Source organism: Lineus longissimus, chromosome 3, assembly GCF_910592395.1.
Source record: "Lineus longissimus chromosome 3, tnLinLong1.2, whole genome shotgun sequence".
NCBI lineage: Eukaryota > Metazoa > Nemertea > Pilidiophora > Heteronemertea > Lineidae > Lineus > Lineus longissimus.
Genome location: NC_088310.1, coordinates 12460060 through 12532148, shown reverse-complemented (window position 1 = coordinate 12532148; position 72089 = coordinate 12460060). Strand labels below are relative to the sequence as shown.

General features: G+C 42.7%; 4 protein-coding genes and 1 long non-coding RNA gene across 6 annotated transcripts; 3 read left to right on the top strand and 2 right to left on the bottom strand.

Annotated features, from left to right (window-relative positions):
• Positions 1 to 3107: 3107 nt before the first annotated feature.
• LOC135485728 (uncharacterized) lies at positions 3108 to 7029 on the bottom strand. Of its 2 annotated transcripts, XR_010446613.1 has the most exons (5): positions 6210 to 7029; positions 5476 to 5539; positions 5048 to 5124; positions 4770 to 4840; positions 3108 to 4549 (listed from the first exon to the last, which is right to left on the bottom strand). It is a non-coding gene; the product is annotated as an uncharacterized LOC135485728 (long non-coding RNA). The 2 variants fall into 2 exon arrangements; XR_010446612.1 differs by having other exon boundaries at positions 5476 to 7028.
• Positions 7030 to 10690: 3661 nt separating this feature from the next.
• Positions 10691 to 22308, top strand: LOC135484929 (uncharacterized). The gene is made up of 5 exons (XM_064766638.1): positions 10691 to 10789; positions 11091 to 11146; positions 18753 to 18992; positions 19191 to 19680; positions 19940 to 22308. Exons 3-5 carry the CDS (start codon positions 18760 to 18762, stop codon positions 20435 to 20437), a joined length of 1221 nt encoding a protein of 406 aa, XP_064622708.1. The 5' UTR covers positions 10691 to 10789; positions 11091 to 11146; positions 18753 to 18759; the 3' UTR covers positions 20438 to 22308.
• Positions 22309 to 43155: 20847 nt separating this feature from the next.
• LOC135484776 (putative nuclease HARBI1) lies at positions 43156 to 44178 on the top strand. The gene is made up of 2 exons (XM_064766456.1): positions 43156 to 43766; positions 44157 to 44178. Exons 1-2 carry the CDS (start codon positions 43156 to 43158, stop codon positions 44176 to 44178), a joined length of 633 nt encoding a protein of 210 aa, XP_064622526.1.
• A 937-nt stretch (positions 44179 to 45115) lies between these two features.
• On the bottom strand, positions 45116 to 45619 carry LOC135484775 (fibrinogen silencer-binding protein-like). The gene has a single exon (XM_064766455.1). It carries the CDS (start codon positions 45617 to 45619, stop codon positions 45116 to 45118), a length of 504 nt encoding a protein of 167 aa, XP_064622525.1.
• An 8648-nt stretch (positions 45620 to 54267) lies between these two features.
• On the top strand, positions 54268 to 59772 carry LOC135484910 (piggyBac transposable element-derived protein 4-like). The gene is made up of 5 exons (XM_064766608.1): positions 54268 to 54550; positions 55160 to 55318; positions 55418 to 55633; positions 55901 to 56041; positions 56333 to 59772. The coding sequence occupies exons 1-5, from the start codon at positions 54338 to 54340 to the stop codon at positions 58229 to 58231; spliced, it is 2628 nt and encodes an 875-aa protein (XP_064622678.1). The 5' UTR covers positions 54268 to 54337; the 3' UTR covers positions 58232 to 59772.
• The last annotated feature ends 12317 nt before the right edge of the window (positions 59773 to 72089 follow it).

Genomic DNA, 72089 nt, shown 5'->3' with positions numbered 1-72089 from the left:
TACTGTGTGTTCCATGCATTTCACTGTATTGATGAGTCTTTAGATACCAGGTTTGATGGAGAACGAGGTTGGCCCTTGCTGAAGTGGCGCGAATTCATCCATGCCCCGCCCGCGTGCGCCCAACTCCCAGGCATGTACTGTGAGTCAGTGTGTAACGTTACACGTGTTTGATTGGGATGCTGGCCTACATGTACAAGATCATGAGATGTACATCAAAAGGTCTCCATTTTGATGTTTGTCATGTTCGTGCTTTCTCTTCGGTTTTAGGCCTATTTAGAGAGTAAGTACGAGCTTTTGTATGTAGGCCTGTTGCTGGTCTAGCCAGAGTAATAAAATTGATGAAACCCGGTGTAATGTTTTTGAGTGTTTCTGTTTTTGAGTGTTTCTGTTTTTGAGTGTTTCTGTTTTTGAGTGTTTCTGTTTTTGAGTGTTTCCCCTCATTGTTTGGGAACGCTCAAAAATAGATTGACAAGTTTTTCTGTGTATCCCCCTATTGAAAAGTCGTGGTCTCTCTAGCTGCCTATTGTTTGGAATCGGAATACCAAAATCTAAGTTGGCTGCTGGCAGCCATATTGGATTTTGGAACACGCCCAAAATTGATAGAGAGCATCCCCTGAATGACCATTGCACCACAAAAGTTTGAAGTGTGTCAAACCTCTAGTTCTTCAGTTAACAATCGAATACCAAAATCTAAGTTGGCTGCTGGCAGCCATATTGAATTTTGGGTCAGGCCCAAAATCGACAGGGAACCTCCCCTACACAACCTCATCACACCACATAAGTTTCAGGTCTGTCACTCACTTGGTTCTTGAGTTACAGGTCGGAATGCGAAAAACCAAGTCAGGCCTGGCAGCCATCTTGCATTTCAGATCGGGCCCAAAATAGATAGGGAACCTCCCCTACACTAGGTTATAACACCACATAAGTTTCAGGTCTGTCACTCACTCGGTTCTTAATTTACGGGGCGGAATACAAATCACCAAGTCGGGGACCTGGTGGCCATCTTTGATTTCGGGTCTGGCCCAAAATCGATAGGGAACCTCCCCTACCATAGACCATTACACCACAAAAGTTTGAAGACTGTTGGACCTCTGGTTCTCCAGTTAACGAGCGGAATGCCAAAATCTAAGATGGTGGCTGGCGGCCATCTTTGATTTCGGGTCGGGCCCAAAATCTATAGGGAACCTCCCCTACCATAGACCATCACACCACAAAAGTTTGAAGACTGTTGGACCTCTGGTTCTCTAGTAAACGAGCGGAATGCGAAAATCTAAGATGGCGGCTGGCGGCCATATTGGATTTTGGAACGCGCCAAAAAACAATAGGGACTTTGACACACTAGGCCTACACTAGGCCTACACCCCCTAAAAATTTCAAGTCAGCCGAGCAAGGGGTTCTTGAGTTATAGTCTGGAATTCAGTCCGGCGGACGCGGACGCGGCGGCGGCGGCCGGAAACCACCCAAGTACATAATGCCCCCACTTTAGCGGGGGCATAATTAGCCTCCTGTGCATTGGTGCATGCAAACACTAAAATGTTTGGTTTTTGCTTATTTAGGGTCAAATAAATCAGCCAAAAGTTTTGAAAGTTCTTAGCCACACTATCGGGAACTGAGGTTAAAGACCTCATCTCTCAACTTGGGCTTCAAAAAAAATCCAGAAATTACTCCGGTTGGAAATCAACTCAGTAAGTACATATATAGGCTAGGCTAAAAACAAAATTGAAACAAGAGGATGTCCGATGTAAGCCTGTCGTACCCCCAGATTTCATTTGTAGTGTCAATCAAAAGGATATGCTGGCTAGAAAAATAGAAGAAATCCACATCCACAACCCCGGGTCCACAACAACGCAGTGCAATCATGTGCATGTTTCTGCGTCCTACTAAAGTAAACTTACACTTTAAAATTTAAAGTGCAAAAGTTGACAATTGAACTGCCTCAGTTTTTGCATCCACATGCAGTGACATGCATTCTTGATTAAACTCTTTTCCCAAGCTGTGGTTTTTAGCTCACCTCTCGGAAGAAGTGAGCTTTTGCATTAACGTGGCGTCTGTCGTCGTTGTTCGTTAGCAGGGCTCGTTTGGTAACTGTAGTGTTAAAGCTATGGTCACGCTCAACAGTTATTCCCGGCCTGGCCTTTCCATTGTGTGGAGCTGCAAATTGCTCCCCCCCCCCAAAAAAATGACAAGATCACTTAGAAAATAAAAAATACAGTTTGAATTCTCATTCCAGAGTGATGGCACCTCTCCGTGGTCAAATCCTGAATCCTAACACCAACTTTGAAGTCACCCATTGTCAATGAAATGGAAAAAAAAGAAAACAAGCCTATCGGCGTCTGATTCACAATGTGGTTTGTGAGGAGTGTCATAGTCGTCAACAGTGTAGCTTACGTATTTCGAAGACCAGTGGAATTGGCGGCGTCAAATTATTAGTGAAATTTATAATTTACAAATTACAAATTTCGTTTATTGAAACCGTGTAAAAAGTTACATTTTACATAAGATGAAAGTACAATGACCATAAGCATGATGAACTAAATAACTGGTGTGACATTGTTGTGGATTTGGTGGTGTGCAGCTGGAGGAGTGGACAATGTCACAACCAGGGTTCCTACATTATGTACAGTGGAACCTCCGTTAGTAGACACCTCTCTATTAAAGACAACCTTTCCAATAAGGACACTGGTTTTGGTCCCAAATTGGTTGTTTCCATTCAATTTTGACTTCTCTAATCAGTCTTTGGGTGTTCCGAATGCTTGACACATTTCGAACATGTTTTGGTTGGAAACAACCCTACAGTCTTACACTTATGGCTGAATGAATGACAGTGCATTTTCGTGTAAGCTCGGTGACGAAATGCTGCGACACTATTCGTCACCAACATGCTTGATGGGTGGTGCCATCTGCACAAAGGACGATGAATTAAATAACTGATGTGACATTGTCGCTGCATTTGCAGGTGTCCACATCGAGGAGTAGATGATGTCACTACATGTACCAGGGTTTGTACTTTCATATACAGTGGGCCTACTTTTTGTGGACACCTTTCTATTGAGGACAACCTCTTTAATACGGACAGTAGTTTTTGGTTCCAAATTGGTTGTTTCCATTCAACTCGACTTCTCAGTTTAGGACACCTCTCTGTTAAAACAGCACTTTTCAGTCCCTGGCGCATTTCTGGAAATTTCATGCTATAGAGCAATTGGTTCAGCTAAGTGACAAGAACAGTACTATAAGACGGTTTTAAAAAGTTGAAAATTATTTATTTAAATGACATATGAATGGTTCAGCAGTAATTGGCAGTGTGCATTATGTAATGAAATATGATTTACATAATATAACATTTTTGTGACAAATAGTACAGATGATGGATAAATCGATACAGTGGATAGCTGTTAGAATATGCAATACATGCAATAGCTTTTGTTTTTATTGAGATTTTGCGAGAACCAAGTGGTATTTTGACAAGATAATAGAAAGCCAATAACACTACAAGAACATGACTTCAATACATTGACATTGTAGTACTTGGTATACTAAAAATATTCAAAGATGGGTATCTTGAGTTAAAGTACAAGATGTATGAATGAAGGAGGCACTCGGGTAAGAAATGGTGTCGCTAATGAAAGATTAGAATTAAGACATATCTCTGTATTTCATGTGGTGTACTGACAAATGGTGCAGTTTGTTAGCAATTTTGTACATAGTTGGTGTGTCATGTTTATTCATACATCTTGCTATATAAAAGCGAGTGAGAGAGGCATTGTGACATTAGAGTGTTGTATATCTATAGAATATGTGACCCGTCACAGCAAAACCAGGTACATGTCGCACAGAAGATGAGCCTAAATGACACCAGGAGATAATGGAAGAAATTGATGTGCTCATATTTTACAAAAGGCAGACAATAGATAAATGAACAAACAGTCCGTCTCAACCTGCCAAGCTCAGAGCGACATGCGTCTGGTTTTGCTGTGACGGGTCACATATACAAAGTTTACATAAAACAAGATTTGTATGTTTATTTAGGAGGAGTACAAAAGTTGTATATAAAATGCCGACTTCATAATGATTTATAGGACACAAAATTTGACATGACAGCATTTTATAAAATATGAATAATCTATAATGAGAATAGTTTTGTAGCACCAATGATTTGAAAATACTGAATTTATTTATTGCATGAATAGAACACAAAAAACAGGATGATTACATGATTGTCACATGGGTGAAATATATTGTCATGGATGGGCATTGGGAACAAAAAGAATTGCTGTTATCAGCTGCATTGGTAGCGATTGCTTTAGCTGATTTTCAGAAACTGACAGGAATGAGAATGTTGATATAGTGTTGAAAAAATATTTTTATAACATACATTGCATTCAAATAACACTAAGAAGTAGACGAGTACTAATTTCGCACACTTGAAAATATATGGACATTGACTGTCACTGGTAGTGGTAGTAGAGTAATTACATGCCATCAGCAGCACTAATTCAGACAGTTTTCGCTGTGCTTCAGTAACTGACTGGAATGACTAAGTTTGATTGTGCTGAAATGATACATAATAACGTACATTGCATAAACAAAATGATTACAAGATTTGTACTGTCTTGAAATATATGGACAGGGACAGTCACTGGAAGTTTGACATGCCATCAGTTGCACTGCTCCCGACAGTTTTCACTGTGCTTCAGTAACTGACTTGAATGACTAAGTTTGATTGTTCTGTATTTGCCTCCATTTGGATTTTGTGAACAAAAGTTACTAACCTTGTGTAATTGAAGTGTCGAATTCGCCTTGGTCGAAATGATAATACAGTAAATAAATCTATTGAATGTTGCTGAAAAGAAAACATTTACTACGTTAGAAGCCATGTACATGATAACACCACCACCACCATTATCAATATCATCACAAGTCAACTGGGGAATATGTGTGATATTTGTTAAAAACTTGCGTATATGGTATTTGCAGGTCTATTGTATTGTAACATATTTTTCACTTTCAAAATTAACTTTTTTACTAGAAATTATGAATCAATACTAACCGTAAGAAGCGTATGAAATTACAGAAGGCCTTCGTCGAAAATATGTAATGTACTTGTACTCATTCGTGTCATTAAACCTGAAAGCAGCACAGCATAACAGTGAAATTACCGTGACATCAATGGATGTCAAACTAACGTAGTGACGTAAATTTGAATTCGCAGTGCACAATTTCACAATTAAGGTTTTGAACACATTGAGAACTGAAAAACTTCATACAAATGCTTTCACACCAATGATATGATTGTGGCGCTCCTGATGAGGTATCGCCCTCTGCTAAACAGCTTTGGTCGTAACTAGGGTAAATGTTTTTTTCAAGTGATATGAGCGATGCAATACCTTAAATACCACCAGCGCCACGTAGCAGTCAATGAAGTTGTGCTGGTACCCCATTAACGTCATGCTTCAAATTTGAAGAAATTAATATTACCTTCATCAAGTACGTAATATTTATACACCAGGCCTTTGTCGAAAATGTAGATCTCGAAGTCTAACTGTAATGAAAGAAAACATCAATGTGACAATATGGTCTACTATTTATGAGGGGGAGAACGGGTATTTTCGGGACACTGGGATGGGCCGAAAATAACTGTCGGGATTCGGGATAGACACCCTTATTTTAGCGGGATTCGAGACAAGCCGTGTTTTGCGTCACGATTCGGCTAAAATTGCATATTGGGAAACGGGATAAGCCTTTTTTCCTAACGGGACGTCGAGACAGTTACCCCGCCCCCTTCCCCGTTCCCACCCTCATGACATGTAGCATTGATTGTATTGTAGGCCTATTGTTACTCACAATCTATTTTTTTGTAATTGATACTGGTAGTATCAATGTGAAATATGCCACACGTTGGGAGCATGCAAGGCCTAGTACAATACACCATCATCACAATCAAATATTTCAATAATACACTGTCAACGAGAGTGAATGTTCAACCATCAATCACGTGCATTGTAGTGTAGCCTACATCCCCCATGACGGCTTGCGCCCCGCTGACACGACGAGCACATGGCTGAGCCAATCCATCGCCTATACACTACTTTACAAAAATCGACACCTACTGAAACTTTCACTAATTATTCTCGGAAATGTACTTTATCGTTACATCAATAAATGCACATTCGAATTTCAAAACTACCACTTATTTTTGCCGTGAAACTGACCTGAGTTATCGAAACACCGCCACTACGAAAAGAGGAAGAAGCAGGTCCGCATTTATCGAAATATTGCTAAATATAATTGTCAAAATGTCGACCAAATTACCAATTAAATCACAATAAACTTATCAAATGTTCACTCATGCCTTTGGGTGAAAAAATACTGATTTTTCAATCATTCTCAATTTTACAAATCACCAATCACAAAAAGAAATAATGATGCAATTACCCAAAATAGATGAGATTTGACCACTGGTATAATTCCGCCATCTTGGATATCGGCATCGTCACCACCACTTCAAATTCTAAAGTCTTATTCAGGCCTAATATGTGTCACCTGCTGTGGTAAAATGGCTTGTTTTATCAATAAATAACAAAATATGATCTTTGTAAATAAAATCGGAGATCTTCTGGTGTGTTTTTATGTGAATTTATTACGAACTATCAATGCAGCGCAGGGCAGCCATCGTGTTCTCATGCGTAGTGGCGATGCGATAGCCATCCGCGGCACTGCTTTTCAAGATGGTGGCAATTGCCCAGTGCTAGAGGCGTTGTAAGGAAAATTGAGAACAGGCCCCTAATGAATGAACTCTCAACGATATCGATATATTTTCGTAATTCCAGCACAACTGTTCAACAATGAACGTCCACCGACAATCCCACTTAACGAATATTAATATCAATTCATATCATGTATCTTAAAACGCTTTTATTTCATTTTAAAAAGAGTTATCGAGTGAACGATGACCTCCTACCGTACCCTCGAAATAAACAGCCAAAATGACCACAAAAACACCTTTTTAGAAAAAAACAGCGATTTTTACGAAATAAATGTCATCAGAGACGAAACTAGACACTAATTTAGCTAGGTATGCACAGTAATAGTACCTGAAGTGATCGATTTCAAGGAGAAAATACACTGAAAACAACTTTTCAGGAACAGAAATAAGATCACATTGTGAATAATTAAAGAAGAGCATCATTTGTAAGCCTATCCTCCACTGACATGTATAGGCCCTCTTGTTCGTGAAATGCCTTCCTGTAACAATTAAATCTTTCATTTCCAGGTCTCTTTCAAGAACAAATTTTCCGAGGCGGTAAGGGCAGCAAGGAAGAGGGAGAAGCGAGTCCTTCAGCTGAATCAGCATGATGATAATTCGTCCAACTTCCAGTTGAAGAAGGCTAAATACAAGGGCATCGCCATCAGTGTTGATCCTGGGAAATCACGTGATAGTCAGACTTATGAAGGTATGTGCAGGATGTAAAAACAGGTCACGATCACTCTGCATGCTTTGATATTTTATGCATGCAGATCAGGTCAGTTTTTTAAGGTCTGATTCCACTAGAGCAGTTTGCCGCCTGAGTTTGTTATTTTTGCATAATAATTTTTTTCGCCGCAACGACACACCACCTTGTTAGGAAACTGCTCTAATGGAATCAGACTGGTTTTGATGTTGAAAGAACAAAAGAATTGCTGACATGAAATACAGAATTTTTGGTGCGAAACGTTCAATCAAGCGAACAGCTGAGTGATAGTTTAATGATAGTGGTTTGAGTTCGACCACACATTGACATGTTGTACACTGATGTACATTGTTCACCCAAAATCGAAAGATAGGATACAATGTGATTTCAATTTAGGGCAAGATGTGTAGACCAAAGGTTCTGTGCTCTTCATTTCAGACAGGTGTGTGAACTTAAAGAAGAGATCAAAAAGGTTAACAAAGACAGGAAAAACATTCTTGAAATTCTACGAAGTACGTACACACAACGGAAAGCATGGATAAACGGCACAGAGCCAGCAATGTCTGTGAAGAAAATTAATGTATATCCTTGCTTCAACGAGGTAGACTGGACGCAAGGGCCCAACACGCCGCGTAGCGGCAAAAAAGCGAAGCTGGCGAAACATTTATAACGGGTCACCGTCACTTATTATTGGACTTATAGCGCATTTACGGGGTTGCAACTATTTTGCTTTATAGTGTCTCCAGGAAAGAAAAGTATGCGACCTAACGCCGATCTATTCGTATAAAGTGATAATTGGAAGGTATATAGTAGGAAATATCAATAAAATAATCATTCCATGTCGTCTTTTGAGGGCATTTTTGATTGTAAAAAATATATGTCTACGTCACCGTAGTCTCTGCAATGATAATTTTATCAGAGCAGTCTCGCGCAAGTAGAAATTGTTTACCTACTAGTTCTTCACTTATTAGTCTCAACGTCTGGCGCAAAGCCAGACGTTTTCCATTACGATTTCCCTACGATGTTTGACAAGAATTAGCAGTGCGCGAGATATGCTAATGAGCAGACTTCCCTCGCTTGAGTTTCTGAAGAATGTTCCATATCGCGCTAAGCTCATCACTGCTGATTATCTGACAGGCGTGCAACGGTAGGTATCTGCTCCCCCACTTCCACCCTAATACGGTACAATAAGTTAGCATTTGATGGGAATGGGACAATGCCCTCACTGTGTATGGAGTCATAGGGATAAGAACACATTATTCATTAGTGTTGGTACGAGATATGCTAATGAGCAGACTTCCCTCGCTTGAGTTTCTGAAGAATGTTCCATATCGCGCTAAGCTCATCACTGCTTATGATGACAGGCGTGCAACGGTAGGTATCTGCTCCCCAACTTCCACCCTAATACGGTACAATAAGTTAGCATTTGATGGGAATGGGACAATGCCCTCACTGTGTATGGAGTCATAGGGATAAGAACACATTATTCATTAGTGTTGGTACAAGTGATTTTGCCCAAAAAGCATGCGCATTCAAAAAACAAAATATGCAAGGTATCACGTACATGACCATGACGACGTGCAGAAAGTGCACTGGCCAGTGCATACCCTATGACTATGTACTAGTAAACATGGTAAACATGAACAACATCATTATTCATCGGCAGTTCATTTTACTCCGAGCTTTTCCTGAAACATATAGCCATGATGATTAGGCCTACCATGTCCATGACCAATAACAGCACTAGATCATGTAGATAGATGTCAACAAGTTCACATGAACCGTATAATCCCGCATGGCGCATGTGGGGCATGCGTCTAAACCAAAGCCCCAAAATCACTTGTTTTGGTCTATTTCACTTGTGTTTCCCTCGTCTCCCAGTCCATAATACATTTACAGTTTACAATCCCCGATCATGGCCCAACAAAAGGTCATCGGTTGACTAAAGGAACACAACTGTTCAATGGATTTATAGTTGAATGCGATCAAACTACGTCTTTTCAATCGTGGATTGTAAATTTAACCCCATGGGCCTAGGGAAGGCCCTATAACAATACTTTCGACACAGTTTACGTCTTTTCAATCGTGGATTGTAAATTTAACCCCATGGGCCTAGGGAAGGCCCTATAACAATACTTTCGACACAGATATTATCTCCGCTGCCTCCACCATGTTACACACAGTGCTCACTGCTGATTCTAAAATGCGCCACGTAGTCAAAACAGGACATATGTTCTTCTAGGAATAGATCTCTTTCCAAAATTTCGTCAATGGATTTATAGTTGAATGCGATCAAACTACGTCTTTTCAATCGTGGATTGTAAATTTAACCCCATGGGCCTAGGGAAGGCCCTATAACAATATTTTCGACACAGTTTACGTCTTTTCAATCGTGGATTGTAAATTTAACCCCATGGGCCTAGGGAAGGCCCTATAACAATACTTTCGACACAGATATTATCTTCGCTGCCTCCACCATGTTACACACAGTGCTCACTGCTGATTCTAAAATGCGCCACGTAGTCAAAACAGGACATATGTTCTTCTAGGAATAGATCTCTTTCCAATATTTCGTAATTCCACTATCGTCATCACCTCATGATACTTTCATTATCATTACAGGCACACATCCACAGATATCCACAGTTATGCAACTAGTTATCCAACTAGGATTATAAAGGTTATAGGATTATAAACATTATAAAGGATTATAAAGGTAATTTCTTAGCCCCGCACAGTGGGTTTCAGTCTTGATAAAGGGCCACTATTGCTAGCAGCTAGGTAGGCAAGATAAAGTTAGATGAAGTAGCCGATAGGGGTCTCTCACCCCTCAAAGTCCGTCACAACTATTCAAGCTTGTACAAGGAATACATGCAGCGCTGACTCTAACAAGACCCAATGGGAATGTCGCACAGTCATCTGTCAAAACAACACCTATGTTGTAGTATGATCTCTTGCCAATATTAAATAATTGCACTATCGTCATCACCTCATCATACTTTCATTGACATTACAGGCACACATTGACATAGACCACTGTTGCACTGTTGCTATCCAAGTAGCATTATAGAGGTAATTATCATTATCATACCTCATTAGCATGTGAACCAATCGCGTTGCGTCCTTTGCGATCACGGCAAAGCCTCATGGAAAACAGGACATATGTTCTTCTAGGAATAGATCTCTTTCCAATATTTCGTCATTCCACTATCGTCATCACCTCATGATACTTTCATTATCATTACAGGCACACATCCACAGATATCCACAGTTATCCAACTAGTTATCCAACTAGGATTATAAAGGTTATAGGATTATAAACATTATAAAGGATTATAAAGGTAATTTCTTAGCCCCGCACAGTGGGTTTCAGTCTTGATAAAGGGCCAATATTGCTAGCAGCTAGGTAGGCAAGATAAAGTTAGACGAAGTAGCCGATAGGGGTCTCTCACCCCTCAAAGTCCGTCACAACTATTCAAGCTTGTACAAGGAATACATGCAGCGCTGACTCTAACAAGACCCAATGGGAATGTCGCACAGTCATCTGTCAAAAACAAGACCTATGTTGTAGTATGATCTCTTGCCAATATTAAATAATTGCACTATCGTCATCACCTCATCATACTTTCATTGACATTACAGGCACACATTGACATAGACCACTGTTGCACTGTTGCTATCCAAGTAGCATTATAGAGGTAATTATCATTATCATACCTCATTAGCATGTGAACCAATCGCGTTGCGTCCTTTGCGATCACGGCAAAGCCTCATGGAATAATGTCTTTCACCGTTGAATAATTTTTCATATTCCATGCCTACAACTTCAATTTCTTCATATTCCATGACTAGACGTTCAATACTAATATAATATCCAACATAAAGTTACAAGAAGTAGTCAATAGGGGTCTCTCACCTCTCACTGTATGTCCACACTATTCACGCTTGTACAAGGAATGCATTCAATGCTGAATCTAAGAACACCCAGTGCCCTTACTCTGTATATTAGTCACTGGAAGATGGCTCATTTCACTCCTTGCGTCTACTTCACCTATAGTCTCATTGCAAACGCCTCAGTTCTATGATATCACATTCATTTTCAGCTGTCATGCAATGAACAACTGTGCTATCTGCCATCGCACATCAACTCTTCACTACCCCATCACTCTAAAGGAATTAAATGCAGACAATTCGTACAACAAACATATCATCAAGCGCCAATATGGTGACAAATGTGGTATGGTACCTGGTCAGCTGGTTTGTCATCAATGCTGCTCCTCTGTCTGCCCTCCAACACAGAAACTCCGCACTGCTATATGGGCGGATTGTTGGCCTGCTGTGGTATGGACATGCCTCAGTAAACCTGGGTATGCAAATAGTGAAAGACTTATGCACTTCCTTCCTCACCCCCTCAGAGACTCGTGGCTACCAGTGCTGGACATTTGGACAGCTGAAATGCAACGATCCCAACACCTGCAGCCACATTTTCAGGATGTTACTAAACAACTCGGCACTTTTCATGAATGCATACAAAGTGGTCAACTGGGTCAGTTAACTTCAGCCCTGAACGAATTCTGTTACCCAATTGTTAGGTGTCCTATGGGTTGCTTCATGTTCCCGGATGATCTGCATCGTGGTAAACTGCGAGCTGTCCCAGCAGTCCAATTCTTCAGTAGGATTGCGGAACACTTTAAATCATTTGATGCTGATCCATATTTCTTCAGTGGTGCTCGTTCCGATTGGTTAAAACCCCACCATGACTTACAGTGGACAGCAGCTCCCACTCTTTTGGTAGACAAGGACAACACTCTCTGTATATTGATGTGTGCTCCATCAGTACATGCTCACTCAGACATGGCCTGGTTACATGTGCCTTCCAACCCCATTCTGAGAAATGTGGCTCCCTTGGCTCCAGATGTTATGGCACCTGCAGTCATAACTGGCAACAACATTCGTATTGGTCAGTCCAACTCCTGCAATACATCCTTTCCCGTTTACCAGCAAACAGGCAGCACCGCCGGTTTATCAACATTCAAAATCGTACCAAAGGTCGACACATACCACACGAGTGAGGATATAGCCCTGGCTAAAGGTCTCGTGCTGGCAAATCGTCCAGAAATAAAACATTTCACTCAGCAAAGTTCACATTTGGCGACAACTGTATCACCACTCCTCGAACACTACTCCGCCCATGACCGCAAACCCCCACCACACCTTGTCCAAGAACATAAAGATTCAGGGACATATGTCCATGTCGAAGATGCATTCCTGCTTTCACAGGCATATAATAATGCTAAAACACGTAGCACTGGCCTCAACCGAGCTGAAGGTGATCCTTCAACAGTTTCTGCTGAACCCAAGGACTGTGCGATTATTGTACATCCAGCCACAGCAAGTGGGCACTCCCCATTTCTTATTTCACCAGCACAATTTCTTGGCCACCGCATTGCCAGGCCACTGGGCAAATTCAAATATGCACTGATCACGGCATTCATGAACAGCACCCACTTATATGAGGCCTTACTTACAGCTATATGGAAATCTACAGTCAACGTCGCACCACAACGTCACCTCACCACTGCCATCCAGCGTTTCATTCATTCCAACTGCAGCAAAGACCTAACGCAAAAGGAACGACAGGCTCTAGATTCCCTGCAACCAACATCCAATTCCAACAGTATCCATGAACAGTTAGCTACATCGCTGCAGGACTTCTGTACCGGAGTACAGGCTATTACAATTAACACAGTCAATGACCTACAAACACTTCCAAGGTCTAATGACAATGACAATATAATACTCGTCACCAGGCGTGACCACCTCCCACCTGATCCACCTGCACATGCGCCAACTGAACTTCACCACGGCACATGGCGCCTCATGCTTGGGATGACAGTAAATGCACATTGCTTCTTCAGTTCAAGATGGTTTGAGGACGTCTCTACTTGGCAATCATGTGGGACAATGCAGCATGACATGAACCCAGGACAGCACCTCTTACTTGTTTATGTACGTGCTAAGTACAGAATCAAGCCAGCTCAGAGAGCAATGATTGAACGATGCTGTGGACAAGTCCAAGGATACTGCATCAGTCACGACCAACTTCTCATCAGAAAGCGTCACCACCAGCATATTCAATGTTCAGTTCCAACCTGTACCAGTCCAATTCACTGGTGTTGCCCACATGGTTTTCCAGACCAACAGTGCACCATTGGCGTCTGCAGCAAGCATTTCAAAGCGGCATTCAGCAACACTGACTCCCACACATTTACAGTGGGCCATTATGGCCCGTTCGTCCAGACCTCAAATGACGGGCATGCAGCATCTGCTGTGAACCACCAACACCACTTGAACACCCCATCTGACGTCGATGATGCACCTAATGACTACAGAGTACAGTTCGTGGATGAGATGGACACACCAGGCGAAACAAGTCACCTCACTGACCCGTCCACACTTTATCCACTCGGCGCAACAAATGAAGATGATGACTACTGTCCAGTAATCACTGACACCAGCGTAACACCACTCTTTGCTGCCGACTCCAGTTCTGCTACTTCTGGCCATTTCTACCTGAACCATCATCTCCGTGTCATGACACGAACTGCAACATCTCAAAAGCCTCCTTTGGCGACATTACAAATGTTGCAGAATGTTTGCAGCTCGTCGCCTGACTGGAGTGTACCACTCATATATCCAGAGGGTATGATGTTCCCACGTATTTTCTGGACTACGCATAACAACTCCGTTGTAGGAGCGTTGCCTTCAGCACTCTTCACCAATGTCACTCACCACAATCACCTGAAAGTCTTGCCATCCCTTAAAGATCACATGACAGTTCGAATTTTGGACAACAGCATCCTGACCTCTCATGATTACAGCTACTTGCAATTCGCCTTTGACACACTTCTCAACAGTGATCTAAACCGCAACACAGCAGCTGTCGCCTGTCATCGAGGCTTAGAGGCTATTGTGAGAAACACCCAGAAAATTTGTCCTGACGCCCAGGAGAGCTTGCTCAAATTCGATGAACTAGATGCCAAAAAGCAGGTGAATCGTTTAGTAGCAACACTGCGTACTGAGGGTGCTTGGACCTACTTCCTCACCTTCACCTGTAACGACAGTGGCACTCCAGGTGTCGCACCACTTCGAGCAGCAATTACCAAAGAGGCAACCAGAAATGAGGCTATCAGCCTTGCACACCTTCTGCAAAACTACTCCGTTCTCCTTACCAGGGCATGGGAACGAACAGTTCACTACATTTGGCATTACATCACAAGCAGCCATGAACAAATCCTGGGACCAGTTAAATCTTCTTGGATGCGATTCGAGTTCCAAAGCGCTGGAGCTTTGGGCAATCGCCCACACGTTCATGCAGGCATTACTGTTGCAGATGAGCCCACCAGCAAAACTTTGTCCCGTGTACGTTGCTCTAATGCTACCATGTGGTCAACGGATGCAGGAACAGATTTCCAAACTCTCCTCCAAGACGGCCTGGTTCAGAATGATGCGGACTATACTCACCTGCAACAAGCAGCGTCAACACTTCAACAGCACAGCTGCTTAATGGCTAACAGTCGTTGCATGAAACGAAAGGGGAACGATGATACCCTAATCTGTCGTGTGCCACGACATTCGCCTAGCTTCCATTACTCTTTCAACAGCGCCACAAACCTATATGATGATGCCACTTACGATCGCCTAGCATATCTCGACTTAGCAACACTATGTCCATGTAAACACCACTGGTACACAGGACCAGAATTCTCTGCTGGCATGTGGCATTATCCAGCACAACCAGATGAACACTTTGTACCAACTGTACCCAGGCTCTTCGTTGCGATGAAAGCTTCAACCAATGTACAGGTCTGCGATCGAAAGTTTCAGGTATCCTACCTCGCAAAGTACGCAGCTGGCAGTGATGAAAAAAGGCATGTTAGTGTCCATCCGTCAACTTCTGGTAATGCAGTCCATGTGGAAGCTCACCACCTCGTGAACTCAAAGATAACAGGCCAACGACTACACAATGCCAATCAACGATCGGGGACCTTAGGGCGAGAATTACCACTCACAGAGATGATCTGGTACTCCTTACAGTTCCCATATGTACTTGCCAGCTGTGATTACACAAACGCCTCCACCAAAGCTCCAGAATACCGCTACGCCATTGTCAAGAAATGTGCACCAAAGAAAAGAGAACGACAAGAAGGGGGAGGAGGAGTCCCAGACACTGTGGAACAACGAATGAACTATCCGAATTGGCGCCACTTCACACCCTCACAGGAAACAGCTATTCAGTCATATCAGGAAGGCAACTTCTACTTAGACACCACCAGTTCGTTTTCTATACGCCCTCCTGAACTCACTATTTTCTGCAACTTGGAATTGTACCTCAGGTGGTTCACATGGGAAAGGAACCAAAAGGCGACAACTGATCCAGTTCTCAGTCTTTCCTACTGGCTAGATGGCACTGGCCGTACTGTCAAACTCAGGCATGCGCATGTACTCGAGGCAGCAAATTATATCTATGAGATCACAACATCTCCAAATGATGACCACGCAACTATAGCCCAGCAACTATATGCTCATATCTTCTTACCACTCACAGCCGACCGTCAGAACCTACTCCACACTGACCACTACCTACGTTTCGTTGACACAACCAAAACCAAGCGCAATGTTGTCGTGCTGCACAGTCCTAGTCCATCCAACATACCAGCATTCTTTGTGCACATCCTGCTTACAATGGGCGAGTTTGTTACGGAACTGGACTTATACAGTGCTCCTAATATGGTGGCATCCTTTCACAATGCTCAGTTACTACAACAGCAGGTGCCAACCGAAAATGATGTGAAAAGCCATGCACGCCGCTATGTATTAGAACAACTCATTTGGCAACCAGTTGGGTCACGAACATTCTCCAAAATTCTGGCAGATGCACTCCAAGCGTTACAAACTATTCTCCTCGGCACAGTCGCAGACTCCCCACTGCCCAAGGCAACAGATGCGGAAATTGAGGATGCTGCAAAAGCCGCTCTTCAACAATACCAGCAGTTCATCAGAAATAGTGCTATAGACATTTTGAGCGAGCAGCTCATTCCCGACTTCCCACCCATTGACGACTTCAAGCTTGGTGCGATTGCCTTCCAACCACGTGTACTTCAGGCCCAAGGACAGAGTGAAGAAAGTTTCATTGAACAAACCCATGCACTTCAAGTGTGTGCGACTGCCATTGACAGCTCGTCACAGCGGCACAACAACCAATTATCCTACATTTTACTTGGACCACCAGGCTGCGGAAAAACACACATCCTCCTCATCGCCAACACATATGCACTATCACTTAACATACCCACATTACTTGTAGCTGTCACTTCCGAACGAGCCAGGCAATTAGGCGGAACGCATATACACATGGTCTTCGGTATACCAGTCCTTCAGAACAACTTCTACACTGTTCAGTACATTGTTCAAAAAGCTCTCAGTCAACTCCAGAGATACCCAGTAAGGCTTGCCTTTCTACAGAAGCTGCAACTCCTCTTCTTCGAAGAAATAGGTCTTCTTTCAGCAGACATGCTAGCCGTCATCGACACCTTACTCAGAATCATTCGTCAGTGCCAAGCTCCATTTGGTGGTGTTACAATTATAGCATCCGGCGATCCACATCAGCTACCACCAGTGAAGGGAACACCCATCTGGACTAGTCACCACATGATATGCTCCTTCAAACTGATACCAATGTCCAAGTTCGTACGATCTGCACGCGACGCTGACCTGCAATTCATCATTGACTGTATGCGCACTACTACAATACCTGACGACCAAGTCGAAGATATTCTCCACATCCTGCAACGCAGGTGCCTGCCTCACAGCGTCCCCTCGTGGTCAGATGTCCCAGATGATGCTCTGAAAATTGTTGGCACAAAAGCTGCATGTCAGGAAATAGAACAGAACTACTTAGAGAAAAATGTTAGCGACCCAACAGTCACTTCTGCCACATATGCAGCCTATGATGAGGCCGAAAGTTCAACTGGAATCTGGTCGAAGGCCAATGCAACAGTACAAAACCAACTATCAAAGCATTGCGCAGAAAAAGCCAAATTAGTCCTCTTCATTAATCAAATCCTTCGTTTAACATACAACAACCCCAATTCCACACGCACCTTGCCCCGCTTCTCACAAGGACAACTTTGTATAGTACAAGAACTGCCGCATGGCGAAAACCACAAGTTGTGGCTTAAACTTGTCCCACCTGGAGAACGCAATGTCAATGCACACGACATCCCAGACATGCCTGGCTGGGAAAGATTCAGCCTCAAACCAACTCCATGTCCTCTAATCCTCGTTGGTAATGGGAAGGCAAAGGCACGCCGCACACAATACCGTGTGACCTACTATGCAAGCATAACTGTTCATCGAGCTCTTGGCGAAACATGTTCCAAGATTGCTACCCAAATCTCACTACAAAATCATCGCTACAGACTGTGGGACAGGCAACAACTCCTGGTTCTTATTAGCCGAGTGCGTACATTGGACAACATCATCTTTGTTTCCCAAGATCATGATGACACTATGCTGGCACAAAGGAAATTGTTGGAGCAGACTCCCCCATGGACAAATCATATTGACCATGTACTGCACGCAATACAGTCACAGGCAGTTGCACCAGAACTAAACCATAGCAACAACCCAATTCCACCACCACCATTCCACTTGCCGCAAGCAGACGTTGGTGTAGTGTACATGTTAGTAAGCACACAAAATAGAGAATATGCTTATGTCGGCGAAACCAGCAATATCAACAGACGCCTCAGACAACATAACACAGGCTACGGAGCGGCTCTCACAAACAATCCTAACTTGTGTCCTTGGCGATGCTTTGTTGTCATATATCGCTTCCCTGGCACGGCTCTGGATGCAGAGAACATTACTCAACGAAAACGGTTCGAATCCATGTGGCACCGCTTCAATGGAAGGGATGCTGCCCCTAACACACGAAGCATCCTAACAAATGGCCGCATCGTCTTCAACACGTTCCGTGCAAGACACCCACAACTCATATGGGAACAACTGGGAAACATCTTGTAGAACCTGCAGCACTAAAATAACTAACAGGTACAAACATTCCCTCTCCATGTATTGTTATTAACAAAATCCATTCCTTTCCAGATCATAATCCAGGCATTTATATCTCCATATGAACCAGCAAAAGGCTCCTCACATACAATATCCTTTGCATTGTAAAATATCCACCTTATGGCGTCTTTTAAATGTTCCAATATTTCTCTTACATTCTCATTTCAGTACAACCATGCTGGCCCAATACATTGAACACGGGGACGTACAAGGAGCCATTGACATTTTCAACAACCAAGACATACAAGACATCACCATCAGTGAACTCGTTACCGACCCGGATCTCTCCGATGAATCACGCATGACAGCAGAAATCCTGAAAATAAAGAAAAACAAATCACGCAAGCCCACACAGCCTGGAAAAGCAAGCAAACTGGACAAGCCGTATGACAGGCTAATCCTCCTGAGGTTAGTAGACAACATCAACACTCTGCACCAAGCTAAATTGGCCCAAACTATTGTCATCACATTCCCATAAACATGACATTCCTCATCACATTTCCATGAACATATTAGTCGACATAAACAATTAATGTCCTTGTAACAACCACCACTATGACAGGCAGTCACCATTCTTCCTATACTCACCTATTCATCTCCTTTCAGAGACATCAGAGAAGGATCCCTCTTCTACATTATGACAGAAACTTCTCTACAGAGCAAACTCCTCTTCAAAGTGCAGAATGTGCCATGGGTTGGAGCCACTGTTGGTCTGTTTGAACCAGAGCGCAAATCATCCATCAAAAATGTACCGACCCTGACTGTGGAACAGCCACTACTCCCACTGAAACCCACCATGACGATCCGCCAAACACGACCATATGTCATGGAATATGTGGACACAATGGTACCGAAGGCCATCTTCGTCACAAATGCTGATATCCGCATTACAAAAGCCAACATTATCACTGGCTGCGGGGCACAACTTTGTGATGGACAGCATGACGAGCTGTCACCATGCCCAGCATTAGTTACAGAGGACATCAACACACGCCTCCTATCCTGCCGCATCACCTCAGCAACAGCTAACATATCACGAGTGGCGTTCAAGTCGACTAACTTCACGAAGTTGTTCCTGACCTCAGCTGCCATGAAGGTAAGACAGCCTACCACATATAGTCCATCCCCAAAACAACTGTCACAACCGTATCAGTGCAGACCATCAGCACCCTTCCTCAACCACCCTTTCTTTCTTACAGTACCGAAACCCATGATAATGTTTATTCAGGAACTGTTACTGGCCATACCTTCACGTCTTACAACCTGACCTCCAGATGTAGCATCCAACTCCCACTGAATGCAGAAATGAAACTATTAACACCATGTTTTAAACAACATCACCATTGTTCTTGCAGACAACCAGTACACCTATCCCCATGCTAGAATTCAGGGCAGCAATCACTAATGTGCTGCAGCACTATGCTACCAACAACATCTCTTGGGAAATCTGCGGCTGGTACAAGCCTGGTATTAAAGCCACCGACGAAGAAGTGCAGCCGCCCACATTCCACATCACGTCTGTCCGACCAGCTGCAATCCTCGAGGACGCCCCACTGTACCACCTACCACACATTGCCAATCCACGCCTCCAAGTTGAAATAGCAGTCGAACGTCCCTGCCAATTGCGCATCGGCCACAACCAAAGGCCAACAGCAGCACGACGACCGCAACCAGACCTGGCGAACAATCCGGCGCCTTCGACATCCCGGCAAAAATCACCAGACCTGCCCGACATACGTTCCACAACAAGGAGACCAAAACGCCCTGCACCCAGCCTCGTCATTCAGCGCTCAAGCACATCAACCAGGCAGCAAAGCACACCACCAACTTCGGACGTGTCCGATGACAACTAACTTACTCCTACCATGGCCATCATGTACCACAGTTCAGGGAATAGACTTTCATAACGATCGAATCTCAAACTACGCAGCTCTTACTTAATCCACATCAGACATTCCTTTCTTCAGATATCATGTCTCATTCTTGCCTCACCGGAGACAGTCTGTACTGTACAACCAAATCATAATGCTCAAATTATACACTATTTACATACCGTCCATGTGACTAATTACCTCAAAGTGCTGCTCCGTTTGTGGCAACTTCTGGTAACCTACCACACGGAAAACATAACACTGCTGATATTGTTCACTGCTCATGTTGGTAACATAAACTCATCATATACAGTAGTGCTCAGCATTTTTTTGGACATTTTCTACATTTAAAGTCATTTCCCTCTTGCCTTCTCCTCGCCTCTATGCAGCCTTTTGGTTATGCTCAAAACATCCTGCTCTTCCCAAGTCAGTCATATTATCCACTTCCATTGTCCATGCACAAGTTCCTGAACACTACTGTACGCCACTCATCCACATGACTAGTCATTTGCCAACATGTTCCCACAGTGAATGCATAATACTGCTGATAATAGTGATATTGTTATCTCCTCATTGTAAATATGTTATACGTTGTTCAAATTTTAAACATGTCAATATCGCTCACACGCTCGAGTCATACACCTCAATTGACTTTTTAAAGGGGGACTATAGGCAGCGACAGGGGGGTGAGGTTGACTATCTTTTGATGACTGATATGCCCAATAAGGGCACTTGGTCATGTTTGATGCAGCTCTTAATACATTCCATGTACAAGTGTGAACATTTCCACGTACTGTGAGATATGACTGACCCCTATTGGCAAATTTGTATCACTTTATCTTGCCTACCTAGCTGCTGCCTATAGTCTCCCTTTAACTGCGGAACACTTCAAAGTCCATAAAATGCCATGTTCCACCTTTTAATGTGTTCAGACCGCCATTTTCAAAATAATCAAGTGAGGACACTGCCTTCTAGTCTCATAATACATTTTGCTTTCCTCAATAATAACATTTCTTCTTCTTCAATGCTTTCATCATTCCAAACTTCTCCTCCTCTGACTTTTACAGGGGTACAGTCATGACAATCAAAACCCAAATACTGACACCAAATGCCTGTTGACTGTGCTTTAAGAGAGACTGGCGCCATAACACTGCTGATATTGTTCACTGCTCATGTTGGTAACATAAACTCATCATATACAGTAGTGCTCAGCATTTTTTTGGACATTTTCTACATTTAAAGTCATTTCCCTCTTGCCTTCTCCTCGCCTCTATGCAGCCTTTTGGTAATGCTCAAAACATCCTGCTCTTCCCAAGTCAGTCATATTATCCACTTCCATTGTCCATGCACAAGTTCCTGAACACTACTGTACGCCACTCATCCACATGACTAGTCATTTGCCAACATGTTCCCACAGTGAATGCATAATACTGCTGATAATAGTGATATTGTTATCTCCTCATTGTAAATATGTTATACGTTGTTCAAATTTTAAACATGTCAATATCGCTCACACGCTCGAGTCATACACCTCAATTGACTTTTTAAAGGGGGACTATAGGCAGCGACAGGGGGGTGAGGTTGACTATCTTTTGATGACTGATATGCCCAATAAGGGCATTTGGTCATGTTTGATGCGGCTCTTAATACATTCCATGTACAAGTGTGAACATTTCCACGTACTGTGAGATATGACTGACCCCTATTGGCAAATTTGTATCACTTTATCTTGCCTACCTAGCTGCTGCCTATAGTCTCCCTTTAACTGCGGAACACTTCAAAGTCCATAAAATGCCATGTTCCACCTTTTAATGTGTTCAGACCGCCATTTTCAAAATAATCAAGTGAGGACACTGCCTTCTAGTCTCATAATAAATTTTCCTTTCCTCAATAATAACATTTCTTCTTCTTCAATGCTTTCATCATTCCAAACTTTTCCTCCTCTGACTTTTACAGGGGTACAGCCATGACAATCAAAACCCAAATACTTAGACCAAATGCCTGTTGACTGTGCTTTAAGAGAGACTGGCGCCATGCCTAGTCTCTCTTAAAGCACAGTCAACAGACACCAACCCCCTCAGACTCAGAAACCACAAACACCCAACCCTTCCTGCTACCTTAATACTTCTGGGTGAGTTGAAGTGTCAATCCTCTTGAAGTTGCAGGGCATCACAGGGAAAATAACAGGGGTGTAACTTTTTGCTCTCCTCAAGGTCCTGCGTTGTAAACTACAAACCTATCTCACTGGTATATTCAAGCAAACATTGTTCCTTTTTTCTTATAACATGTTATGTGTGTTGTGCTGGGGGACTCGGGCACATTTTTCTTGTTATAGGTTCTTGATGAATTCAAGCTGGCTATTGGGGATGAGCAGTTCCATGCCGCTACCCTCAACTGGGCAAAAGATCTTAGTGTGGTAATTGAGGAAATGCAGGGAAATGTTGCTGAGGTGCCCGACAGGATGGTGCAAATGAATGCTTTGAGTTCTCGCAAAAATGTGGCTCACATCATCACAACAGTAAAGGTGAGAAATGATGGTCTCGACATGAAGTCATGACCAATGCCAGCCCATGGTGTCTGTAACATCAATTGAGCCTGAATAGTGAATGCATGCGCGCCCATGATTGCATAATCGAAGGGGTCGGAGCAAGAAACCTCAAAATCACATTTTTAAGAAGAAAAAAATGTGCCGTTGACAGATTATAGAACCTGTCCATAGTAGTAGCTTGGATTTCAAAAGAAGTATTAAATGATGTTTATCAAGTTAAAACATTGTACTCTTGTTATGATGATATGTCATGTTTACTTCGTGGTGTCTACTTACACTACATGACTACTCACTTTACAGGGTGGCGATCTTATAACCAACATTATCGAGAAGCAAGCAGTCGCAGCACCAACTATCATTGTAGTCTTTGATGGGAAAGCTGCCTTGCAGTTCATGGTTGTCATCGAAGGTGTAGTCCAGTACCTAACTATTCTTTGTTCTTCTCATTTCGACTCTCTCTGCATGCTAATACGCATTCTGGCTCAACTATCCAAAGCCGCACCAGGGCATCCTGTACTATTTTCAGGACAGGGTTTTTAAATTGGCCGATGTTGACTTTGCTGGGCCAAAGAGGTCTGAGCGGTATCGATGTTTCATCAGAAAGCTAGAGCAAAAGCAACTGAAAGAAATAACGATTGAAGAGATCTCACAAGAGCAACTTGATGAGGAGTTGGGTCCTCAGAGGGAAGTGTCAGTTGAAAAGCTTTTCGAGTCTGACTCTGCAGACCCTTTTGATGACACCACTGAACTCAGTAAGTAATTTGTGTGAATTGCAATGCTTGATGCTGTTCAACTAAGAGAAAGGCCTGAACTTGTGTTAATTTTATTGCCTGAATCCCTTTTCTGTTGCTGCTAAACTCAAAAAGGCCTTAAAATGTTAAACTGTAACTTGTGTGAATTTCAGACCCTGAATATTTCTATATTCATTTCTCATGTCACACGGATTCATAGGTTTTATCCAAATTTGGCTCTAATTTCATTGCTGGATTCAAAGAAGGTGTTGGGTTTGCATTCTGCAAGTGCAGGCCTTGTATGTGTAATGAGAATGACATCTCACAGAGGTTTTATGCAGAACAGTTTCAGACTCGTGACCTTGCATCTCACAGAGTGTGTTGTGCACGTCTAGATGATGTAAACCAACAACAGCGTCAGGCATTGTCAAGAGATTTTGGAATCAATTACCTCAGTGTCCTGGATAAAGTTGATCATTTTGATGTGACCAAATGTTTCACTCAAGATATTATGCATGTACTTTTTGAAGGAATCCTAAACATGCAGACAATGCTGCTACTTCAACATGTACTGCAGGTGACTGATATAACTGTTGACAGGATAAATCAATTTCTGGATGCTTTTGACTTTGAACAAGCAGAATCAGACAGACCTGCTCCGATAGAAAGGGCTCGAGTGGTTGGGGACAGGAAGTTGAGTCAATCATCGGCACTGATGAGGAACCTAGCTTGTGCATTGCCTTTTTTAATTGAACTGCATCTTGATGTTGAGGATGAACACTACCAGAACTACCTGAAACTTCTTCAGGTGACATCCATGTGTATGAGTTTCACATTCTTGAGAGAAGATATCTCCTACCTTAGGTACATGATAGGAGAATATCTCCGGGGTTTTGTTTTACTCCACCCACAGATGCTTGTACCCAAACACCACTTCTCAGTTCATCTGCCTCAGCAAATTGTTGACTTTGGTCCACCACGGGATGTTTGGTGCATGCGTTTTGAAGGAAAGCACAGTTATTTCAAGCAACTGATTGGCCGTAGTAAGTGTTTTAAGAATGTACCAATGACTCTAGCTACATCACATCAAGAAGCTTTGTGTTTGCAGCTTGTTGAATGTCTTGGCAAGACTGATTCAAAAATACCTTTATGCTGGTGATGAGTACCATGGGACAACCCGTGTTCCTAAGACAGATCAAGGATATCAGAAAGTTGCTGAGTATCTGATGCATGATGATGATGCTGACATATTACAGTTAAGCAGAACCAAACTTGCTAAGATTGCTGGGTACACGTACAAAGTAGGTGTAACTTCTCCACTCAAGAAATCGGCACAAAATGCCACGGTGTTGAGACTTGAAGAATTGCCAAGATTTGGGAAGGTAGTTGACATTATCATTCATAATGAGGTTGTATTCTTTTTCATCTCGGAGTTGACCACAGCAACCTATTCTTCTCAGTTCCATGCATATTTAGTTCATCCAGCTCTACACAATTCTGCAGTCATTGATGTTTTATCACTTGTGTACCCTAACCCCCAATACACGGTCAGTGTAAGTAATCGGCAGTTTGTCTCTCTGAGGGATAGTACTTGTGCTGCATTTTCTGCTTGACCATTGTTGACTGTTCAGAAAATATCTGTATCACATGGTAATTTACTAGTGCACGAAATGTGAAAGAATTACCTAAGAAGTACAACACTTCATAGTTCTGGTCTACTGTTAAACTAGTATTTTATGATATTCCTGTCTGTCTGTTCTAATCTTATTTCATTTCCCAATTCCCCAAGAGCGCTCCCATGAGATACTGACGTCATACTGCTGAACTCATTCTGATGTTCGCTTGCATTGAACTCGCATCACGCGTAAGTATTCTCCGATTTTGTGCTCAGAAGGAGCATAAACAGCTGGATTCAGAAGGAATCTTACAGCATATCTGGTGGATAAGACCCCATAGATTGTGGGGGTGTAATTGGTTCGAGGAAATTATTCCTCTCGTCGCAGGTCTCTTGCGATTTTATTGAAATAAAATATCTTTTTCCCACCGAGTGGGGACCACTGGCCGGTTTCCCGCCAGTTAAAACGTTCCTGGATCCTGATTGGCCAGGACGCCTGCCGCATGCGCAGTTCTGCTCGCGTCAGCATGTTTTTCTGATCTGTTGCACTTGGATCGAACAACGATGCATGGCAGGAGATAAAAGAAGCGCAAAGTCGCCAAAAGAGGCTGAAAAAGCCAAAGAAAAAGCTAAAAATAAAGCTAAGGAGGTACCCGAGAAAGATTCGGGGGCAAGTAAGTTGCCGATCTTGCCGAAATTGCCAAACTTCACTATTCCTAAGAAGCCATGTACATCCACGGCCAAGGCCACACCTGCAGCATGCCCAGGCTCTAGTAGAATGGCGACACAGATGCACCAGGAATTTGAAGAATTTGAGCCTGGGACGCGTGGCCAGAATATGGCCCAGATCCATTCATGCCTTGCCATCAACCCCCACCTGGGTGGGGCTACTTTCCAAAGGACATGCAAGACGACATGGCGGGTGACATGTCCCCATCCGAGGAAGATCCCGAACCGGCTTCTGACGAGACCTCGCCACCTGGCACGGCCCCGCAACCCTCTGAGCATGATTTCTTGGCTACATATTCTGGGGCCCAGGAGCACCCGGACGAAGAAGGACCTCCGGTACCTGAGCACTTGGCTACTGTTGTGAACGGCCTCTGGGAAGCAAAGGAACTTAAAGATACCATGAAGCCTTTGCTAACCAAGTATCCTAAACCTGGTAACTTGAACACTCACAAAGTAACAATGAATGAAGGGGTGGTTGACGCAATCCCCAAATTCGCCAAAGTAAGGGACTTTAAACTCCGATCAGTACAGGGACTTCTGTCCAGAGCTGCGGTGCCGCTAGTACAAATTGCCAATGATTTGGTTTCTCAGCCTTTGCCCATGGTTGTAGAAAAGCAGAAGTTAGTGGATGCTGCACTTGATGGGGTAAAGCTCCTCGCAGGGGCAAACTCTACGATGAACCAGCTTCGGAGAGACGCCGTGAAGCCGAGCCTAATGGGGAAATACGCCACCCTTTGCAAAACCAAGGTCGCAACATCATCTAAATTGCTGTTTGGGGACGACTTGTCTGACAGAATTAAGGCAGTAAACCAAGCCGGGCGCCTGACGACCTCCTCCCGAGGCGGGTTCGGCGGGCAGCAAAGGTACTCACAGTGGAACCAACGTCCGCACAACTCTTAATATCCTTACGGGTACAGATACAACCCATACTCGGCCTGGGGCCAAGGTCGTAGTTATGGTGGACATGGACGGCAGTTTGGACAAACGAGTCCTTTTTTGGATGAGTTCAGCTCTTCTTCTAACATCTCGAGCACTAAAGATCGTCAACAATATAATATGCCTCCTGCCGTACATATTAATGATGCGGTTTCACCCTCTTCTCCCTGCAGGACGTGGACGCGGCGGCAAGAAGCCCAAGCCGACAACTCAACAGATGTAAATAACAACAATGCCAATGGCGGCACCGTCCGGGAAAACAAATCGGTAGGCAAGTTGACTTCAGGGTCGAATATGGCCAAAATAGAGCCAATAAGTCCAAATTTGCGTTTGAATTTGCATAAATGGCAGAAATTTAAAGCTGGTAGGGTGAGTGCTAGTGTGCATCGCTGGGCCAAACTGACATCGGACCGCTACATCCTTGCGGATATTGTAGGTCTTAAAATCCCATTTGTATACATGCCTGTACAAGACAGGCCACCACACCCCATTCGGTTTTCAGACAAGGAGAAACAAGTGGTTAGGGCAGAGATAGAGACCCTTTTAGAAAAAGAGGTGATCAAAGAGGTGGATCACACACCTGGCGAATTCATCTCAAATATTTTTATCTGCGAGAAAAAAGATAAAGGAAAATATAGGATGATCCTCAACTTGAAGGAATTAAACCAATGTGTAGAATACCATCATTTCAAAATGGATTCCTTGGAGACAGCCCTTCGGCTCATAAAAAAGGATAGTTGGCTAGCTAGCTTGGATTTTTCTGATGCTTACTATAGCCTGGCTATACACCCGGAGCATAGGAAATACCTCCGTTTCCAATTTGAGGGCCAAACTTATGAGTTTCAGGTGCTACCAAATGGATTGGCTTGTGGGCCTCAGGTTTTCACTAAGATAATGAAAGTGCCACTGTCCCATCTGAGGGAACAGTATGGCATCACCATATCAGGGTATCTTGATGACACACTTTCTGTTGAGGACACATTGTGGTTCTCAGGGGAGGCCATTGCCATCTCAGCAGAACTGCTCCAAGACCTAGGGTTCATGATAAATGTACCCAAGTGTGTGCCAGATGGCACTTGGGAAATTGACCACTTAGGGTTCATTGTCAACAGTCATTAAATGCGAGTAAGCTTACCAGCCAAAAAGGTGGTAGGCCTAAGAGATATGATATCCAAAACTCTAAGGCGCCAGTCAATGACCATTAGAGAGGCGGCCCAAGTAACGGGGGCGCTGGTGGCTACAACACAGGGCAACAAGTTTGCCCCGCTCTTCAGTAAGACCTTAGAACTTGATAAAAGTAAAGCTTTGGTCAGAAATGCATACAACTTTAAAGCAAAGATGACTTGGTCAGAAAAGTCGAGAGCAGATTTGCACTGGTGGTATGAAAACTTACCAACTGTGGACAGGCCTATTAAACAGTCAAACCCGGCTAGAGAAATCAGAACAGATGCCAGTACTATAGGTTGGGGGGCATATGAAAAGGTTACAGGACTTTCAGCAGGGTCAAGATGGACTGTCGAAGAAGCGGCCCATCACATCAACATCCTGGAGCTTCATGCAATTTTATTGGGTCTAAAATCCTTATGTGCAAAAGCAGGGAATGAACATATCAGAATTCTGACGGATAATATGACAGCCATGGCCGGCATAAATCATCAGGGTTCTACCCACTCCCCAGACTGCAATGGGATGTCTAGACTCATATGGGAATGGGCAATCGAGAAAAACGTTTGGTTGTCAGCTGTCCATCTCCCAGGGGTGGAGAATGTGGAAGCAGACACTGCTTCCAGGAAATTCCGGGACGACACTGAGTGGAGCCTGGCAGACCCCCTCTTTCGACACTTGTGTCATGTATGGGGTTCCCCAGATATTGATTTATTTGCTACTAGATTGAATTATAAAATTCAGCCTTTCTGCTCTTGGAGACCAGATCCGGAAGCATCATTCCTGGATGCCTTCACAATTTCGTGGGAAAAAAGGGTTATTTATGCTTTCCCACCATTCGCACTCGTGGGGCAGGTATTACAGAAAATTATCACTGATCAGACAGAAGGGATTATTGTTGCCCCCTTCTGGCCGACCAAGCCCTGGTTTTCCCAATTGACTAACATGATAGTCCAAGTGCCACTGATTATCAATGTAACTAACCAGGAACTGTTCTTGCCTTGCAGACCACAGAACAAACATCCCCTGAGGGGGCAACTACGCCTGATGGCGGTTGCTATCTCATCCGCACCTTCAAAAACAGAGGATTTTCTCAGAGAGTTGCAGAGACGATGGCCAGTTCCAAAAGAATGTCCACAAGAAAACTGTATAGTACATACTTCAAACTATGGGAAAAACGTTGTTTCGAGAGGGACAAAAGTCCCCATCTGGCAAATGTATATGACGGCATAGAGTTTCTGCAGAATCTTAAGGACTCTGGCAAAGGTTACAGTGTTGTTAATACAGCCCGTAGTGCCTTGAGTACTTGTATAGTCTTGGACTCTGGGATCCAGTTTGGTTCCCACCCTGATGTGAAAGCTTTCATGAAAGGGGTGTTTAATGAGAACCCACCACAGCCACGCTACGTTAGCATCTGGGACCCAGACGTTTGCAGTCACACGAAATGATTCCATAAGGTGGTGCCCCCTAGGGCCGCGTATGGATATTAGTATATCCATACGCGTGTGATGCGTCTTTGCCATGTGCACATTCACGGACAAAGGTCATTCGCACGATGGGCGATGAAATTGAAACAAGAGGCCCAAGGGCCTGGCGCTCAGCTGGATGACCTAATAACATAGGACTGAGGGTGTAAAGTAGTAAATATCGGCTTTATACTACTGTTTGAAGGTCAAGAGAACACGTTATACCACTAAAATTTCCAATGCAGAGCTGCCAGCTGGATGAAATATGATTGAACTAATCAGCCATGGTATGTAAATATTACAGGAGGCAACGGAAGATATCCCTAGTGCAGTATGTTGTATCGGTAGCTTTACAGAAAAGAAGTGTCAGAGAGGATGAGACTTCTCCATGGACAACTGTGGTATGTCCAGGCTGGGTTGTACAGCACAAGGATACAAAATGCTGTCTGTAATTGAGAGGTATCCTGATTTAACAGAGGTCAAAATAAATAGAAATGACCAGTTTGGGACTAACACCACTGTCTTTTTTTTAATAAGGTAAGGTTACAGGAGTCAACAAAATTAATTTTATTGAGAGAAATTGACCTGTCCTGCAGGTGGTTGGCATTTACAATACAAAGGGTCATGACATTGTGCTCTACTGCGTATCCCTAGTGAGTCGATCTATCCTTGGCGCAGACAGGTTCAAATTGGCTACATCTTGAATAGATTGAATTGCGATGAAAATCTAATGCAATAAAGGAGGAATATCGAAGAGACAAATTAATCAAACCAATTGTCCACAGACTCAGACCCTGAAATGGCGTGATGTATGCGTGCATATAAAAGTATATCAATTGGTCCGATAGAGATGATGAGGCAATGTCAATATGCCTTGTTCCTTAGTCAGCAATATGCCCCTTTTTATATGGAGAAGAAGGAGAACCCAGATAGGCCTTCACATGTCGGCTTCCAAATGGCTCGAACCAACTGTACTATCACTACTATAAATTTTAAATGCGTGCTCCTCCTACATGTAGCAATGTCTCGGTCAAAAAGGGACTTAGTCGACAGGCAAGCTAGAAGTTCAGCACAATGAGGAGCTCCTTGGTAAGGCCATGTCAGGTTCCGCACGCCTCTTCATATCCATCAAGTATTGAAAATGAAAGCTGTGGTGAGCACATAAAAAGACCATGGTCACCTTAATTTGAAAATCCCTTCATTTCATAATCAAGGGCTACCTCTGACTAAAACAGCACCCATAAACAATTGACCACCAATTTGACCCCAGCTCCTAACTGCGGGAAAACCCAAGTCCAGCAACCAAAAGTGCCAAAAATACATTTTTGTTTACATTTGAACAGCACACATGCAAGGCACACATGCGTTTGTTTACAATTTCATTTCCCGCGAAATCTAGAAAATCAGGTGACCTGCAATCGTGGATTGAAAATAACATTAACCTGGGTTCAGCAGGTCAGCAGGTATACCGGCTGTTCCAATCATCCCCCTACAGCCAGCTTTCAAAAGGTAATGTTATTCACCCCACAGGGAGTGCAGGTAATTGATTAAGCCCCTGCATAACTTAACACTATAACAGCAATGGCTTGGCTTCTGTGGTAAGGAGAATTGACAGTTTTTTTACGGGAGTAACATTATTGTGTTGCTTAAAACGTCTACTTTTTACTCATGTAAGAATCGTAGTACTAATAATAACTTCAACTTATTTTCCGGATATGATAACACAACACGCATCTTTATGATCATGATCTTTCTCAAACTAACTGAATGACCTAATCTCCTTGGACGCACAACCACATATCAATCCGCCCCGACGATCAACAACAAAGTTTTCGTGCTTTTAGCTGTCAACATCAATGGCTATAATATACTCCTGCAGAATAGTAGAATTAATAGAACTAATTTCCGAAGTTTCCAATAGTTTGAACACAAATCAGAACATCACCAATCAGCTGGACTCAGATCTGCATAAATTACGATAAATAATGAGGTCGTCGCTTCAATTTCGCAAAGAAAGTTGACTCCATTCGTAGGTTGTTTTGACCAAATTCCGTTGAACTCATCGTTATGAGGGCATTTGAACGCATTCTCGTTGATCTTTTCTATAAACGTGTGAAGTTTCGTACCAAAATACATTTCCGTAAAGGCTTAAATAAGAAAATTTGTCACTTACAAATCATCGCTCCGGTAGAAATAACAAGAGGCCCAAGGGCCTGGCGCTCAGCTGAGTTGTTGCCGCGTTGTTCGTATATATTACATTACTCGTCAAACTCTACTAAACTAAGGACTCAAAGCCTGAGGATATTAGCTACTGGATGTGTAACAGTGAATTACGGTAGACTGGCGCAATCTACTTCAAGCAAGCTCCACCCTTGCAATGTGTGCGCAAACAGATAACCTAACCTATATTGGACCATCAATTCTACACACAGCAACATGATTCATCCTCAGCTGTTACCATGATGATGATGATGATGATCCTTTTCGCAAATTGGTCGTCTTCTGTCTTTCTTCCATACTTTAGTGCCACCGGATGTAGTCTGCCCTTGTGGAGGGAGCCTTTCAGCACAGGACACAAGAATCCATGCGAATTGAATCACATGGAGAGACTAGCCCAATCACCCGCTTTTGGCTGGGTAGAAATGGGTAAATCTCGCAGACTGGACCTTAAACTCTACTGCCGACGTGTGAGGCCGGTCTGACAGATGAGCAAGTAGGGTCCACCTAATGCAGAAGGCACCAGTTTCCCTAACTAAAAGGGTAACATTAACAAAATGCCCTACCCAACTCTATTATTGCCTAAAGGCCTGTGTACACTAGTAAAATATTAGCAACATTTCTACAACATTTCCAGTTGCAACAAATGTTGCAAAAATGTTGCGTAGTGTGTACAGAGCAAAACGCGTCTTACATTTACAACATGTTGTAAATTGTTGTAAAATTGTTGTAAAATTGTTGTAAAATTGTTGCAAATTAAATGCAATGCAATTCTTTGTTGCATGTTGTAAAAATGTTGCAAACTCTTCAGCCAATCAGAAATAGGATTTGCGTCATGTGATCTACCTGAAGTCATGTGACTTGAACAAGAAGCAGGTATAGCAACTCTCAAGTGAGTGTCTTGCTTCGTAGGGTGATGAAACCTTTTCTAGAAGTTTTATCCATTCGCAGGAAGTTTTTGTATGACGGCTTGTCAGTCAGCCGCAACTCCTTTAACAGGCAGTGGTATGCCCCATGATCCACCCTCATTTTGATCCAGGGCCTGGTCCATATTCTCTTTGGTTATTTCGCCGCCTCTTCCGTCTCTCAACAATGACAGCTAAAATTGCTGCAGAAGCACTCAAAACACATCTTCTCTCCTTGGAATCATCCATTTTCCCTCCAAAATACCTATTTCCCTTTGTTCCCACTAAAAAGTTTGCAACAATTTACCAACATGTTGTAAAAATGTTGCTAATTTGTTGCAATTTTGTTGCTAGTGTACACAGGGCCTTGAAGGGCTTGTTGCAAAATTGTTGTAAAAATGTTGCTAATATTTTACTAGTGTACACCCTGCTTAAGTCAAGTGAAACTCTTACAAACCTTAGCAGAATGCCACCATTGAAATGTTGATAGCAAGTAAAAACTTTAAACAGATAGACTTGATTTTTTTAACCAACTGCCACATGCGGTTTTCTTTATTTAGTCAATTTTGAGGTAAGTATTACAGAATGAAATACTTGAATACTAAAATTGAATGGCTCTTCTGATGATTGCACTGGTGAACACCGAAGTCGATGGGATGTGCAAAGTCATAGCTTGATCCTCTCTCTTGGGTCATCTGTGATGTGGTCACCAAATATGTTCAAATGCAGCTGCAGTAGTGCAGATCATTCCTGCAAAACATGATGAGGAGATAACATTTTAATTTTGATAGATAGCTAAGCTAGCCAAGTGTTATATCAAATACAAGGCCAACAACAACTGATAAGGCGCTAGGGCCGAATGATCAAGGAAGTTCATTGAGAATACATTGTGATAAGAGTGATGAATCGGCCCCGTTTGAAGCATTGCGCTATGTACAGTGTGCATGTGTCAGTGTGTATCAGCTATCGCATTTACTGTTTGTTGACATTTCAAATCGCCGGAGTGGATCCTCAATTACACTGTTTATGTACATTGGCAACCTTACCCGATGATATCAGAACGATGTTTATTATTGTCTTGTTTATTCACATTAGTTCTGCTATGTGACAAGAGTTATTTGTTGAGTAATCAATGATTTATAGCCGGACTTTGACATCGTTTCTCAGACCAAGCTGCATTTCGCAGATCGTTTTTCAACGATCGTCGACGAACTATTTCAAATTAATCACATCCAATTAAACAATCCAAGCCTTCCCTAATGTCATCAACATGCAATAACACAAGCAGCCAAATATTATCGCCTGTGAAATTGTGGATTTAATGAGAACTTACCTCCGAATTGACAGAACGCGATCTATTCCATAGCATGGTCTCCTTACGTCTGAACTGCGCAGACTCCGAGACGTGACGTTCGCTGCGCATGGGATAACTCGCGCGAAATTTAAAATGCTCTTCTTGGGGGGTGCTCACTAAATTGCGCCAGTAACACCACCTGGTGAGAAATTCATGAACCACGCCTATTGATAATGAAAGAGAAAGCTTTGCTCTATAAGATTAGATTTGATTCATGATCCCCAACTTGAAGAATTAGGAGAAATCAGCTGCTGGCAAAGTTTTTGGAAAATTTCGCTCGGTGCCACCTAGTGGCCAAACCGCTCATCCTGCCGGACCCACATTTGGTCTATTCAGGAGTCCTGAAGGGTCTCAATGCCTCAGAGGGAAAATCTATCGCCTATCCACCATAGTTTTGAAACGTGCCTGTTTAACGGACAGACAGACAGACAGACAGACAGACAGACAGACAGACGGACATTCATTCTACCATTTACTCATATGAATAGCTCAGCTTGTCAGCTGAGCTAAAAAGGTCGCCGCCATTTTCTTGATGATAGTTCTCCAGGTAATCTCGGCGGGAAATTTAAAGCGGGGTCATCCGGGGTCAAACAACAGTTTTGCTCACTACCGCCAACTGGTGACATAAATCGACACTAATCTATTTTATATCAAAACTTCTGTATCATGAAGACCTTTTCAAGTTTATTTCAAGCTTTTATCTGCTGGAATAGAGCGTCCAAAAATTGTTTTTTCATTTACGCATTTTGCCCCCTGGGGAGCTGAATTTGAGTCGAATCGCCCAAAATTTTTTCCGTAAGCAACATTTTCTGCGGTGTTTATAAGCAAGACTAGATTTGAAGTGCCTCGGTTGTATGATTACAAAATGCCCAACTTTGTCTACAGATGGCTGGATGGATGGAAGGACGGACACCAATTGAATAGCTATTTGACTAGCTCCGCTGACTTTGTCAGCTGAGCTAAAAATATTCGAAAAGCCGGACAGAGTACTGGCAACAGTATCAGGTTTGAGTAGAGGACATTCAGAGTTATCTACGAGACTCGATGGTATAGAGGCCCGACGTTCGGAGCCCAAGTATTTTGATGAGTTTGTCGGCGGCCACGGCCTAGATCCGCGACGGCCGAGCAATAATACACATACAGTGCATGCACACAGTGTTGGTCCCACTGCGACTGGCACGAATAACGCCGGCAGTGCAGCCGACCTGCAGAGGGACTTTGAGATGCTTAAGGACTCTTTGGTGAAAGTTAAGTTGCCGAACGAGCTTAAAGTGTTCGATTCAAAGCAAGGCATCAAAGCCGAGGCACAGACGGCGATCAATATTTTGAGCAAGAGCGCTCGATGCACAGAAACTGCATTGAAGTGGTTCAGTACGCATACGCAAGATGGCGCTGTAAGCGACCATGTGAAGTTGTCTGAAGAGGACTTACAACAGTTATTTCTGATCTTGTCGGCCCAGATAAATTTCCTACAAGGCGAGTACGCCGGTCTTGTTGTGAAGAGCACCTTTGACGATAATACCTCGAAATTTTTCAAGACACTGGAGAAAAACACTACTACGTTTTCAGGCACATCGTTGACTAACCTTCGTAATGCAGCTGAAATAGCAGCTATTCAAACCAGATCGCAACAAGGCAGCTACGCCCAATGTGGCTCGTGGGCAGGTCATCAATATAGTGGAAGAGGTCGTGGTGGCTTCAGAGGAGGTAGAGGCGGACAATACTACCATAGCTATTCGCAGGACAGTGGCTACAATTCCTTTGGTGGCAACAGAAGTGGCTACAACTCCTTTGGTGGTAACCAGTCGTTTCCTACGAACCGACGCAATGAGCCACAGTAGTTCTGACCCTGTGTGGTGTGAAGTGTCAGCACAAGTTTCGACGGTTTGCAGCTGGCAGTATTCGTGAAGGTCTCTCCGCTTGGAGAGATATTGGTGCACCTGAGACTGCACTTGACTGGATTACTTACGGTGTGCGCATTCCTTTTCGGTCCGAACCGGAGCCGTTTCATTTTCGAAATAAACATTTCTCAGCTCGAGAGGCCCTGTTTATTGATAAAGAGATCAGCGAACTGTTGAAATCAGGGGCTCTTAAACATTGTGAGAGTAAGCCTCTTGGTGTGTCTCCATTGAATGTGGTACCCAAGAAAGGGGGTAAATTTAGACTTATTGTTGATCTGAGAGACTTGAATGGACGCGTAGAAGCGCCCTCCTTTGTTCATGAGGACATTAATGCAGTGTTAAAACAGGTCGAGCCAGGAGATCACCTGGTCACTATTGATATCAAATCTGGTTTTCACCACGTGCCTATTGCAGAGAGCAGTCAGAGTTTTTTAGGTATTGAGTGGAAAGGTCATTTTTACACGTGTTGTGTGCTACCTTTCGGGCTTAGTGCGAGCCCATATGTTTTTAACAAGATTCTAAGGCCAGTTGTCACCTTCCTCAGGAGTTTAGGGTGCAAGCTTGTGGTTTATGTTGATGACTATATTTTGAGTGCAACCCCACGTGTCATTTGTGAACACAGATATATTTTGGTACAGTTGTTGTATGATTTAGGTTGGTGTATAAATGTTGAGAAGTCGTTCTTAGAACCAGACCCCTCTAGAGATTTTCTAGGGTATGTGATATCCACCCTCAATTCGGACGGTAAAGTGTGGGTTAAAATTCCTAGAGCACGTATAACCAGCGTTAGGCGTGATATTACTAGGGCCCTCGCACAGGGCGTAGTGACAGCAAGAGCGCTCGCGCGGATCGCCGGTAAATGTGTGTCTATGGCGAAAGCCATTATTCCCGCCAAATTACTGTTGCGAAATATCTACCGGTTACTGAAAACCCGGATGTCATGGCAGGACAGATTACTTTTGGACGTCGGGACACGCCGAGATTTGGAGTGGTGGCACGCGGCGCTAGATACTTGGAATGGCCGGGCTGTGCACAACCGCGCCATAGATACGCAAATGACTACCGATGCGTCTTCAATAGGTTGGGGTGCCACGTGTCAGGGACAGCGCGCTCAGGGCCTATGGGATGCAGAGAGAAGCCAGAAATCATCGAACTACAGGGAATTGATGGCAATTTACCTGGGACTGAAAAGCTTTGCGCGACTACTGAACCGAAAGACGCTGCAGGTCCTGACGGACAATGTGTCCGCGGCAGCGTACATCAATCTACAGGGTGGTCCAAGCGCGGAGTTGACCAACATAGCTATAGCTATATGGCGATTTGCAATAGACAACGAGACTACATTTCAGCGAAGTATTTAGCCGGACGGCTCAATATCGAGGCAGATTGGTTGTCAAGACTGGCACCACAGTACGAGTGGAAACTACATCCCGCGTTGTTCCGTTACCTCGATCAGGTGTGGGGCCGGCACACAATCGACCGTTTCGCGTCGTTTCTAAACCACCAGTTGTTACCTTACAACAGCCTGTACACAGATCCATGGACCGCGGGGATCGACGTGTTAGCACAGACCGATTGGGTACTCCACAACAACTTCGTAAATCCGCCATTTCGGCTTTTGTCACGCGTACTGACAACCATCGCGCAACAGAATGCGGTTGCGACAGTAATAGCGTCTAAACCTGCCCCGATATTGTTTGATATTGCTTGAAACTGGCCAGAGGCCACAAATACTGAAAGCATTGCACACAGATCGGATGGAGGTGTCCGCTAACGCCTATAAATTCACTGTTTCTCTCACTGACTTGAAGCAGGGCAGATCCAACTATAAGCCAGATATTCTGACTCTTAAAGCCTTCCCAGCGAATAGGCGGCTTTGTGTTCATAAGTACCTTACAGAGTATTTGCAATGTACTCTCCCTAGGAGAGGGACCGTTAAGCAGTTACTATTAACTCTTAAGAAACCATTTAAAGCAGCAACAACAGACACTTGTTCAAGATGGGTGAAAGTAGTATTACAAGAAGCTGGTGTTGACATAGCAGAATTTAAACCAGGCAGCATCCGTGCAGCCTCCTCCAGCAAGGCAAAAAGAGGGGGGGGGCCAAGTTGCAAGATATACTAGCAGCTGGTGGCTGGTCCAGAGTTAGCACTTTTACTAAATACTATAACAAGCCTATAAAGAATCAAAATGGTAAAGGCACATTTCAGGAGACGGTGTTGCACATTGAGAATTAGTTGGAATAAAACTGAATAAAGTTGATTTGGTTTGATATAATTGTGTTTTTCCTTTTTTGTTGAGCCATGGGCTCTGAAGTCTCATGGGAGTGCTCTTGGGGAATTGGGAAATGAAATAAGATTGGAAAGTTAGACGAGTTTACCTGTAAGTGAAGTCTGACTTGAATCTTATGAATTTCCCAATTCCTTTCCAAGAGCGCTAACATGCCCGTTCCCTCCCTCCCCTGTTCTTATTGAGGCTTTGTTCATGGCAACAAAAAAGGAGCTTTCAAGGATGAGTTCAGCAGTATGACGTCAGTATCTCATGTTAGCGCTCTAGGAAAGGAATTGGGAAATTCATAAGATTCAAGTCAGACTTCACTTACAGGTAAGCTCGTCTAACTTTCCAATTTTCTTGTCCGTCTGTTCTAATTCTTTATTATTTGTCTGTTCTAATTTTTACAGTTATACATGTATTTTAGAAATGTTTAAAGCAGTACTGAGTGTATTGGCATCGCTGTCAATAAACTGTGTTCAAATCAAGCAGTAACTGTAATTTGTTATGTTATGAAATTGTTATTTCATACTTTATAACGATTTTGGTACAGTATTCAAGTGTGTTTTGTTTCTCACACTATATGCTGAGACTGTAGTGTTATCATGTTTATGGATGGGGTTGTGTTTCGCTCAATTTTAATGCTGCCCAAAACCTGGCCATTTTTTAAATGTTCTACTTTCCAACCTGAGACACAAGTGTAATTTATAAAGTCCCTAGATAAATGCACCTGGTTTCATTTCTTGATGACATAAAACCTACATGTAATTAGTTTGACTATGAGTAGAGTGGCCTTGATGAATGAATAACATGAAAGAAACTATACTGGCCTGGGGAGGCACCAAGGCAAATGAGGAAGGCACAGTGGCCAATGGCCTCCATGGCTTTCATCTAACTCCTGGGCTCTGTCTGTGTATGCCATAAGCTGGTCGTCTCTAGCCTGTCTTAATTTTTTGAAGGTTGTAATATTCTGGAATTGAAATGTTTGAAGCAGTACTGATTTAAAATGTACTGGTCTGGCTGTCAGCATGGTTGTAGAAAAAAGCAGGGAGTGCCCCAGCTGCTGGTAAATTGTTATGTTCAATTTTATTGTTTTCATTTAGATGTTATTCATGATTTTGGTGTAGTGCAATGTACACTCTCGGTCAAAAGGAAATGAACACCTGTAAATCTTTCACTATTCAAATATGCATTGATTATAGCTGAAATCTAAATATGTTATGTACCAACATATTACTGAACTGTCCAGGCAACAAGAAAATTGTTGATATCACAAATCACAATTTGAAAATATGAAAATGAATAAAAATAGATCTTGTATTTTTTCTTTTGAATGGCTTTCATATTTATCAATGATTAGCTATAAAATTTTTAGCGGAAAAATTATTCTAAATTTTCTAATCAGTGCATACTTTAAGAGTAGCAAAGGATTTACTGGAGTTCATTTGCTTTTGACCGAGACTGTACATGTACACTGTTAGGCCTACTTTCATGTCCAAGCTAAGACAGTAACCTTTTTTGTTAGTGGGCGTGGCGCGCAGGCAGTTCAATTGTTTGACCAGGGAAGCATTGCACCAGGGAGTTGTAATAAGTCCCTGATTGCACACTACATGTAAGTGCAATGCCACTATAGTCCATTTGATGAGTGGTTGACTAAAAAACTAAAAATGACTTTTCCCAGCGCTGCCTCAAATCACTCGTTCTTTGTCATGCGTAATTGTCCCATTTTTGGCAAAGTGAGTGTTTTTAGATATGCCAGTCTTTGAAGGTTCATGCGCATGCAGAATCCGTGTTGTGTATTCTGTGTGAAATGTCCAAAAATAGGAGTGCCATTTCCTTGTGAAATGGCTAGTGATCTATCCTTCATGGATCTTCCCTTCGATTGTAGTGTGAAATAGGCTGTAATGTAGGGTCCCGATAGAGGGATTGCCTCTACTAATAGCAGGCCTTATACTATCATGTACATGAAGTAGCGGCAATTTCTTTCGCCGGACTTTATACCATGTCTTGTTGTCAAGACTAAGTATGCATCATGGTTCTTCCTTGTACAATGTATTGTCCAAGCTGTGACTGTAATTAGTTATTAGTTATGTTCGTAGTTAATAAAGGTTATTCTTTATAGTAATTTCTTAGGTCATTGTTGTACATGCATGACTCTTTACAGCTACTGGCTATGCAGTGACAACAATCACTTCCATGTACCCATTGGGTACAGCGAATGGGTTAGATGTGCCCATAGAGTAATGCATGGGTTTGGCGTACCCATATGGGTTTTGTTGAATGGTTTTGATGTACCATGGAGTATCGGTACCTTGAACCCATTCATCAAACTTAATGGGTTTATGCAACATGCTCACTGATATCAGTATGTTGCCCAGGGAATAAGTATGCTGCACCCATGCTGGCTTTTCCACTCGGGTTAGCATGACCCATTTACAAAAGGCTCAGTGAGCCCATCATGATAAGTACTGATAACTTATTCATCTCCTTCCCATGCCATGCTGGCCTTTCCACTCGAGTTAGCATGACCCATTTACAAAGGTTCAGTAAGCCCATCATGATGAGTACTGATAACTTATTCATCTCCTAGTAGATATCTAGGTTTTGTTTTGTTAGATCAGTTTGATGAGAGAATCAGGAAAACTGACTTTTAGGTTTTTATACTAAAAGTAATTGAAGTTTCAATTTGAAATAGTCGTCTATTTTATTGTGTGTATTTTATTGTGTGGATTCCATGGGCTCTAAACCTCTCATGGAATTCCATAGTTATTTTAGTGAGTGAAGTGAAATTGAGAAATTAAAATTAAAGGAGACTTACCTTGGGTAAGGCGAACTTTGATGACAATTTCACGAAACGAACAAAATACGGAGGAATTACATGCCCTCCCTAGGTGAAACCCTCCCAAAATGGAGATGGTTCGTTTTGTGGTCTTTGGAAATTTGTGTTTTCCATGTCATCAATTTTATAATAATCTCTAAATAACTGCTGGCGGGAATCAGTGACGTCATCTCATGTAATTCCTCCGTATTTTGTTCGTTTCGTGAAATTGTCACCAAAGTTCCCCTTACCCAAGGTGAGTCTCCTTTAATTTCTCAATTGTTCCTGGACGACCAGCAGATCCTACGTTGTGGAGGCCGCTTACATAATGCCCCAATCACTGAGGACGCGAAATTCCCAATACGCATCATCCGTTCACTAAGCTTCTCATCGTTGATGTGCATGAACGAACCCTACATTCAGGTGTTCAAGCCGCTGTAACATTCCTACGTCAGGTCTACTGGATTACAAAAATACGTGTAATGGTTAAGTCCGTCCTTTGGTCATGCGTCATTTGTAAGAAGGTAGCTGGATTACCTTACGTGAAACCACTCAGAGCTCCATTACCGGAATTCCGCGTACACCAAGCCCCACCGTTTACAATAACAGGAGTTGACTACACAGGAGAACTTTACGACAAATCTCATTTCGGTGAACATAAATGCTATGTATGCTTGTTTACATGTGCAAACACACGCGCAGTCCACCTAGAACTCGTCGGAGATTTATCTTCACAAACGTTCTTACGTGCGTTCTGCCGCTTTTCAGCCAGGCGATCACTCCCAAAACGCGTAATTAGTGACAATGCAACAACTTTCCTATCCGCCGCCAAAGAGGTCAAAATCGAAATGGCAAACAAACACGTCGATTCGACATTCATTCCCAAGCGCGCCCCTTGGTGGGGAGGATTCTATGAACGCATTATCGGACTTACCAAACTCTCGTTAAAGAAAGTGCTTAGGCGCGCTTACGTCACTCGCGACGAAATGACCACCATGCTTTGCGAAATTGAATTAGTGCTCAATAATCGTCCCATAACGTACGTCTACAGTGAAAACGAGCCAACACCGTTAACTCCAGCGCATTTACTATATGGAAGATTGTTAACCCATCTACCACATGCCAGTTATGACGCAGATGAACTCTCAGATCCGACATACAACAGAGATGATCTCATCAAACGATGTGACAACCTAGCATCCATTCTAGAATGATTCTGGAATCGATGGAGCAGTGAATACCTCACTGCATTAAGAGAACGTCATGAACTGCAGACAAAACTTGGCGATATTTATAATTGTGTCAAACCTGGTGATGTTGTACTCGTACATTCTGATCAAAAGAAACGGGCGAACTGGGATATGGCAGTGATGGAATCTCTCATCTACGGCAATGATGGCTTGGCACGTGCTGCCAACATCAAAACAAAATCTGGACACACAAATCGACCAATCGCGAAATTATATCTGATCGAGGTATCATCTGGATGTAATGAATCTCCAAACTTGAACACTGATTGTTCTGATCATGACAAGGATAGTCAAATCAAACAACCGACGATTACCACTGTCAAGAATAGGCCTGATCATGGCAAGGATAGCCAGATCAAGCGGATCACTTGTGACAATTGATGATATTGGTATTGCGTCTGAGCATTATATCGCTTATACATTTTGCCGTTGAAGTTTGCTCATCAAATGCACGTGACTCTCTAACGCAACGAACACAACGTAATATAACTTGTACTATAATCCACTATATGATCATGCCCTTTTATATTTATAGGCGCGTTTAAATGTCATGTAAACTCTAAGGGCCGTATTCAATATGGTGTTTTAGCGACTGTTTAAGGGTTACGCGCGTACAAATTTCTTGATCGCCCGATCATCGCCTGTCTAAAGTTATACGCCAATTCAGAATAAGCTATTATCCAACATGCGGTTAGCCGACGTCTAAGCAACAAAAGAAAATTTAATCGCCGGGCTGGGCATGTTTATGTCCGCGTTTAGGTGGAACGCAAGTACATGCAGCACAGGTTTAGACATCATGGAGGCGGTTTTACAAATTCTTGAGTTTGCACAAGAGGAGGAGGAGGAGGAGGTACTGTTGGGTCGTCCTCGTGTCGAAAGAGTATTTGAGGTCCGAGTGGATGCGCTCCGAAAGTATAGCGACAGTAAATTTATCCGCAGATTCCGGGTTTCCAAGGACACATTTCGTTGGCTAGTAGATTTCTTAGCCCCGGATTTGATGCCACTAAAGGAGAGTAATCATGCTCTGAACCCGGAGCAGCAGGTGCTGGTTGCCATGCGCTTTTATGCCAGGGCATCATTCCAAATGGACATTGGTGATATGTGTGGCGTATCCCAGGCAACTGTCTGCAGGGTGGTTCATCGCGTTTCCTCTGCTATTTGTGCCAGACGTCAGCAATTCATTCACTTTCCAACCACACCGGAAGAAAGGAGAACTATTGCCGAAGGCTTCTATGAGATTGCCCAATTCCCTGGGGTCGTTGGTGCTATAGACGGTTCCCATGTTGCTATAGTTAATCCTGGTGGGGAGCGTGCGGCCCATTTTATCAATCGTAAAGGTTGGTATAGTATCAACTGCCAGGGTGTTGTGGACCATCAACTTCTTTTCACTAACATTGTTGCCAGATGGTACGGTTCGGCACATGACTCGCGGATATTTCAAGAATCACAACTATTCCGTAAATTTCAAGCAGGGGAATACAGAGGCATTTTGCTAGGGGATCCGGCCTACACTTGCAGCACGTTCATGCTTACCCCGGTTCGCAACCCAACAACACCAGAGGAGAACCGTTACAACAATGCCCAACGACGTACCCGGGGAGTGGTTGAACGAGCATTCGGGATTTGGAAAAAGAGATTTCCCTGCGTCTCCAAGGGAATGCATCTGAGGTGTTCAGTGAGTATCATAAACGGTTCACTGGTGATGGAAACGGTTTACTCCCCCTTGTGTTGTACGCTTTGCCAAAAAAACACGTTAACACAGATAAACTGACTCTGATATTAAATTTCATTTTTCAGTTGGATCACAATATGGCAATAATAGTTGCGACCACCTGCTTACATAATCTCGCCACACGAATGAATGATCCTGTACCGGAGCCAGAAGCTGACCTTCCTCGACGTGAAATCGGTGAACCAGAACGACCCATCAACCCGGCTGAAGTAAATTTCAGAGGAAACTTATTCCGACAACGATTCATCATGCAGCATTTTAATCAGTAAGAGCAACATAAATGGATGAATTAATAAGTGGATTTGTCCCTTCAGAATTCAAAGGTCGATTCGCTTCTGTTTAAGTTTTTCTTTGTAATATTCAGTTTTTGCTTCATAGGCCTTTCGTTTACATATAGCTGCCTGTTTCTGAAGTTCCAATAATTCCATCTTCATGTCGTGTTCCTCTTTCAGATAAGACAAGGCTTCGGTCGTCTTCTGTAATGCTGAACTTGTCGGCTGTCTCGGAGCGACGGCTCTCTGCTGATGTGTGGCAACGAGTGTCTGCTGACGTGAACTGGTGTGGGTTGTCTACTCACGGCAGACTGTCGAGGACGGCGACAGCCTTCCACGAGTTGAGGACTTGTTATTCCCGCTGAAAAAGGAGTGGCATTTTAACAAATCAGAAAGTACAGGACTATCGTGTTCAAAAGATGAAATGAAATTTTTCATTTTAATGACTGTTGAAAGGAAAATTAGGGCAACAATTTTCATCCACCATTTTCAACGATTCTCTTACCAAACTGACAATTGATCCTCGTTGCTTCTCACTTCTTCTAACTCGACATCTGGTTCGGTGTCATCATCGTATTCAGTGGGCAAATGATATGCACTGTAAAAGAACATTGGTTAATCAAGTGCTTGTAAATTTTCGTAACTTGCTTTGCAGTTCATTACATCACGAGAACCATCCCAGATATTTTTGTTTTATACTGATGCCACTCTGTATCTTGTAATGACAGTAAAATACACGCACTTCCTGCAACTCAGAAATGTGTATTTTTCATAATAATCATCAGAAGGCATACTTGCCTCTTATTTGTATTTCCGCTTGAACTGGTGCCTGCAGTAACATCCTCATCGCGAGTGTCGGTGACCGCTCCAGTGCAATCATCGTCGTAAGTGTTCTTAATCTGCTCCAAATCTTTTGCTATAATGGACAAAATTGCGACTGTTTCTTCGTCGAGGTCGTCAACTTCCGGTGCTCCACCGCCAGTCTTGGCCATATCTATTTTCTTATCCCGTGCGACCGTTTTGGTCTTCCCTTTCATCCTTCTCCATAATTCCTTGAGGTCCTTTGCAGAGGCCCTCGCCCTCTCGGGAAAATTCGCCGCCATTTGTTTCTCGATTTCGTCCCACGCCTTCTGTTTCTTTCTGTTGGAGGAGGTATCCGATCGTTTGTCTTCTATCACCTTCACCTGCAGTCTAATGAGCTGGATGAGGCCCATCCTTTGCTCGTGCGTAAAATTTTCCGCTCTTTTCGGTCCCATAGTTGCAACTACCATACAAAGTGTGCAAGGCCTGATCGAGCCCATTTAAATATCCCTACCCGTCTCGAATTACGTCAGTTCATTAAACTTGGTCTGGTGTCGACAATGAAAGTTACGCGATGATCGGGGATTTGACCGCGTACAGCTAAATGTCCGATGATCGCGACTTTTGAAAGGCCGTTTAGGCCTCCGTTTATACGCCCGCGTACAACATCTATTTAAACGGCGCTTAAGAGGTAATCACCGTTTAACTAAAGAGTCGCTAAAACAGCATATTGAATACGGCCCTAAATGTCATGTCAACTCTAATCAGGCTAGACGCCATAATTACATTACGGATACATTATGTACAACGTGCATTTCTATATACTAGTGTTCAGTAATTATCCTACATTAACACTGACCGTTATCGTAAATTCCTTGAGACCCGTCTCAAATCCATTCCTGTACTCTCAGCTCCCCGGTGTCGAGACCGAGTAAGTGAAGAGTTCATGATAAATGAGTATGTCTCCAAGATTTGTGACACTTTGCTTTCTTCAGCAAAAGAGGCTGGATATTCTAAACGGCCCGGTTTTAAGCCTAAAGCGTTCTGAAATCCAGAGCTTAATCAGATTCGTGACCAGAAGAAATGTTGGTGGTCACTTTGGGTTGCATGCGATAGGCCACGTAGCGGGGAGGTTTATAAGTGCTTCAAAGGGGTCAAGAAACTCTATCGGAAACTCCTTCGTAAGCATTTTAACAATGAGCTCCAGGACAAGTATAATAAGGATGATGGGTTTCTTGTTCGTGGTAGAACGGGTAGGTTTTGGAATGCCATCAGAAAGAGTAAGAGGAAGAAACTGGAATCCTCGCTAAAAGCAGATGATTTTGGCCTTTTTTACTCGAATGTAATGAATGACAATTTTTTATTTCCTCTAACAGAATTTCAGCATGGGGTGACACCGTCAGTGGAGGGGCACTTTTCTGAGCAGATGGAGCGCCATCTGCTCGGGCCTAATGACTGTTCCATCTCCGTTGACCAAGTCGGGCTGGGGATTAAGAAGTTAAAACGTAATTCCTCCCCGGGTTATGATAATATAACAGCGGAGCACTTGCTCTTTGGTAGCTGCGACATTCTGTTAGAGCACCTGTCTTCCTTGTACACGATTTTATTTACACGTTGTATTGTGCCTGATATTTTTTATACTGGTCTTATTGACAAGTGACATCTGCAAACCACTTTTTCTTTGGTGTGGTGTGCCATGCATGCACTTAAGCGTGAGTCGGGCAGTATTTGTGGAGGATGTCTTCAACAGTGGTGAAGCCAAATTGAGTGTGCAGTCTCGATCATATTGATATCAACACCTACTTCATATTATATTTCGCAAACTAATGGACCAAAATCAATGCGGTTTTCACCATATTGTCAGACATTTTGTAAGGGTTTTTTAAATGGCCGATTACATAATGAAAAACTTATGCAATCACATTTCTGCCAAGAAGTATGTTAAGAAAACGAAATTTCTGACAATACCGTGAAAACCGCATTGAATTTGGTTCATTAGTTTGCGAAATATGGAATGAAGTAGGGGTTGATATTAATATGATCAGGACTGTTCCTGTGATGCATAGAATCTGGTGGTGAACCTGAGTCACCCTAAGTGACAATCCACGTGACGAATGACGTCAACCATAGATTTGCTTGTTGCATGGCCGACAGGACGCGTTTTCATGTCGCTCGTGCGTTTTTTAGAATGTAAGTAATACTGCCGATTTATAATGGTTTATTTCTCGACGTTTTCTGAGTGAATCTATTTTGTAAAGCCAGTTTGTATTTTATTGCTTAGTTTTGATGTTAGCTCGATTGGACTACGGTGTACACTATGCGAATATTGGAATAGCCAGGCCGGGGCTTGAGTTCACCTGCTTGAGGGTGGCAGGCACGTGGGATTACTTTGTGATTGGGGTACAGCATGTAGGATTGCTGCAGTATTTTTATGATTTAGTACAGCATGTAGGATTGCTAGTATCTTTCTGATTTGAGTACAGCATGTAGGATTGCTGGTATCTGTGTGATTTAGGTCCAACATGTAGGATTGTTGGCAACAGCATGTGGGATTGCTTTGATGTGAATAATAGTGTAGCACCAGGGGTGCTTATATTTAGTGTCTGGGTTGGTATCGGTAGTTATGGTACATGATGTTGGATCATAGCTCCCGGGAATGGCTAGTAGGATGATTGGCGTCGGCATTTGAGAGTGTGTCGTATCCTTATAATTTCTACAGCAGGGAGAGAGGCTGGCCTCGGTATTCAAAAACTTTAACACTAGCTAGGTATCGCGGTTGCTTTGTTGGCAAATAGTTACGATATCTTGGATTTGTTCATTTTCCTAGAGAAAGGTTATAATATCTCAGCATAGTTGGAGTGTTGTGAAGGAAGGAGGACAACACGGTTGTTGACATATAGTATAAATCATAGTATATAAGGCTGGTTAGAGTAATCTGACACCTGTGCCACAGAGGAAATCGTAATGTACAGAACGGCACGGGATTAAATCCATTGTGTAGATGTCGGTATTACAACATGGTCAGGGAAGCTGTTATCGGGCCGGGCACATTTTTGGGCACATCAGAAATCTGCTATTGAGAAAACAACTTGGTTGCCACGGCCTTCAGACGATTGCGTAAGAGTTACACATAACTTTCTAAAACACCATTGTGAAGCTTGGCTATATAAGGTGACGGGTAGACAGAGAGAGTCACTCATACGTCGAAACTCACATGGTTCATGCGAATATTCAGGTAAGTTCTACTTTCCAGGTTGGAGCTCGATTTCTGGGCGGGTCTCGCGGCACCGTACGAGAAAAGTTCTTATACTCCGGTATTTATTGCAGTAGAATGGTATTGCCACCAGTACTAAAAAGACGTCACTCCTTGAAGGATCGGGACATAGTCATTCAACTCGTCAAAAAAGTGAAGGCCAGTACAGAGGTACCCAAGGAGTGGGCGAGGTTACAGCCAGACAAAGGGTTGGAGGACCTAACGCAGGACGCCCTAGCCCAAGCCTTCACAGACATCACAGCGAAAGAGTCCGAAGACTTTCTAGAATTAACGGATAGAGAGATGAACATCGTAAATTTAAGGATCTTGGTGCACTCGGCAATTCTTCTGGCGAATGAGATTGGTCAACCTAAGGGCCAGGATTTGGTAAGTGAGCATTTTTTGCGATCCTAATTAACCAATGTTAGTGTAGGCATTAGAGTAGCTCACCCCGAGCCCTGTCGTTATTCCCATCTGAGAATTGGGCAATAATAGTGGAACTAGATCGGCACCCTGTGCAAGTAACACCTTAGAGCATGTTTGTCAACGTGCCTTATCACTTACAATAATACGTATCAAATAATACAACATGTTGTATTTCAGCTGGAGCCGATGGCTGGACCAAGTGCAGCTAGTACGACTATTCTGAATGATGCTCTGACCCCTCCTACTCCGGTTACAACGGACCAGGATGTCAATACCCAGTCGGCAAAGAGCGAGGCCGTTAGAGTCATCAAGGAAAAGGTACGAAGCGTGGCGTCACAGAATAAACCTAACGAATCCTTGAAATTGTTATTATTGGATGACTTGGTAAACCTCGCAAGAATAGCCGAAGATGCGAGGTTGCCTGTTTACGACGAGCTTGCCAGACAAGCTCGTAATCATCAGGGGAAAATGAAGTTATCCACATTTGTTTTGCAAGTTTTAGGAGGAGGAGCCTCGGATGCCATAGCCAAGGCATTAGCGAAATGTAAGCGCTCCTCGAGGGCGAAATCGGACAGCGATTCCGATAGTGATGAGGTGAACCGCAAACGTAAAAAGAAGTCGCCGGTGAGGCCACAGTCGCCACTGCAAGGTCTTTTCCCTCAGCTCCACGATCAGTATTCCTCGGGGTATCCTTCATATGGAAGAGGTTATAATAGTGGTTATAATTACGGCAATTATAGACCTTATGGTCGGTATCCATATTCAAGAGGTGGTAGAGGTAGGGGAAGGCCTATGCCATGCTATTTTTGCGGGTCATTGGATCACCTCGTTAAAGACTGCCAGAAAATGAAAGAAGCACAACCAAAGTAAATGTTAATACCACATTCACTTCAGTGTCATATATAAATAGGTTACTTAGGATCTTTTAACCCTCATCCCGGGGAGTCTTCGCCCTATGGAATTTATTTCCTGTGGGTTGAGGGTTGGAAGTCCTTCCCATACGCGATTATTTCCCCTTTTTCAGCGAGGAAGTATGCATGTGCCCGAGTGGGAAAAATCAGTTGAGTTCAACCCATTGCGGGCGGCAAATAGTATGAAAAAGACCCCACGTTGGAGATTATTGAATGGGAAGGACATCCAACCCTCAACCCCAATCTCAGCTATCAGATTTGAAAGTGTAATAAAAGGTGGTTCTAGTTTCAACGTTCAGACATTGCCACTGCGGGACCCTGATACATTCGTAGCTGGAGGCCTACATAATCAAATTGATGAGTGGGAGAAGTTAATGCAATCTCGTTTAGATGATAATCCACCTAACGATACTCTAAGAGCATGGCTTGTTAATGGTGTCTCGGTTCAGGATATGTTTCGGCCGTTTAAAGGAAAGTTTAAGGGGAAAGCTTACGACTCCGAAACACCGCCGTCTGCCTATTTTCCTAATGCTATTAATTGTCGGGATCACGCGTCATTTATTGCGTGTGAGCTTGAAAAGAGAATAGCTATGGGATCGATTAGCCTTGTAGGTAAACTCGATAACTGCCAGATGCCACGCATTGTTATGCCTCTCACAGTGGAACCCTCCAAGCCACGCCTATGCCACGATGAACGTTATCTTAACCTATGGGTCAAAGATAATCATTTTCAATTGGAAACTCTGCGTGATATTCATAGGTTGGTTCAGCATAACACGAGAATGATAAGTTGTGATGATAAGTCCGGATACGACCATATTTTGTTGTCTCAAGATAGTAAAACTTGCTTCGGACTCCAATTCGGTGGGTGGGTTATGGTGTATAATACGTTACCATTTGGTTGGAAGGCCTCGCCCTTTGTGTACCAATCTATTGGTATGCTTGCTACTTCATACATGAGGAGTTTTGGTATTCGTACAACTCAATATATCGATGATAGATTTTCCGCTGAATCATTGAGTACGCTAGTATCTGAACATACATTGTCAATTGAGATTATAAGGTATTCAGTTCTCGAGTTGCTCACTCGTCTTGGTTATACATTTGCGTTGCATAAAAGTAACCTAGGAGACCATTTAGCATTGAGACATTTAGGTTTTATTGTGGATTCAGAGAAACAAGCATATATTTTGCCCGTAGACAAGAAAATATCATTTATGCAGCTAAGAGAAGACATATTAGCTTCTAAAATGATAGATATCAGGACTATGCAGCGGCTTGTAGGTAAATGCATTTCCATGTCGCTTGTAGTCCCTGCTGCTCGGCTCTACACTAATGAGATGAATAATGCCATTTCGAGTGCCATAAAAAATACAAAAAACCTCTTTCCTTTATCGCTACAGTTGAGGGAGGAAGTCGAAAATTGGCGTTTTGTTGATGATTGGGATGGGTATGTTAAAGGGAATGGCCCGCCAAAAAATGGGGAGTTTTGGACGGCCCGGTCAAAACCTTAGGCGGGAATAAGGTTTCATTGATAAATATAAGGAGTTTCAAGGCCCCCAAATCACTTGTAAGGTTCAATAGATACTGGCCTTTCATTGGTTTACCGTCTGCATATCATTTACATACTCTCATTTTGAAAAATATGACAATATTTACGATCACGTTATTGATTTTTGCAACATTTTCGGTAACGCGCCCCTTGCGGATCTGTAAGGTACCATTCGGATGCTTGAAAAATGCTTCGTCTCGTCGATTCGCTCACAGATAAACCCATCAGGTTGACTGCAGCAACTTTTAATTGTTGGAGACAGAGAAGGAAGGAATATGATTATCAGTTTGATGAAAACTTTGCAAAGTTTCTTCTTGGGACTCGAAATCCATACTACTATTCTCTCCATTTTCCATTTTCTCCTCTCTCCAACTCACTACTATCGCTATTGACTGCGTAACATACACTAACATTCTTTCGCTATCATTGCTAACTTCATTTACTAGAACACTGGCCTCTTTGTAGCCGATTATGTAACCCATAGTGGAAACACCTGACAGCGCCGCCCGGCATGATCCACGTGCTACTGGCATATTTATAACTCGTAGTAAATAAGGTTGTAAAAATATGCAAATGAGATGCCGTATATGGAAACCATGACGTCACTAAGCAGTTCTTATTTCTGCTACGGGTGACGCTGTTGCTTGCTTCTGGAGGCGCTATTCAACCTCTTTAAGTGGCGACCAGAATACCACAAACAGGTGTTATTAGCAACAGATGCTTCTTTGTACAAATATGGAGCGGTAGTTCTGTCCGGGGATGTAAAGCAGTGCTGCATCTCGGATTTTTGGTTATCTGGCGATCATCGCCCAATCCATTTAAAAGAGGCGGATGCGTTGAGAAAAGCCCTCCAATCTTTAGAATCATCAATTGCTAATCACCGAGTTGATGTGTATACAGATAGTATGATATTGGTAAAAGCCTGGCATAGTCAGGGTGGCAGAGATATCAAGTTGGTAAATATAATGAAGGACATATTCCAGCTGATATTCACAAACAATGTAGAATTAAAATTGTCTTTCATAAGGTCTAAAGATAATCCGGCGGATACGCCATCAAGATCGGTTGATCTCTCCCACACTACGTTATCATCGAAAGCATGGGAGAAAATAGAAAGGCGTTATGGGCCACACTCCATTGATTTGATGGCGCTGGACAGCAATGCGATGAAATCATCGGCTGGGCTTCCTTTGAAACACTTTACTCCATTTCCTCTGCCGCAATCATCGGGTGTCAATGTATTCGCCCAGACGTTTAGTAATGATGAGAATTATTATGTATACCCTCCAAAGCAGCTCACTGTACCTGTGTTTCAGCTGTTAATTGACAATAAGGTGAAATATTGTACTATGCTCTTGCCTGATGAGGGTACGACACCAGTATGGGCACCATTGTTAATCATGTACAGACATTCTCACTCCTTCAAAGCACGGCTTTGTTCCAGATGTAGTTGTGCCGTGTAAAATAGTTGCTCATCGCTTGTCGTTTGCCTCGTGATTCTAGGTGGCCGTTCCCCAACATGCTATGGTCGCGGTTAATAGGGATGCTATTTTGAAAAGATTAGATTACCTAGAGAATCATTTTGGGAACAGTGCCGGGAAGAAACGATTGGATTCCATCAAGAATACGTTTGAGTTATTTCTGTCTTCGCTCCCCTCGAAACCGTCGATTGTGACATGTGGCCCTCAAGAAGTGTGTGAATTTTTAGTATAGAAAGATACCAAAGGTAAAACTAAGGTGCATGATTTTACGTGTCCGTTACTAGCCACACATGATGGCACTAAATGTTCTTGCCCTACCCGTTTTGCGTCAACCTCTGTCAAAAACATGATTCAGAGCCTGTCTGACATATTTCAACAGGTGGGTAGGGGAAAGCTGTGGAATCACTCTACCTCGTCAGGTAACCCAAGTCATGCACCTCAGGTTATTAATTACTCTCAGCAAATTGCACTTGAACAAGCGAAATCACATGTAATGCCGAAGCAGGCAAAACCTATATTTATAGATAAGATCCGTCACATGTCGAAGTATATTCATAATCAGCTTTCGAGGCCGGATATTTCCTTAAGACAAAGATACCTATTGATCAGAGATCAGGTATTTTTCAAGTTGCAGTTTTTTGCGGGTGATAGAGCTTCCGATTTGTGTATTATTCCGGCACAAGAAGTTCCGGCTCTGGCCTCCTCTTTTGTCATACTTTGACAAAAACCATCAGGGGTGGCAGGGGAAAGGCCAATAGGTTTGTGGTAAAGCGATGTGATGACAAGGTGATTTGCCCTGTGGAGGCACTCGATCATTATTTTCGATGGTGCAATGATCATGGGGTGGATATATCTGCAGGTTACCTTTTCAGGATAGTCGATCAGTCTGGCAGGGTTTTGGATCAGAACATTTCCTTTAGTTCCATGTATGATCGTCTTCGTGAGTATTTGGTCACTTTGGGTGTTTATGAGGGTGAAACATTACACAGCTTTAGAGCAGGTTGTGCAGTATTATTAGGCTTTTCGGGTGCTGTGGACGATCAAGATCAAATGAATAACCATATGGGTTGGTTTTCTGACAAATCAGCTCCTTATTACAGTAGGGTAGAATCTGTGAGGGATGCGGCGGTGGTGGCGGGAAGGTTGTCCAAGTCCGTGTTGGATGGCGGCAATTATGAGAAAATGTTTAATAAGTTCGTACCTACAAATTTGCCCCCGGCATTTGATGCTTAGATCCTTCAGATGTTTGTTAACCCACTCGTGCGCCAGGCGGTCGCTAGCGACCGCCTTGTGGCATGAATTAAAAAATCAATAATTAACCCTGTAATCCTTACTGGCTGGTGCTGCCGTGCTCAGAACCAACTTTAGATACTATAACCTACTGATTTATTGTATTTCTGATAGGTGTCACTATTTACGGTAAGGTTGGAATCTTTGATTGAAAAATAAAAAAATAATCGCACAACAACAATGGCGGACGTTGACAGTGGCTGACCTCATGAGGACAAGTTTCACTTAGTATTTTATGGTTCAACACCTAAAATGTCTAAATGAGTGGTCGATTTGGTGTAAATGAGGCTTTAGATCTGTTAGATGATCTCCCTGAAGATTTTTCCGACACCGAATTTGAAGACGGGAGTGATCTTGAAGAGGATGACCTTGCCTGGTTGCGCGAGACTAATGTCAACGAAAAACACAATGAGGAAGCTGCATTCCGTGACTCCGTTCTGTACACTGCAGATGATTTACTGACCCAAAACCAGGTTAGTTTACACTTACAGATAACAATCTGAATATGTCGCGACTCTGGGTTGTTTACAATCTGGACAAATGACGATTTGATGCACTTGTGTGCCGGCAACATGTTTGTTGACAATGGTTGAGTGAGCTCGGCCTAAATCAAAGATGGCGGCGCCCATGAATCAAACATGTGAAAGTAAGCAACCAGCTGTTTTATGACCAGAAAATTGTTTTGGGCAGATAGTGCTAGGGCTATGCATCTACGGCGCATCTTGGTCTACCTCTATTGAACATAAGTGTAGGTGTGGGAGGCCCTGGTGTAAGCTTAGGGCTCTATCTATGACATGCCTGTGCTGCATGATACTGTGCTGTCAGTGTTGAGAGCTGTGCTTTGGCGCTGGTGATGATAAGCTTACCTTGGGCCTAGCATGCATTTAGCACTAAGACAAGCAGTGTCTGTACTTGTGTTACTATTGTGAAGGCTAGTCGCCCTTTCATCCCACATTTCCCAGGCCATGGCCTATCCCAGCCCATTCCCATTGGCCTGCATCATGGCATAGTTGATACATGCCTCCTCCAATTACTATGCCTAACATTGCTGCATAATTGATAAATCTTATTTTTATTATTAGGGTCCCGGTCAACATGATCTCATTGTTCAAGTAGACAGGAACCCTCGTATTAGTCGTTGCAATCCAAGAGGTTCTCCGGATACTGTTGCGTCGTGCAAGTCTTTTTATAGTCACCATAGGCCTGCCAGTAATGCTCCTTCTTCACATGCTCCAGCACAGGTAAGTATGTTTCACTATCACTTAGGGAAGTGGCACATTTGAACTATTTATCACAAACACCTTGATCACATGTAACAATCGGTCAAAATTCTTTTTTAGGCTCTGAGCAAGAATCGAAACAGCAGTGACAGCCAGTCTGATGACAGTAACGGTGACGAGGAGTGGTTTCCTTCTAGTGTTCAAACGGCTGCTACCAGCAAATATCGAGGTCGTGTCAGAGTACGAGGAGGTTCTGGTCGAGCTTCAAGTTCAAGTAGCAGGAATGTCAGCAGGGCCTGTCATTCACATGAAGTTCCACTACATGATGCTCAACAGGTTAGTTTATATTATCTTCTTGATTTTAGGTGATTTATAGTTGTAGGGCTTGCTGATTGAGTGGCACATTTATACCTCTTTTAGCTGGTGTGTGAGATGTCCATTGTTGATGGGCTGTGGACAAGGACCTACAGGCCTAGTTACTATTTGAAAAATATTGCTTGCTTTCCACAGGAGCCGTTTTTCATTTCCATAGCTGGTCAAGGCCAAATATAATTTATTAATTTATGGTGATTGATCAAATAACCAAGCAATCATTATTTCCAGACCCAAGAGGCATTGCCTGCCCTTCCACCTACTAGCCAGGGAGTTTACCAGTGTGGTCGCAGAAGAGGTCGCGTCCGTGTTCGAGGCTGTGGCAGTAGGAAAGTGTGCAGAGTTTCAAGTACCCTGGATGTTTATTCACAGGTGCGTTTTCTGTTCATCTCATGTGTTTCTAAACTCAGTAACATAGTTTTACTTTGGCTGGTATACTCATGTGTGAGCACTTTCTGAATTCCAAAGTTAGAAAAAAAGGTATTAGTCGAGGAAAACTCGATGATGTCAGTTTTGAATGAACACTGTGACATACTAGTAAGTAGGTCACCAATATTTCCTGGGGATATTTTCTTGTACCAGGCATGATGAATATTTATCATCTCCATTTCTATCTTCCTACAAAACAATCATCATCAGTTGAACATTTGTTTTTGTTTTCAGAGCCAGAACGAAGGCACTGAATTTCATCGAGGTGACAATGACAACACTGGTGTAGAAAGCCAAGCTGACACTAGCACTGATGAGGAATGGTTACCTGGCTCTCGTACCAGTCAAAATCGTGAAGGTCGCCGTGGCATTGGTGCTAATGCATTGCCTGCTGCAAATCGTGGACGAGGTCGTGGTCGTGGTCGCGGTCGTGGTCGCGGTAAGGTGGCCAACACAGTGGCCAGGGATGGAGAACACGTTGTTCAACTTCAACCAGAGACCGACGATACAGATGATTCAGGTGTTGACAATGATATTATTGTGGCTGGTCAAGACTTAGTGTGGGAGGCGTTTGATGGCGATGAAGTGAACCCTAATCATGCTATTCCTTTTACTGCTAGGAGTGGTGTGTGCGATTGGGTTTTAGCCAGAGAGCCTGTTCTAGCCTCCGACTTTTTCAAACTCTTTTGGGATGACAACATATCCCGTGACATTTGCAGGGAGACCAATTTGTATGCAGATCAGTGTAGGGCAGCAAATCCATCAAACATGCGGTGGATTCAAATTGACAGGATATCACTTGATGCTTTCTTAGGAGTAAACATTGCCCAAGGCATTGATCGTCGTGCCCATCTGAGGGACTACTGGTCCAAAAAGCCATGGTCCCGGACACCTTGGTATGGAGAGGTCTTCACTGGGAAGGATTTTTTTCAAATCCATCGATATTTACACTGTTGTGACAATGTACAATATGATCCAAATGATCCGAACAGAGACAAACTTTTCAAAGTCAGGTTTCTTGTAAATAGATTGAGTGAAAACTTTCGGCTGATGTACACACCTGGACACCATATTTCAGTTGATGAACAGATGATTGGAAGAAAGTGCCGGGTTTCTTTCCTCCAGTATATGCCGAAGAAGCCAAAGCGATTTGGTATAAAACTTTGGGTCCTCGCTGAGAGTGATTCTGGCTATTGCAGTCGCTTCCAAATCTATACTGGGAAGGTTGCTGATCGCGTTGAAGTTGGCTTGCCATCACGTGTTGTCCATGATCTAACTGCAGACTTTAGTGATTCTGGATACCGTCTTTATACTGACAATTTCTACACATCGCCAACCTTGTGTCTTGAACTTCTCAACCGTGGTATCTTATGCTGTGGAACAGTTCGTCTGAATAGACGAGGCTTCCCAATGGAGCTAAGGCCTGTCAAAGGTGACCATTTTCAGAGAGGTGGAATGGAGTTCAGAAAATGCCATGGTGGATTGATGACTGCAGTACGTTGGAAAGACAAGAGGGATGTAACAGCCTTATCCACAATGCATGGAAACCAAGTGACAGTCATACCACCACGTCGAGAAGGGCAGGACGAACGTAGAAAGCCAACGTTGATAGCCAACTACAATGATCATATGGGAGGAGTAGATCTACTTGATCAACACTTGTGTTACTATACCGTCAGTCGTCGCAACCTGAAGTGGTGGAAGCATGTATTTTGGAGGCTTGTGGAGCTTTGCATAGTTAACTCATACATAGGGTACAAAAAAGTGACAGGAAAGAACATTGAGCAAAAGGCTTTTCGTGAAATGTTGGTAGCGGAACTGACGGAACCACAGCGAGAGCGACGTGCCAACAGAGATCTACCTGGTCGTGGTCGGCCTCGTCTGGCTCCAGTTGAGAACATCCCGATTCGCGGTCCTATTCCTGCAGTTGCAGCAAGAACAACTGGTGTCCACCCCATGACAACCCAAAAAGATGGTGGAATTAGGAGAACGTGTAGAGTGTGTGGCTATGAAAAGGATGAAAATGGGAGAAAATCTCAAAGGAAAACGAACAATTACCGTTTGACATGTGAGCGATATATTCATAGGAAAGACTGTTGGAATCGGTGGCACTCTAGAGACCCTTTGCTCTAAACACTGCAGTGAAAGTGGCCTCTGAAATGGCTCATCCATCAGTGCATCTGTGGTGCATTCATGAGTGTATCTTCTTAGACTGCTAGGCACATTACGGGGCTGGTTTCGTGAAAATATGCATTTTATGCACATTTTCAAAATGTATTTGTGATTGTTCCGTACATTTTCCTATTCCATAAGCGTATTCGACAATATCAAATTTGATCCGTCCATTATGCGGACTGTTGCAGTAATCAGTATTGTTGATCCGGCCATTCTGCGCTCTGTTGCAGAAGTCAGTATTGTTGATCCGTCCATTATGCAGATTAGGTGTAGCAAGGCAGAAAATAGGGAAAAATCAACTTTTTCTCAAATATTCAGTCAAAAATCAAATATTTGCAGAGTTTGATCGTTACCATGGCAACGGTGCATGATTTATTTTCGTTCTATCAGATACCCTGGTTGCCCATATATAGGCCTAACAAAATATCATTGCAGTTACCCCTCTATCTTTTGCAGCTTTGCTACACTGGCTCCTTGAAAAAGATTGGTGTTGTTTTGCACTTCCATGAAAATTCACTCTAAGTCCACACAGTGATAGATTATGCCGTTATGTAAAAAAATAGCATAAACAACTTCATTCTTCCAGAGATATGCATCATGTTCTGTCCCTAGGGTGAAAAGTGCCCAGTTAACTCAATTCCTTGGTCAGATCTGGTGTATCTAGACCAACAATATGGTAAAAATCTACTTTTTCTCGAATAATCTCTCAAAAATCAAACATATCCATAGTTTGATTGTTACCATGGCAACGGTGCATGATTTATTTTCGCTCTACCGGTTACCCTGGTAACCCACATATAGACCTAACAAAATGTCATTACAGTTATCCCTCTATCTTTTTCAGCTTTGTTACATTGGCTCTTTGAAAAGTATTGGTGTTGTTTTGCATTTCAATAATAATTCATTCTGTTGTCCACTCTGTGAAATGATAAAGCCGTTGGGTAAAACGAAAAGCAAAAACAATGTCATTCTTCCAGAAATAAGCATCATGTTTTGTCTCTAGAGTGAAAATTGCCCAGTAAATCGAATACTGGGGTTAGATTTGGTGTAGCTAGGAAGTAAATGTGGTAAAAAGCCACTTTTTCTAAAATAAACAACCTTATTTCATAATTTTCACTGTTTTGATACATATTATAACGGTTGCCATGGTAACCAGGTAATGTTTTTCCAATATTTGCTGATGGATTCTGAAAGGTCAATCAAAGACCTAAACAATATTCCATTACAGTACCCCTGTAAAGTTTACAGGGTTGATGCACTGGCTCTTTGAAAGAAATTGATGTGATTCTGTGCAAAATGCTCTGAATAATAATGGTGCATGAGAGGGTTAAAAGCGATGGAATTGTAGACTAACAATCCTAGTCTGCGGTATGATAAGAGTGCATTTCTAAATGTTTCTATTATGAAATGCCCACTTCGATTGTACTAAATAAATGTTCACATTCTCATGTCCTATGTTGTACTCGTGACTACGTTGTATTAGCTTGTCGGTTAGCTGAAGATGAATAATAAAGGTCATTTGCTTCACAGATATTCTCCTTGTTTTATGATTGAGAATTGGGAGTTTTGGGTAGTATTGGGGGAAGATGGGACAAGAAATGAATAGGGCATATTCGGTTGTACAGAATGTATGAGAATATGTATGATGTTCCCCAATACTTCCCGGAATGAGAGGAGGGGATTGCACTTAGGGTGCTGGAACACCCTAAGTGACAATCCACGTGACGAATGACGTCAACCATAGATTTGCTTGTTAAAGGGGCGTGGAAGCGCTGAAGTGAGCAAATGGCAGATAAATGGAAACTGGATGGTGGGACGAACATATGGGGCGAAGGACGTGCTTTCCCCACCCACCCACCCATTTGGATAGATCCCTTCTCTTGTTCTATCATATCATACGAGAATATGTATGATGTTCCCCAATACTTCCCGGAATGAGAGGAGGGGATTGCACTTAGGGTGCTGAGTCATCAACAGTTGGAAGTGGAATTCTTAGTAGTCTCATTGATTGTGGGAGATTGTCCTGAAAGAAGAACATTCTTGTTAAAAAGTTTTTGTTCGTCTTGAGTCCTGAGCCCCAGTAGTTTGTTGTCAGCCCACCCCCTCCCTTGGTTATGCCTCTGGGGCCTAAATTTGAAGCTAATAATCATCGTCCCCTATTTGGATGATGACTGTCAAGTCCTCACTTCGCAGGCAAAATCAGTGTCCTCAGTACGAGAGATGACAGTCAAGTTATCGCTATGTAGATGATCTGGTTTTTCCCTGAAGTCCTCGCTGTGTTAAGGAAAAAGCCAAACATTAAATACTAAAATACAGCAAATATAAAGTGACATCTGCAAAAGTTATAATAAAGAGACACACAAAGTAGCCTGGAAATCTTCAAAAAACTGCTAGAAAGGTACGTCCTCGTTGTGGCTGATAAAGACACAGTCCTCAAACTGACTTCAATGCAGACAAGGGTCCGGCCGTCCGTCCGTCCGTTGGTCCGCCCCTGAGAGCACATGTTGGATACTTCATGAATCTGACATATACTTTGGTACTTTTTGCTCATAGGGTATACCCAACAAGCAAACTTTATCGACATGCTCAGTCAACCTTGTTGGCTATATTGACATGAGAAAAAATAGTACCCAACAAGTCTAGGTCATTCCATTAAAGTGTCCACCTCATGGTTGGTTACCTGGCACCAGGCGCCCTCATTTCATGTGTGGAAGAAATGTGAACTATTGAGGTGACGAGGTTTGAGAAGTACCCAAGAAGTACCTTTCAGACACATGAAGTAACCAACAAATGCCTTTTCGTGAATGCTGTGCACATAACAACAGCATTGGGACAAGGTTGGAGGCCATCGTTCATGTCTTTTGGAATTTTGGAACTCATTTCAAGGCTGCCATTTCAAGTGCATGAAGTGAAACTGAAAGGTATGGTATTCTCATCATTTCATCTTTTTTTGTGTAGACTTGGGCAAATTCATCTGAAAAACAGACTGACAAGTCAAAAAGTAGTATGCAGTAAAACACATGTTTCACACCAAACATGTGCCATTTGTATGCATTTTGCAGGTTTTGTGGCAAAGTTGTCACAAACATTGCTAAGCATATAAAACAAGTTCATGGCAGAAATGATGAAGTAAAGAGAATCACTACCATGAAGTATTTGCAAGGGCCACCAAAGAAAAACAAAGAAGTTCAGGCAAGATGGGATCTGTAGCGAAGTCATGGAGATAATCTGCATAACATAGCTGTATTGCATCAGAGAAAGGGGGAAATAATTCTAGGACGCAGAAAATGTGGCAGCGTGTTTGATGTTTCAGAATATGGGCCCTGTCCACTGTGTAGGGAGTGGTTGTGACTGGATGTCACGATGTATAAACACCAATTTGTGTGCCCAGCCAAACTGGTTCATGATGCATCTCCATATTCCAAGTGCTCCAGGGGTGAATTGCGTATCCAAAGTTTGGTCTTGAAAGATAGAATTAAGAAAGAGGCTTGCAAATTGTTGAAGTCAGAAGCATTCCCAATAATGACAAATGACAGAATTTCCAGAGTCGCCATGAGTGATCTGCTTATCATAATGTTGGGCAATGACTGGCTTGCAAACTGCTCAGGAAATGTACTGAAAAGAAAGTATTATACATCGTCCTGAGGTGCTCTGCCAGACTTCTTCTGAATTTGTGAGAAAAGACGGGAAATTATTTATCCATGTCAGACTTTCTGCATCCATCTTTTTTCGACAAACTTGTTGCAGCTGCCTTAACTACAGCATCCCCCAACTTTGATGATGATGATGATCTGAAGTCCCCTTAAACGGCTATTCACCTGGAATATGACATCAAGAGGCTAATCAGCCTTAAATGGGGCCAGGCAATCAGATGTAGTGATGATGAATGTGAAAAAGATTGCAAACGCACGATGAAAATGATGACGTCAACTGTCGAGTGGAGATCAAAGGTCACAAGATTAGCCAGAAACATATTAACCTATAGAGCTTACAATAGGGAGAAAAGCTATCCCCACCCAGATGACTTGGTTAAAATTCAGAAGTACATCCGGGATAAACTGAGCCAGTTTGACACCTGATATCTCTATTGAGAACTTCAGAAAAGGAGCAGCATTAGCAGAAACTCGTCTCCTCGTTTATAACAAGCGACGATCTGGAGCAATGGAAGCTTTGAGGTGAGATATGGCCGACATTTTCTTTTTAATGATATTTAACCTAAATGAATGACTACTACAGTTTGTTTCATTCCGGATCGGCAGACGGTAAATGTTTGATTTTCACAGGAAAATATGCTAATAAGTTCAAGTGAACCTGCAATTCTGCTAGATAAGGCTCCAACCTGGCAAAAAATGACTTTTTTGAGGCCATAAGATTTGCCAGCAGACGCTCACAGTGGGTACAACTTCAAAACCATGTGATTTTTCTTGGTAACGTAGTTGTTAAGGCATTTCATATAGGAGACCCACTGAGACTGCGCAGTTGGTACAAAATGGACTATGGAAAATGGTGGCGGCAAGCAAACTTGATGAAAAAAGGCAAAAAAACTTCGGATTTTCATGGATTTTTAGTATCAAAAACTCGTTCCCAGTGGGAATAACATTATTCTGAGTGAGTAATTTTGTCTCTTTTTTATAGAAAAAGTGCACAAAGGTCTTATATCGTTCGTAGTAGCTAATTTGATACATAAATCCTGGAGTATTTCAACTTTGATAATTGATCTGGGGATGCTACTGACTTTGCTCTGATTTCGAGAAGAGAGGTGATTTTCGACCTTAGGTCAGCCCACTATACACAGTAAATTCCTTGGTTGTATGCAACTCGGTGGTCTTGCCAAACTGTTAAAAGTGCACAAAACTCACAAATAATTTCAACAAAATAAGTTGTATCAAATATTGGCTATGCAATTTAAGGCTCCATACGATCTGGATCTTTAAAAAAAAGTGGTTGTGGACGCAATTTGATACTATTTTTGTAATGCTGTAATGAATTTTCCATTACCAATCGGCTCCATATTCTCCTTACTGTATTCAGCCAATGGGAAGCAATGTCGCTCATTTCCAGTGATGTTTTCATCTTATTGCAGAACATCTGAACGTCAATACTGAACTCACCAATCTCAAACAACGTGAGTTGTCCGGTATTAAATGTGTAATCTGTATTAATATGGATTCTCTCATTCAAATGACGCAATCAAAGTGTTTTGGATGATGCTATATTCATAACAACGTAAAAAATATCCCCTCTATTGTACTCTAAATACCACGAATGAGGACTATAATGCTAGCCTAAGAAGCCATACCTATTTTCCAGTGTCTCAATTCGCATTTTCCTTGAAAGACATCATATTGTACAATAAGTAATAGTCTTTTCGTCGATTGCAGAACATCTGAACGTCAATACTGAACTCACCACTCTTAAACAACGTGAGTTGTCCGTTATTAAATGTGTAATCTGTATCAATAATGGATTCTCTCATTCAAATGACGCAATCAAAGTGTTTTGGATGATGCCATTTTCGTTACAATATAAAAAATATCCCCTCTATTGTACTCTAAATACCACGAATGAGGACTATAATGCTAGCCTAAGAAGCCATACTTATTTTCCAGTGTCTCAATTAGCATTTTCCTTGAAAGACATTATTAATTTTCTTGAAAGACATCTATTGCAGAACATCTGAACGTCAATACTGAACTCACCACTCTTAAACAACGTGAGTTGTCCGTTATTAAATGTGTATTCCATGATAATGGTCATAGACGTGATCCAATGCTGCATTGAAAATGCAGCTCAGCTTCACTACGGTGCGATCAAAGGTTGTTGTCAAGTCGCACAGACGATTAGGATAAGCCATCCTCTTCAGCAGCACGCACATTGCCTCACTGTCCCCTACCCGAGTACCATTTGAGCATTGCATGTAGGGAGGGAAGTGCAAAGCGTCTCTCAGCCGTATAAGGTTCACCCTGACGAAACGAAAGTTCTCCAGGCACTCTTGATCGGACAGGCCTAAGTCAAATCCCGTCCGTTCCGTCGTCGGCGGGCAGGCGGCATCCTCCGGCCGGCTGCGTTATATACCAGAGCCACGTCGAGATCGTCTTCAACTGCCAGCAAGTCCATCTTGTCAAATGTAATAAAAATTCGTGGCACGCCTGTTTTATATGAGATATGATGTCATGGCACATAACATTATGCAAACATGGCTAGTGATCAATTGAACTCTTGAAAGAAATGCATTATCGTTATCGTTTGATGGTCAGCGTTGGCTTCTTAAACGAAAACACGATATTTTTGACGATAACGCTATAAATAGCGTTTGCGTTAGTGTTACCGTCAGTGGGACGATCTCTTAAACTCTCTATTATCACTTGGATTATCGATCTGTTTTTGGATAATTCTACTGTTTGACATTTCTATTGGATTATTGGTCCGCATTTTTGGACTTGCATTTTAAGGCTTCATGCCATTTTGTGACATTCATTTATTGGACTTACGTGTTAATTCATATTTTGGATTATTGAGACGTTATTGTTCATTTGGACTATCAGATATTTGGCTTCATCCCTTAAGAGACGATGTGAGATTTTGGACTCTTATTGTGGATTATATTGACAATTCTAGATAAGGAATATAAGTGTTTCAAGGGGCTTAGGATGAAGATATGTAAGTAGTAAATGTAAATGTAAATACTCCCTTATAAGCTCGTATTTGGGGGGCGGTAATATTGCGGCCAAAGTTGCCTTTTATTGTAACTAGGCTCTCAGTAACCAATTTAGTAACTTGTTGTTGCCAACGCAGCTGGCCCAGCAACTGCATCAGGACCCCCCACGTTGGAATGTTAAATGACGTCATAAGCGCGTTGGAATGCGCTTGGAATGTGCTAATTGGTTGGGTGGCAACTTGTTTGTCCGTTTGGATTGTAAAAAAGGGGGTCCCTGGCTGATGATAGTCAGTCACTCACAGGAGCTTGAGGGTTACGCTTGGTAATACCCCAGGAGTTCAGCTCGTTGAAATTCTGCTGTCGCAGTTGTAACATGGACTTAGAGTACAAAGTGACGGGAGTTATGCCCGAAATGCCAGTGTATGAGAAAACGGTGTATAAAACTTCCGAAGATCTGTTTACTCACGAGTTGTTGCAATTCCTATAAGCATCTCAATATTCAACCCTGAATCAAGTAAATCCAAGCACGAGTACCCCTCACATTGTCCAGTTTAGCTCATTCAGTAGCACTGCTGGCATGGCATGTTATTTTACAAAGTACTGTACATCATGGGTTCGACTCCATTGGGAATCCTTTTTCCACATATCATTAATTTACTTACTTTTACTTTAATTGTTCCATTCTTTTGCTACGACTTTATTTATAAAAGTGCACAGCATTATTTTGAAGTCGAAAAAGTAATTACCCTCTTAATCGAAAATAGTGTTACATGAACTCTATATGCAGCAGCTAGGTAGGAAAAATAAATTTATCCAAAGTCGCCAAAAGGGGTCTCTCCCATCTCTCGGTACGTCAAAACTAATCCCGCTTGTACGAGGGACATGTTAAGTTGTGAATCAAAATGACCTTGTGCCCTTACTATAATTCACCAAAAAAGATGGCCAATTTAACCTCCCTGTTCCTGCCTGTAGTCACATTTAACCCATTGGGGGACCAGTCCAGCGATAAAGATAACAAGAAATCCATTAGCCACACAGACGCATATAGCTGATGGTTTTACCAATGACTTTTTTGATTCATTTATCCATTAAATTGAAATAGCTTTCCGGACAGCTTCTTAAGATATAATAACCAAACTGTTCTAAAAATGCCACGTTCTTGTTTGTATAACTCTACCAATAGCCCCGAAAATGATAAGAATAGACACGGATGAAGTTTGGAACCAGGGAATTAAGGAGTCTATAACTCAGGTAACAGCTGACGGGGGGGACATAACATTACATTTGATTTATCTAAAAATTAAAATAGAGTGTGGCCCAGGATGGACTCCAACCGATGACTGTGGAACCTTTCGACATCCGGTCAAAGATTCACAGTGCTACCGTCTGGGCCAACGATTATCTTCCTCGAAGAGCCATCACAAATCGTCATAAGACAGCATTACATGACTTAATTTCGCAGTTCGTCACACTTGAATACACTCGATATAAATTTTTGAGGCATAAAATACCAGAGGCTATCACTGGCTTCTCGCTCTGTTTGAGGGCCCTTAGCAATACACAAGGAGGCGTGGACAGAGGAAGCGAACGCAATGCGACGAAAAAATCGTCGAGTATGTTTTAAAAACTCGGGAGAAACTAGCATCAATGACCGAGGTGGTGCAAGGACATGTGGCAAAGGTGCGGAAGAAACAGAATACATGGTATGATACGACGGCGAGAGGAGGGAAGTATGAGGTTGGGGATGAAGTACTACTCTTGCTTCCAAGCGCTTCAAGTAAGTTATAGGCCACTTGGCAAGGGCCATTCATAAGTATCCCCAGTTGATTTGGAAGTCGACATGCGTGGGAAAAGAAAGAAGTTACCGGTATGTATCTTTCATTTCAAGTTATTACGACCCTGAAAGAATCGGGACGACAAGCTTGCATTCTATGCAAAAGCCTACGTCCTCACGGTGGACAACCGTAGCGGTTTAGCGACCACTATGTACGGTTCAGCGAACTTCCGTTTTGTCATGATTTTCCAGGTACCACATATTTTTACAGTTTTCGGTAAATTCCTGTTGTTTAATCCGGTTTGGCTTTTTATGCATACATCATCGGTTGTTGTAGTTTACATCAGTAAACGGAGCTAATATACACGTTGAAAGGTGAAATTTTCATGATGTTTATAGACATCATTTTATGGCGAAACCTCTCGATTGACGCCATTCTTGAAGGGCTATTTTGTACTGCAATGTCAATAGTAAAGACTGACCAAGTAGCAAGTAATATGCATTTCGCATTGCGGAGACTTATGCTTGTGTATAGTGCTGCGCACTATACCACTATGTATTGAACATTCTCAACTACTTCACGTGAAATCATGAACCGCTGTAAATAACTTCTTTGTATTTAAATATTGTTGCATGTTGCGAACGAGTGAGGGCTCTCAACAAAGACTTACAGTAAAATGCCTTTGACCTTAATTGATGATATGATATGATATGAAAGTTGTTATTATTATTTACTTAGAATCCTTCTCAGACCCCTCGCTTGTTTGCGTGTCATGAAGAAGTATAGTCATGTTCCATGCTACCATAAGGCCATTTATTCGCTTTTCGGGCTTCATTTCATCCTAGTCAAAACATTACTCACCTTAGCAGGTGCACTATTACATAAGTATGATAACGAATTTCTATTAAAAGAACAAAATCACCGTCACAGCATATAATATTTCATCATGCTAAGGAATGCATTTCTAGAAATCATGACTAATTGGTTGAGTAATATCTATGCAAGTTTTGAATTGAGCAATATCCAGAAATACAGATGTATGTTATTAGGCGAAATAAAGCTTTGAGAAACAGTTTTAATATATTTTATGTGAGATACGTTTCGTAGCAACAACTAGTACTGTATCCCATATCACTGTATAACATATCATAATTTGCCTTTAAGATAAATATTTATCTGTTAGGAAATACCATAAAATATGTACCAATCATTGTGAAATACAATGAGTCATTTAATGCAATCCCAGGGAGATCACCTCAAAAAGCCAGTTTAAACCAGAAATAGGTAAACATCTGATGAGTAAATTGACTAAAATTGCACATCTAAATTCCTGGAAAAACAGGTAAATTCCTGAACTAAAACGGGTATATAAAGGGCAACAAGTTGCTTGAACAAAAAACACTGAGAAGAGGATCTCAGTCGAAACACAAAGGGTCAGAGTCACTGACAGGCAAAACGGTCACTGAGATACGAAACCCCGATTTCTTTCCCGTATTTCTCATATTTCGGATAACCTAAAATTCATTCCAATTCACTCGAAGAAAATACACGTATAAACTAATATAGGCATGTGAGAGTAATGCAAAGCTGTTTAATTTAAGTTGAACCACAGTTAACTGGATTATATCCCATGCCAATGGATCAACAAGTGACATCGATGAAGCCAATCAAGAGTATCATTTCAGATTCCGAGGAAGATTCCTCTAGTGGTAGGTATTAGGTTTCTTTTTAAAAGTTTCTGTGTTAATACGCCTTGACAGACTGCCTGATGTGTATTGCAAAAATTTGAAAGGCATGAGAAGAAATTAAATGAAACAGCGCAATGAAAGTTAGGAAATGGAATAATCTTGCAATTGAAAGCAGTAAAATATTCTCCCGAACATTTTACTTTTTTTGTGGAGTAAGGCCCGAGAACATAATTCATTTTTTGGACCAACAGAATTTTAGGAGTTAGGAGCCTGTATTCACCAGATGAGAGAGAGTCTTTGACCCGACACTGGCGACAGTCAACAGCGATTTGTTTTGTATCAGGAGACATGTTACCTGTCCAGGGACTTGCGCAAGTGCCAGTCATCTTAGGAACCTGGCGGTTGGAGCACTTTTTCAGAGTAGTGAGAGGCATAGATAGTCCTATCATTTTGGGGTGGGACTTCATGCTAGAGTATACCGTGACTGTTAACCCTCAGAGAAAGGAGGTCACCGTCAAAGGTGTACCTTTCCCACTTCTAGAAGCTACAAGGTTGCCACACGTTATTACAGCCTGCGTCCTCAAATCGACAATGATCCCAGGGAGGACCGAGGTCATAGTACCAACCTATCTGCCATTTTGCCTGGAATTCCCAAATTTACAGTACGAGGGCATCCTAGAACCAAGCAACATTATCAGCTATTGCGGGAATAACCACTCCTCAGACGGCGCTACTGTCGAATACCACGTGACTGAGATTGACCAATCAGATTTGACCCAAATCCCAAGGGTATCCTCAGTAAAGGACAGTTGAGTGATTGTTCTCAGATGTAAATGTAATTCCAAGTACAGGTACTCCGGAGAGAGACATAATTGTGTTGGACTGCACATTTCCTCGAGGAGGTGGATGCAGCTGCCCACCAGACCCCCCCCCCCCCTCCGCTTTGCCTCATACCCATGACACTGACCCACCATGCACCAATAAAGATTACTTAATTTTAATGATATATGGCTATATGGCCAAGAAGTACTGAAAGCATAATGATGAGATTTGCATATTGTTTAACACAAGTTTTGTTATGAGCTCAGGTCCATATACTGAAGCAGGGGGCAGGGCCTGAGGAAACCCCACCCAAAATACACTTCTAAGGAAACAATGACCAATTTAAGGCTATAAAAGTGACAGCAACATATATCATTCTTATTATAGTAGCCAACATCATTTAATTCGAAGAAGAAGTTGGCTTCTATTCCTCCATTTCCCATAAATATGCATGAGTAGCAATTACTTCACTCCTGGCTGAAATTCCCTCACAAAGACACCCCCATGGACACTATACATTTTTTTCCAATCAACCTTAAATTTCTCCAGGCAGTAGTCAACAGTGTTGCCATCTATTTCTGAAGTCGGGAACTGACCGCACTAGTGCGCTTTTTGAGCTATCGAAGCTGGAAAAGCCCCAAAACACAAATTTTCTCAAATTTACACTACAGAATTTTGGCTAAGCATTACAAATCCTCGACCTATAGATGGACCGATCAAATTTTCATCCAAATTGTTTGATTTTTCGTCTGCTGGTGTTTATATATATATAGAATCGTGCCAGAAGTCGGGAGCTTATGTTTTTTGCCTGCCCCCCCCCCCCCACCCCCCGAGAATATTGATTGACTGAGTTGGCTAACGCATTTTGCAGTAATCCGTTCAGAGCTTATTTACGAAATGCGCACTGTTGATTAGTGACTAGGTCCGCAATAGCTGATAATGATCCCCCAGGATCGGTTGTCTCGTGAATAGCTGCGACAGTGGAAAATTCCCTGATACCGATGCGTATTATGAATCCGGAATTCGAACCGTTGGAAATCGCCAAATGGAATTACCTTGGACCAAGCTAATGTAGTGCGGCGATCTTATGAGCTGATGGAGGACTTTCAGCTTGAAGAGAAAGAGGAGAGAGCAGAGGCAGTCGACAGTGAAGGGGTTCCCTCCGTCGACCTGTCGGGTTGTCAACTGAAGAAGGGGCAAATGCCACGTCTCAAAATCCTGTAAAAGAAGTACAACAAGGTCTTCAGCAAGACCCCAAATGAACGAGGTCTCACGAACCTAGTGGATCATCGTAGTGATACGAGAGATGCGCGTCTGATTAAGCAAGCAGCTCGTCGACAACCCTTCAACGTGAGAAACGAGATGGAGAGTCAGGTCCACGACATGCTTCAGGATGGGGTGGTGGAGCCTTGCTCTGGCCCATGGTCATACTCAGTGGTCCTTGTGAAGAAGAAATCTGGACCATTCTGGTTGTGTCGACTACAGGAAATTGAATGCAGTCACAAGAAAAGATGCTCATCCGCTCCCAAGAATTGATGACCATTAGCGTCAATGTCTGGTGCAAACAGGTCCTAAGTTTTGTAGGTTTAGCACCATACTATAGCAGATTTGTGGAGGGATTCGCAAAGATTGTCAAGCACCTATTCCAGCTCACAGAGAAGAACACACCCTTTGTGTGGGATGGAGCCTGCCAAGACAGTTTTGAAACGTTGAAGAGAAGATTGATTTCACCACCAATATTGGGGTTTCCAAGATGGGGTGAACCGTTCATTCTTGACATGGATGCATCAGATTTTGCAGTTGGCTATGTTCTCAGCCAGATCCAGGATGGCGAAGAACGTGCTATCTCGTACCATAGCAAAGCGCTCGGCGCAACAGATATAAACTGGTGCACATATGATAAGGAGTTGTGGGCAATTGTATCGGGTCTCAGGCAAAATCTACCTGTATGGCTCACAATTCACCATAGAAACAGACCACAAGCCATTGTTGCAAAGAACCAAACTCCGCTGCGATGCTAATGTCACCCAAAAGCGAACACGCTGAATGAACGAGCTCAGTACCTGGGGAGCCGTGGAAATTAAATACCGCGCATTTGCATTAGACTGATACCCTAAAGGTTTAGTTTGAGCATAGGAACATATCTATCACTAAACAGTCAGTTTGCTTTTGGGAACAAGGTCAACTGTCTTGGAATTCTGCTGCCGAGTCCCAGATCTTTGCAGTCTGGGTCGTGCCATTTTTGAGCGAGGACTTGACATCCATGAAACTGTACCCTTAATCCACACAGGTTAGAAAATATTCTATTTGTCAATGTTTTAGTGAAAGAGCCCATTCCATCAACAATGTTTACTGCCATCCCCCAGAGGTCGGCAGTTGGCACTGACGTGGCCTATCAATGCCCCATTGTATTGCTGTAGTCTCAATTACACCGACTTGGCTGAACCTGTCTAAGTTTGTAAGATTTGGTGTTTATATTAAGGACTAAACCTCAAATACTGTATTAAAAACAATGATCCAAGTGAATCAATGCAGCAATACAGAAAGATATTATCTTTGCTTTTGGGGACATCACTGACCGCTCAGATGAAAATGATGAAGGAGAACTTACGAAAAGAATCATATTGTAAGCACAGTCACAAAAAGAAGCTACCAGGCAAAAAACAATGCTAACTGCAAAATTAACAATCTCATTAGGTACGCTAGAATAGCGAGTTTTCAATGGCCGGATTAGCGTAATCCTACCCGCGCCGCTGTACAGTGCATTGGCTCGAGGTGCACTTGCCTAGGGTGCCCACTATATGAATAAAATACGAAATGGCGTTCATACCGTTTGTATTGACAGTGTGTTTTTTTATCCTAATTCTTATTGG

Coding starts and splice junctions, on each gene's coding strand:
- LOC135484929 (XM_064766638.1), top strand. CDS start 18,760: ATGCTGGCCCAATACATTGAACACGGGGACGTACAAGGAGCCATTGAC. Junction 18,993..19,190: donor GACAGGCTAATCCTCCTGAG/GTTAGTAGACAA, acceptor ATCTCCTTTCAG/AGACATCAGAGAAGGATCCC. Junction 19,681..19,939: donor TGACCTCAGCTGCCATGAAG/GTAAGACAGCCT, acceptor TTGTTCTTGCAG/ACAACCAGTACACCTATCCC.
- LOC135484776 (XM_064766456.1), top strand. CDS start 43,156: ATGGAGGCGGTTTTACAAATTCTTGAGTTTGCACAAGAGGAGGAGGAG. Junction 43,767..44,156: donor ACTAACATTGTTGCCAGATG/GTACGGTTCGGC, acceptor TTCATTTTTCAG/TTGGATCACAATATGGCAAT.
- LOC135484775 (XM_064766455.1), bottom strand. CDS start 45,619: ATGGGACCGAAAAGAGCGGAAAATTTTACGCACGAGCAAAGGATGGGC.
- LOC135484910 (XM_064766608.1), top strand. CDS start 54,338: ATGAGTGGTCGATTTGGTGTAAATGAGGCTTTAGATCTGTTAGATGAT. Junction 54,551..55,159: donor ATTTACTGACCCAAAACCAG/GTTAGTTTACAC, acceptor TTTTATTATTAG/GGTCCCGGTCAACATGATCT. Junction 56,042..56,332: donor CCCTGGATGTTTATTCACAG/GTGCGTTTTCTG, acceptor TTTTGTTTTCAG/AGCCAGAACGAAGGCACTGA.